Here is a 71,911-nt window from a genome sequence, read left to right as displayed (position 1 = left end):
GGAACGTTTCATAGGGTCAATTATAGGAGAAACTACATCAGTTAAAGCAAAAAACACCTCTGCATACAATTTAAGACATAAATTTAAGTTATCCTTTAAGTCATCCTAGTTGTAGAACCCATTTCAGCTACACAGGCCTTCAGGAGACCAGGTACTCCTCCACTGCCAATGACATTTGAAGACCTGAATGAGGACTAAACGTTTGAATAATCATTTATCAACAATAGAAGAGAATAACTTCCCAAGTAGGGTTGACACCTCTCTCACACAAAAGGTTATTTTTCTGTTGGTGAAAAGAGAGGTAAATCATTGTTTCCACAACCCATATTTTACTGGCAGAAACAATATTTATCAAGGACTTGTATGAAATCCATATCCTTGAAAGCTGTTCTTTCAGAATTAAGATGCTAATTTAATTAAACTCCAAAATTTATTGGTTTGTCTGAATTTTACCCTGCTACCTTAATGAAGTCTATTTGTATAAACCATGCACTTGTTCAAATGTAAGGTTACAAGAACAGTTTTGGAATAGCAAAAGCTGCCTAACCTTAAAAAGAAGTTTTGAGACCAAGAGAATTTATCAGCCACCATGAGAAGAAATGGTGCTGTGCTGTCATGCATTACTGTGGCTTTTTACTCCAAAATCAATTAGGATGAGGGGTAATTAGTCTGACTTTAGAAAACAAAGATGATGCTTTTAACGGCCAATTCAGACCCTGTTCTCACCCCAACTTGTAGGACTAGCAAGTATTTGACAATAACTCAATAATCCTACATAGATGAGACCCCTGTCGAATTGGTAATTTTATTACAGCTTCTATGTCTTCTGACCCTATTCCTGTTTCAGGTTTTTGTTGCCAGCAGTAAACAGATACACTAATTAGCACCAATAAAGAAAAATTTACCTTTGACTGTTGGTCCAACAGCAACTAAGTGCAGTAACTGTATGACAATTTTCAGACAAATAGAAAACCACCCTTGGAATGAATAAATCAACTCTTCTCATTATTTCTACCTCTTACAAAATATTTTTACTTGCGCATCTACTGCTGGATTGTGTGGAAGAATGAAAGAAATTTGGCTTTGAAAAAAAGGGCAGGAAATGCTTGCAAAGCTCAGATCTAAAAGAAGACTAGAGTGACCATTGCTGAAGTTTCCTATTTAAATCTTCCTCCTCCTATCACAGAAATTCACTGCACACACACTTGTGCCCTGTAGCTCTTTTCTTGTACTCTCAGTTATATCAGCTGGTGCATGGGAGAGCAAACATGTTATTTTGAGGTGGCAGCCTTCCTGATTCCTGCTGAATTTAGCATGGGTTGAATGCATTCCCTTTCTCTCTGCATCCTTTGGCTTTGGTTTTAGGGGGTGAGGAGGAGGAAGGGGATGTCGGTTTGGCTGCTGTAAATTCATTTAAGAAGTTACCTGAAGTATTCTCCCCCTTTTCTCCCCCTTTCACTTTTTTGCCTCAGGTTCAACTATGATATAAAAATATAGAAGACACATGACAACACAAGCTATATTTTGTATTAGATATTACCAACAGCTGAACTCCCAGCTGTCACAAACAAGTAACACTTAGCATCAACTTTCCCAATGAAACTACTCACAATTACAGTTTTACTATGTGTTTTCTAACCAGATTCTGAAATATTTATTTAAGAGTCACTGTTTTGGTGACCATTCCTGGCATTGAGTGTAGATGCAAGGCTAGCTGCAGAAAAACAAGAACAATGTAGACCTGAATTTATGAAGCAGTGAGTTTCAGAAATGAAATGACTGGTCACAAAAGCCTGCTTTGCATCTTCCCCCTCGCTTCAGTTTCAGGGGGTGTCAACACAAGCTTGCAATGCCATGATGTACTGTAGAATGAGTTTACAGCCATGTTATTTTTAGGGAATCGCTGTTGGGTATTAAGTGAAGTTCCCCACTCCAGCCAGTACTGGTTGCTTTATTTAAGGGAAGGAGCTGCTGTGAGCTTCAGTTCCAGTTCTCTGCCTGCACTGTCCCACTTGCACCCCCAACTGCTGTTCTCTTGTTTTATGCCCTGCAACTCGTTCATAAATTTGAGATATACCTAATTATTCTGAACTACTCAATAAGAAGTTTGCATACCTGTCACAACAGGTGCAGGGGGAAGAGTCTTGGAATGAAAATACAGAATGAAACATGGAAGTGCTGTTGGAAGACACTAAACTTTTTTGTAAGGACAGCATAGAAAAGCAGCAACTATTTTTTTTGCTAGCATAAGGACTGTCTCCTTCAAATAGCTACAGATGCCATGCATGAAGTTTTGTCTTACATGGAACTGGAAGAGAAACTCCATATCTTTACTGTCAGCATGGGCCATGACCCTGCAAACATGTAAGTACTCGTACTCCCAGAGCAGCCAGTGCAGATGAAGCTCAGTAAAACTATGGTCCTTCCATGACAAACTAGCACTCCTATGGCTCCGCTTTCCTGCTTTATCATGCCATGATGGAGTGCCTGGCACAAGTCAGCAGAGTTTTTTCTGGCAGCCTTTATATTACAGCCATCACAGGTAGAAGGCAGAGTAAGCTCTGCCTTCTCAGCAGCCCAGTAACTAGAATTCAGGGGATATAATAACACAATCCTGTTGCTTGCTTGGAGGCCAACATTGCCTGCAGGTAGCTGCATTATTATTATTATTTTGCGACTGTTTGCAATGACTGTCCTTTGTGCACTGGGAGACAATTACTTCCTTGCTGAAGGGTAGGCCTTTTCTTCTCATCCTTTTGCACATTGCCAAACAACTACATAAAAACAGTAAGCAGAGATCATCAGCACAAATCCATTAGAACAAGTTTACATCTATGATTTTGTTTTACTTGTTGTTGACTTACTGGGAGGGCTGACTGCTAAAACAACACACAGATCACCATGATGAAATGTAGTTATTTATTTGTATTACTTTAGTACCTTAAAACCTCAGCCAAGAATTCCTGTTGCAGTGCCCAAGGCCTTGTCTGAGGGACTTACCCAGCTGTCAGCTAAGTAAGTGTTATTCCTTAGTGAAGGCAGGCATGGTTATTATGTGCAGCAGGTTCAAGCGAGAGCAAATTCAACAGTCAGGGACTATATGTGGCTGTAGACACTTCAATAGATTGGTGCAGCAGAGGATTGCGAGATAGCACAAGAAAAAAAACGTGTTTACAGGGAAGCAAAGGGCAGAGTCCAGGGAGTCATCACAGCAGTGAAATGATACTTAATTATTTTGGCAAAGCGTGCATTTTAGGTGGTTTCTTAGTTTATGCTCCCTCCTCTCCACTAACACATATAGTAAGGAATGAGGTAAATGTATAACACAGACATGGCAGGAGAAGATGTGGAAAAATATTTCCTTTTCAGAGCTACCTCAAACTCTTCACTTTTAGTTGTCTCTGTTTTCTTTTCATTTTCCACTGTGATCATCTTCATTCTTGCCTGCTCATCTCTGCAAGTTTGTACAGTACCTTAAGTGGAACATCTGCTTATCACTATCTTTCTGCTCATTTATTCAGGGTTCTGGTGGAAGAAGGGCTCAAAACAGAAAAAAAAGTCTTTTCGGTTTTAGTTTATGGAAGGAATACCCCCAGCTGGGAACAACTCACTTTCCTAAGGGATCGCTTTGGAGTATACCACCTCAGCAGATAGCCAAGCACGCATCAATGGAATAAACTACCTTCCTCATAGTTAGCTGTACTTGCTGGAATCTTGTATCAACATTTAAACAAAGAATGAATGCCAAATGTCACATGTAAATAACATTAAATGCTTTACATTTCTTGTCTTATCTCTTTAAAAGTATTTTTAGTTGACAGAAGTACTACCAATTGTTCATATTTTTGTATTTTATGTTTATTGCAATACTTTTCCTTGGCAGGAAAGCAACTGTTGTTTGCACAGGAAGACAAACCTATTAGAAGCAATTTATCCACTTGAGCATTTATCTAGATATTCATATAGCCCCTGGCTACATGAATGTGCTCTTATACAATAGGATTTAGTAATCTGCAAACAGATTTAACAAGTGCCAACCAAGAGCTCCCTAAGCAAACCTCCACACATGATAAAACAAATATACAATTCAAAAATCGAAACTCAGTATAAGGTTAATAGAGTTTTATGGAAAAGATTCCTCTGTTTTGTTATAGAAATACCTGATAAGTAAAGGAACAGAGGAAACTGCTTGATAAATGGGCATAAAATTTCTATCCTCAAATAATTCAGTGACTCAAGAACTTACCTGAGACACCTCATACCCAGGTTCACAACTTTACCGTGTCCTATTCTGACAAGAGCTTTGAACTCATTTCTCTTCGGCCAAGGAAAATGTCATTATCAGTAGCTATTTGCTGCTCTGCTTTTGTATTCTGGTAGCAACAAGAATTTAAGGAAGAGCAAGTTTCCATGAAAAGATGAGATGAGTCTATTTTAGGGAATCAATATTTTTGTATGGAAAGTCAATATGCCAAAAAATCCCTATCAGTTCTACTCCCAGTGACACTAAAGGACTTTGGAGCCAGGGTGTGCAGGGGGAAGCTTTGCTTTCCAGGCATCCTGCAGCAGCCCAAGGCTGGCAGTGAGCCCTGTTCTGCAGGAGGAGGTCTCTGCTTTGCAGAAAGCTCCTGTCAGAGGGTGGCTGAGTGGCTTTGGGGTCCAGCTTAGAGACAGTGGTAGGAACAAGCCCAGGTAAAACTTCTCAGGATGATCTAAACAGAAAAACAACATGAAAACAAGATAGGTGATAAGATCCATCCTAGTGGATATTCAAGATCTGAGGGACTGCAGGAGAGAAAACGTACCTAGTTCTTGATTTGTAGAGAATAGACCCAGGTTGCTTGAGATTCTGTGATTTAGATTTAGGTTTGAGAGAAACGGGGTGGAGAGAAGATAACATTAAGACTCTGAATTGTAGCATAGCAAGGATTGAGAAGGGATGAATAGCTGGGTGGCTGCTATATGAAATTTAGTGTACACAGAGGGGAAAATAGAAAGCAATCAAAGTGAAATTGCCACATGTGCAGCAGCAGAACCTAAAGCATGAGCAAGAGGCACAAGGAGGAGAATAAGCTTATGTTGGGTGAACTTGGAGTTATTGGAAAACTAGAGTCTTCAGGGAAGGCTTAGCCTCAGGATTTTAAAGTGAGAGAAGAAAATGAGAAATTATTTGGAATGGAGAGAAATTGCAGCACCTTCTCTTTTATATTAAAGAAATAAACAAGAAAAACAAGAAGTAACACTTATACATTTACATTAATGATACAGTTGTCTTAAAAAAAATCATCAAAACAGGATAAGAGCAGCCTGCAGATCATTTTCTGTGAAGATCTTAAGACCTGACATGACCTTTCACTCTTTGCTTTGGACTAAAGGTGGTTCCAAAGATCCTGCCTGTCTTGAACTGGGCATTTTGATAGCTCCATGCCATTACCATAAAAATTACTTTTCACTTGACCTGAAAACAAACAGGACTGGCTTTTACTGCAACAGGAAATACTGGGATTGGTCTTGCAGTGCCTCAAAGGTTGGCAGCAAGAAGCTTTATCCTGTCTTACTCAGGGGCCAATAACTTGGGACAACCGTATAAAAGTTATTATCATCACTCTGATGAGTGTCACAATTTTAATACCACAGTTTATTCACATGATAATAGCAAGGGAGCTTTATTACAAGTTCACCAACAATTACCATTGGAGTCAAAGAGGGGCGTTCATAATCCACACAGTAGTGCACACTTGAAGCCTGATGTTGGCTGCTATATACTCAGGAACAATTAAACTCCACTGAATTGAAAGAACCAGGCTGTCACATCAGTACAGCCTGCTGCAAAAGCATAAGCTGAAGCTAAAGTAATGAGACTTGTCCAGGTGGATATTGACTATTAAGCTGAGAAAACATGATCTGGAATCATGGGACATATGTAAAACTTAAGCTAACCGTTACTGTGTTCTCAGTCAGCCACAGAAAGACTATAGGCATCCAGACCAAAGCAATGCCACAAGAAAGATTGCACCGTGGCAATGTGAGCTCTCAGAGCACTAAGTAGCTGTGCATTACGCTTGTATTTTCCATCATAACTCTGAACATCTCTTCTCCTATGGTCATTATATGGCAAGTATAAATGCACAAATTTGGTTCGTTATGGGATGTCTCTGATACAAGACAAATAATTTCAAAACATTTTCTCCTAGAATAAGTTGCCAGAATGTTTTCCACATTGCAAATCCTTGTATCCTCTAAGCAATGAAGCCTGTCTCTTGAAAATGAGAAAAATTCCCAGGAAAGTTTGTCCCAAGACAGATATTAGCATGGAAAGTTTCAGCCCAAGCAGTTGCTTATAGTTTTCTTAAAATTAACTTTAAGTAGTACCTTACAGCTGCCATTTCCCCACTAATCCTTTGTGAGCCAGTTTGTACAAGTTCAACACCTTCTTACCAAATCTCTACCATCCACAGAGAGTACCTCTATGCCATTCCTGTTTCTCCTACCCATCACATCTGGTCTATACCATGTTATCAATCCCCCTGTATAATATCATGAGATTAAAGAATGGAAGGAACAAGATGAGTTGTTCTAATTAAAGAAATAGGGACAGACTAAATCTGTGATGAAGACTCTAAAGTAAGTATTTTCAGTTGTTCACTCTTTCAAATGACTCATGCTTAAGAAGATGAATCACAAGGTCTTAACAAACAGGTGGAGGGGAACCTAAAAAACAATTTTTCCATCATAAGTAGCAAGCTGACTTCTGTGATAGCTAATGTGCCCTCTCTCTTCCTCCCCCCCCTGCCATTTTAGACACCTGCTCCCTATGGTCTTCACAGACAAGTTTTCTCCTCTCCACTTTTTCCTCTTTTACCACACTCAAACCTCATTTAAAAAAGCATGGGTGAGTGCTTTCTTTCAGGAAACACCACCACATAACAAACCACATTGCTTATCCCAAGGTAATGTTTGGAGGTGCACTTTGTACAGCTGACACCCTTGACCCAGATCCTATCGATATCCATCCAAGAAGATCAAGACACCCCTGAGAAATCTCATTTAACTTCCAAGAACAATTTCAGGGCTGGATCAACTGTTATATTCTTTTTTTATTGAATTTCTAAGAGGACTGAAGCAGACTGCTTAATGCCCTAGTAACCAAAGCATGTTGATCCATGGAAATCTCTTCAGTGCTGTTCTGTCTAGGTTCCTACATCCAGCTTATCAGCTGAGCGCCTTCCAGCCTGGCATTAGAAAACACAGCTAAGGTCTGTCACATGCTGTTTGTTCCTATCTCCCCCTGCAGGCATATGCAGTAGAGTGCCTTTTTTGGTACATTTTTTTCCTTTGAGAACATACATACTGCTATATGTTTGTGTTGGAGAACGTGTGCCTTATTCTTGGCATTTGTTTTGTTGAAAACTGCAGTGATCTCTAGCTTGGAGAAGAACGTATTTCACTGTCTTCGTGACTGTCCCAGGAAAGATTCATGTCCTTTGCAAACTTGCATGTGAAAGTACACTTACTGACTATAGGAGACAGAGGCTTGGCTGACAACTCACCAGGATGCTAGTGTATAGGTGTGGGCAATAGGTAAATTGAAAGAGTCTAAGACAGAATTCCCTGTCCAGTGCTACCATTGCTTAAGGTGCTACTGGCACAGCTGCAAGACACAGGAGCTACCTCTGTGCCAGCTCTGCCGGTGCCTCCAGTGCTGTGGGACAGTGTAAATGCACAGAGCCAGGTGAGCTTCACAGCAGAACCACCACCCATGCAGAGCAGCACCCAGATCAGCCTGTGTGCTGCTTGAAGCCATAACAGCTCCACTGCTTTTGGAATCCAGAGGAACAATCATGCTGCACAGAGCTGCCCCATGTGAAGTCCAGAGCATAGTCAGTGATAGTTGAGTGTGGTTTGGGGCGGGGGGGTGTTCGCTATGCACTCTGTTGCATGAAGCAAACATACATACCCTTTGAGAACAAAATAAGTGTATCTGCATCTGTTCCCCATCACAAAACATGACCCCCATTCAATTTCTGAAACACTCACGGAAGAGGAACTACTAGGAGTTTTGCATGTTAAAAATGAGGGTCTGTAGAAGCTTACAGAAGCATCACCATGTAAAGTGTCAGTGCAGCAAGAGGATCACTCCCACCCTCAGAGAGCTGGTGTTAGAGAGGTCTCACTTGCTATGCAATGCATTAAGATATTTTGTTCACAACAAGGGGCCCATTTAATAGGGTTGTTGCTGTACCAGATGACAAGGTTGAATAACTTCTCATCCCCAGAGGTTGCTAACTGAGCTCTGTTAGAGTTTAGCACTGCTCTGGGAAAACCTGAGCTGTTTTCTCCAGTGGGCTATTAACAGAAGTTCCTCTCCCTCTTTCACTGCTGGTTGGGATGCAGGGCCCTCCTGCCCATGCTCTTCTCTCCTGAAAAGCTCTGCAGAGCCTATCAGGGGCAGAACTTCAATTTTTCTGCCATGGGAAGCCAACACCAGCAGACATTACCCACTCCCCAGTGCTGAGAAACAAGCGTTTTCAGCACAACAGCTACAAATCCCCTTTCCTCAACTCCTCAGCTTTCAGCATCTTTTCCTTGCATTGAGCCAATAACAAAGTTTTCACTTGCCAAAGTGTTTTCAAGCTAAACTGAACCAGTTCCCCCTCCCAAAGCCATCCATGACATCTTTCTACTTCACACAGCAGCACCACAGGGCACCAACTCAACTCTGCTCTTCTAAGATACCCTTTAAGGCATCTTCCTGCAGATGATTGAATCTGAACTCCAGATGTCTGCAGGCACAACCTACAGTGGCAGATAATTAAACTACCAAGCAATACTGTACGGCTTTGAGTATGGACCTGCAGGATTTCCTGGCCTAAAGCCAAAGCTGTGAAAGGCCCTGTCAAAGATGAAAGCAGAGGTTTATGCACTCAGTGGTCAAAGCTGAGGATGGATTCAGAGGCTGTTTAAAAAGTAAAAATTCAGTTTCTGGTAGGGAAACAAAAAAAGGAATACTACCACCATGTCGCCATGAAATGAGTATACCTAGTAGGCATACTCAATAGGCGAGTACCTACACAAGACGCAGTCCACTAGGAATCAGTCCCATAACCCCTCAGCTACCCCTTTTCAGAAGTGAGATCACCAATATGCTCTCTACAAGCCTCCAAGATGTACAACCAGTTGCACCAAGAGATGGTCCCTCCCCTAGAGCCTCTAGGAAAATTTACTTAAGTAAAAGCAAAACAGATTCCCTTCCCTCTCTTCCTTTTGTCCCAGCTATTACATTTCACATGGAGCCACAAGAGTTTCTATGACCTCTCTTCACCCCCAAATTCCGAAAGCAGGTAATGACTTTGATGAAGTCCCACCAGGAGCCCAGAACTGCAGCTGAGCTTCCTACCAAGGGAGCCACCAAAGACATTACACAGTATGCAAGTTTCTGCATAGACCACTGGTTTGCATTCAGGAAGTCAGACCCCAAAGGACTGCAGTCGGGCAAAAAGATGGCTCATTTCAGAGGGCCATGCTGGTCTGTCAAACCAGCTTCCACAGAGCAGAGTACATCAGCTGGCAAGAACTTCTGCCAGCCTGCACAAGAAACAAACACCCAGAGAAGCATTTGTTGTCCTCCTTTGCAGGGGAAGCACACCCTTGCAGAGTTTTCTTACCTCTAATTATTCACAAGGATCCCTGACCAGTTACTTTATTATTTCTACAGCTTGTCACTTTCATTTCTCCCCCACCATCCCTCCTTCGGCACTCTCCCACAGGAGGTGCACTCTCACCATCATAGAAGCACTGGACTTCCTTGAGTATCTCATAAGTGCTTCCAGTTCAATCCCATGCTCGTTTTGCTCTACCTACTTCAGTGCCTTGTAAATGTCTTTTTGCCCTGCTTGTTTTAGGTAAGCAAATCACCAGATCATTCTTATGGAAGCTCCTACAGATATGCCATGTTTGGAGAAAATAGAGAAGTAGCTGAATGAAAACAGGATGAGGGGGTCTCTATTTCCTGATGCCATTTATGTAACAAGCAGTTCGCTACCCCACTCTGCTACAGAGCTTTCCATTGCAAGACCTCAAAGCAGTGATTTTGACTTAGAAACAACTGTGCGGGGTGAGAACTCAGTTAAGGTAACCGAGAGTCTCATCTTCCCATTTCTGCCACAGCCTCACCCTGCAGCCTCTGGCAAGACTCTCAACCTTTTCTCGCTTGCTTGTTCAGCTCCACTTTACATGTGCCTCCCCAGAAAGATGGCAGAGAGCAGAAATGTTAGCAGCAGAGGATGCTTTCCTTTCACAGTGCATGTTCAGCATGAACCTTAGAGCAGTAAATGCAGATTCTCCTCGTCCTCACACTTATTTCAGGAGCCAATACCTTATCAATCCAAGGCTGTATTTAATGTGTGTTTTTCCTCTAACAAAACAACTCTAAAGCCATCTACCACTTGTTACCAGTGCTGCCAAGCTGAGTCACTTTTATTATTGTCTTAAAGGGTAGGTGGAAGATCACATGGATCTTTACTGATTCAATAAAAGTAATTTTATTACAAGCTGCTGTTGCCTTTTTGTTCTCTGTTCAGCATATGTGGCAATGCCATCTGACATATTCACAATTAATTTATTCATTTCTGGAAAAGAGGTATTTTACTTTATAGCCTTGACACAGACACATTGCATTTCCATGAAGAAAACTGATGAATGGGATAAAACAAAACAGCTTCCAACACTGGTCTTCTAAAGTCATTGTTTTTAATTGGAACTCACTTTCACAAAGCTGCCTTCAGAGGCACCAGCAAGAGGAGATCTCCATCCTGGAACCGCACATGGTCTTCCTCTGCGATGTTTGCTGGGCAGGCACTGAAACATGCGTCCACAATGTCTGTATATCAGGCCTGCCGGGAGAGCTCGCATATGAGCAGAGCAGATGTAGCTGGTGGGAAATCAGAGTAAATGAAAAGGTGTACTTTCTTTGCAGAGAAGGAAGCGTGAGGAGAAGGCACTCATGTCTCATTTCACGAGACCGCCCTGCTGCCAGCATGAAACTGTTGCTTACACCAGTCTAGCCCTGGCTGTCATCCCACCCTTGTTCAGACTCTCAACCTCCTTTGCTTTGCAACAGATCAGCCTGGAATAAGCAACCTTATGAACAAGGACACCCTTAGATGGTCACCCTGTGTTAGACATTACATGTCTCTATATGACCAAGTCATATACAGAAGAGAGAACATAAGATGACAAAAGAGGGAGGAGGGAAAGATTCCTGTAGAGGGAGATGGCATTGAACTCCTAATGGCTCCCACCCAGTTCTCTTCAGAGAAAAATGCATCCCTCAGTACAATGCTTGCATCAGTGCATGCAGTATTCCAGCTCATCTTTTGCCTTTTTAAAATTCAAATTAGCTGTTAAATACATGCTGACAGGACAATAACCTGACCCCAGACTAAGGCAGCCTGTGTTAGGGCTGGATTCAGCCACACTGCGCCTGCCAAGGTGCCCTCAGAGCCATGCTCCTCACATGCCAGCATCAAGGGGCTGAGGATGCCTGGGGCAGACAGGGAGTCTAGACTCTCCTGCCCTAGGGTATGTGCAACTGCCAAGGCCATGCCGAGACTGTTTAATCCTATTAAAGCATAAGCTGGGTGTACATGATACTCATTAAAAGAAAATAACTTGCTTTGTTCCTGAGATCTAAACCCCACAGCAGCAGACACTGTGGGATGACCCAACATTATTGATCTCTGCAGGCAGAGCTTCCCATCCCCAGTTTCACAGCTTGAAGAAATCCCACAGCCCTGCTCTTTGCTCCCATATGAAGACGCAGGTCTAGGATCTCTACTTGGCACAAGTGCCAGAGCTAGAGCACATGTATTTCCAAAGGGGATTTGCAAACATGAGGGGCCAGCTAGTTCTCCAGCTGCTGCTTTACAGGCAGACCTCTGCACACAGAGCCCATACAGAGCCAACACCCAGTGGTCACCGTCCCCACACTGGCCTTCTCAATATTAAAGGGCCAAACAGACAAAAAAGGGCATGTCATCTTTTACCCCCTATGCTGGATGTTCCTAAATCTCTCACTGTTGCTGCCAACTTTGCATGCATACATGAAAGTTACAGGATGCAACCTTCAGGCTGAGAAGGAAGAATAAGAATTGGCTGGTTGTGTAAGTCAGCAAATAAATCTGGTCAGGAACAGTAATCATTTATCAAAAGGTGGTGTGCTGGTTTTGGCTGGGGTAGAGTTTATTTTCTTCATAGTAGCTAGTATGGGGCTACATTTTGCATTTGTGCTGGAAACAGCATTGATAATTCAGGGATGTTTTCATTACTGCTGAACAGTGCATACACAGAGTCCAGGCCTTTTCTGCTTCCCACCCCACAGTGAGGAGGCTGGGGGGGGGGGATGGGGGGGGACAAGAAGTGGGGAGGGGACACAGCTGGGATGGCTGACCCCAACTGACCAGAGGGATATTCTAGACCATATGACATCATGCTCAGTATGTAAAGCTGGGGGGAAGAAGAAGAAATGATGGACATTCAGAGTTACGGCATTTCTCTTCTCAGGTGGCCATTGCACATGATGGAGCCCTGCTTTCCTGGAGATGGCTGAACACCTGCCTGCCAATGGGAAGTGGTGAATGAATTCCTTGGTTTGCTTTGCTTGCATGTGCGGCTTCTGCTTTACTTATTAAACTGTCTTTATCTCAGCCCACAAGTTCTCTCACTTTTACTCTTCCAATTCTCTCCCCATCCCACTGGGCAGGAGTGAGCGAGTGGCTGTGTGGTGCTTAGTTGCCAGCTGGGGTTAAACCACAACAGGTAGGAAAAATGTCTAGGAAGATAGGCTGTGCAAACTCATCCACATTTCTTTGTGTGTGGAAGGTGCAGGAATTCCATAGCACATGGAGCTCTTTTGCAGCACCCAGCTCAAGCACAGGATTCAATATTTCCAGTGGTTTTAGCTGTCCCCAACACCAGTAAGTTTAAGAGATTAAATCAAAAAATCTGACACATGAAGAAATTTTCCCCTTCCAAACCTGCTTATTTTTAAGATACTTGTGATGCAGTGCAGCACACCGAGTTGATTAGATATCACCTTACTAAGGAAGTGATGAAATCAGCATTGTTACTTTTGTTCATTCCACCTATAATGAGTTGAAGCAATTCCTCCCACTCGCATGCCATTCAGAAAGATGCAGCTGTGTGTAACCAGGTAACCACTGCTGGCACCACAGAGCTCGCTGCTGATGTGTGCCCAGGGACACATCTCCCTGGAGCTCATGAAAGCACCAAGAAGGAAGGGGCCAACCTTCCTGAAGCGGTAACACAGCTGAACCTACAGAAGCCAACATGCTTGTCTGCCCATCTTCCCCAGAGAAGCCTGACGAGAGTGTCCAGACACTGGACTGCTATGTGTATACATGAAGCTACGCAACAAAAAAACATGAAGAGAAGCAGGAAAACAGCAACAAGGGGAAGACAGACATAAGCCTGTAACCAAGAATTAAATGTTTTTCCTTCCTTCATGCATATTTCCTGTCTTGTTTCTCTGCATCCTCAAGTACTAGAGCATCACCTCCCTGTCTTCTGATAACAAAAAGCCTGCCCCCCAGTAATAACCATAAAACCTGGTATTTAAAGAGTCTACCAGCTGATCCTGCTTCCCTCCCCCCTCAATCAACTGAGCTGTCATTCTCCCCTCCCCCTTGATGCTTGCCTCGGGTAACTCCCCTTTAGATCTTCACTAAGAGTATTAATTCACTGCACTGCTAAAGAATCACCATAGATCTTTCCATGCTGTCTGCATCCACTAACAGTTTACATAAAGCAGAAGTCCCCCATTCTCTATACCCAAGAATTTGTTTTTTTTTAAAGTGGTGTTGCCCAAAATAAAACTTGAATATAATCTCTTTTTTTGCCACAAACAAATAACATTACACAACACTTCCTCCACATAGCCAATTGAGTGTTTTTTTCAGAGCCCGTGTAGTCAGTTATTTCTTAAGAAGGTGCTTTATATGCTCTCTGAGGCAGTATTCATACTATCCCACATATCCTTGCTGTTGCTATGGAAATCATTCCTCTGTAAGCTGATGTGCAAATGCAGGTCTCATTGCTGAGTACAGAGGCTAAAGGTGTGCATGAGTCAAACTATTTGCTGTGCATTATTCCTCTGCAGCCTCACTGCTGCAGGGGTACAGGGGGAAGGAACAATTAGTGTCTGTAATGAGAGCACCTGTAACAAGGAGCTCTGGAGAGAGTTAGCAGGGTATTAGCAATACTAGATAGTCACAGGAAGGCTCTGGCTGAGAACTGCAGCCAAGCACGACTTAGTCATCCAGCTCACCTGCTCTAGGTGCTATGGAAGTGCCAGGATTCAGGCACAGGAGGTACAAAGCATCATTCACAGCATTTTTAAACATTTGAGGGTGAAAGTAATTCACAATGCACCATCATGGATACAAAGCAGACAGCATCCTGCCCTGTCTGTAGACCTGTAGCCACTCAGAAAGGTTGATTATAAAGTTAGGCTTTTGACAAGGACCTGCTGTTGGCTACAGAGCACCAGAGGCTACAGAGATGCCTCTGCAGGCATCCGACTCTGGTGAAGCGGCAAGACCAAAAGGGAAAAAAGCCTACAAAAAAAAAAAATCAAGCTCCTTCACATCTGCCATGTTTGGGAACTCTTCTAAACATGGTTTTCACACTCCTTGAGACCTACAACTAAGTACTAAGGTAGATATCAGAGCACTCCCAGTCAAAACACAGCTAGATGTCACAGCAGGCACTTTTCAGTAACAACCTCTGCTCTCTCACAATGTAACAGAAACAGAGGAATCTGCTGCCTCCAGGATTCAGCAACAGAGATGAAGCCCTTAGAGCAGAGACCATGTGCAGCCAGCTGCAGAGCTCCTCCATGCCCCACTCCCACCAGACAAAAACACCTCTCTGCGTATAGGAGTTTGTGTGAACATTTCAGCTTCCAGAGCAGACAAGAACACCCCACACACATTTCTTTCCCCCTGCCCTCAAATACTTGTTAGTACTTTTCATAGATGTATTGCAGTAAGTAGTATGTTTCAGGGCAGCTCCCATGCCTTGGTGGTTTCTTAGTTCAGTGTTCTACATCCCTTCTGCAGCCTGTGGGGGAACTGGGATCAGGGAAGGAATAAGGGGTACAAGGCACTCAGATTTACGGTAGATTTTTAAGCGGGGGGAGGGTGTGACAAATATTAGAGTCACCATCTGAGGGTTCAGGATTTTTTTTTTTCCTTCTTTAAATGAGGAACTAGAAGGCTGTAGCAGAGAAAGGCAGATTCAATAAAAAACAAACATAGGATTTTTTCCTCCACCCCACTGAAAGAACTGCTCCTGCAGAAGATCAGCAGGTGGTCCATCACACAAACTGAAGGTTTCTGTTCACATCTTATCCCCTTTCTCACTGCTCTACAAGAAATACAGGTGTCATACCCATCCTCTCTTCTTAATTATCATCTGTCCTAGACATTAAGGAACTCTTAAAAGCATAACAAGTAGCTTAGAGTTAGAGAGTCACAGAAGTCAGTGAAGTTTTTACCTGACTTTTTTTTTTTTTTTTTTTCAGTCACCCTGGGGAAAGGCAGCTAGTTGAAGAACAGACTCCAAACACCCAAACAAAATCCGAACATCTACACAACATCTTGGATCACACAGGCAATAATCTCAAAGCACAACTCCTTTGAGGCACCATTATACATGACAATTAAACACAATAAACAGGCTATAGCATATTACTGTAAACAAAGCAAGCAGATCTCCCTCAACCATAGCCCAAAATAAAGATAGCACTTACTTCAGTTCAGGGCTAGAAAGGACACTGCTATCACCCAAAGCTGCTCCACTCCAGCTTACTTTCCCATACAAGGCTAGTCTGGTCTCCTCTCTTATTAGGTACCTGCCAGGAGGTCAGCCGGTCAGTGGTGCTTAGTAGAAACACCTGCTAGTTCAGCACAGCTTATTAGCAGAATGCAGGGATAGCTGGGATTTAAAACAAAAGAATACAGTTAATGATTCTTTATGAAGTTTGTTGTAATTCTAATTATCCATGAGCTGTAATGGGCATTTTTATGTTATCTTTCTGGTTAAAAGCAGCTGCATTCAGACTTGATCAATACCATCCTAGTATTCTAATAAACTGTTACACCATTTAATGAAAATACAATAATATGCAAATGGCAGTGTTTCCAATTGCTTTAAGAAGATATGGTATGAATGTGAATAAATTACATTAAATCAGGCTGTCATAGAGAAGTATCTTGTGATTTATAAGTACCTACCTTATGTAAATTAATGCCACACAATTCTGCAGCCCTGTGGATAGATGTCTTTTGTGTCGTGGTATGAACACACATACCATGCCTCAAAAGCTTCCAAACATGTGGGTGGGAGTTGGACAATACAAATAGCATAAGAAACTAAAAGGTTTTATTTCAGGAACAGTTTAGTATGCTAGAATATAGTATCAGAGATTAGAGGTTATGGATTAGAGATTCACTTTCACTGTCCTGTTAGAAAGGGTGTAAAAGAAACAGTGAGGGAATAGTAGAGGAATAGAAAAGAGCAATGTATACATTTGCATTTATTATAATTAATCACCATTCCTTTTCTTTTTAGTATAATGGTACTCAGGATGAATCATATTGTCAGTGTAAATTTAAGAAGTGTAATTGTGAATGGATTTGTTATGATCTGTTTGTGAGATTCACAAGTGCAGACACAATGCCACCGTCAGAGGGACTGGGAAGGATTCTTCTTACGCACATGAAAACCAAAACCTCAGATCCACTATAAATTTAAACTCTGAACAAGTTCCTGAATTTGCTAATCCATTAGGGTTATTTCTTCCTTCCCAGCTGCATAACTTCATGTACACTGCTTGTTTCTTAGTATCCAGTTCAGAAGGTCAGTTTGAGCTACAAAACTCCTTAAAAATATTTGATACTCTTCTGTAAAAGGTGTAAGTGAATTCAGAAATCCAGATCAATCAAGTGATAAGTTGGCTTCAATAGTTTTCTAAGATTGCTCCTTCAACAACAGAAACCCAAACTAAAACCCAAGTCAAACTTGGAGACAAGATTCTTGCAAATGTTGAGAAATCTTACCCTTTGCAGGGATTGCTTCATTATGAAATGAAAGATTAAATCAGTACATGAAGAGAGGATGCACATCAGAGAGAGAGGAAGAGGCGTTACTGACTCAAAGTTGTGTTAACTTTTAGTTTTCCCTTGGGACAGACACTATTTTTCTGCTTTGCATCAGAAAAATGTTCTTTCAGCTATGGCAAAATTACTCAAAAAGGACTTTTACCTCTCATCTCTCAATAACAATTGCGCCTTAATTTATGTGTGTGACGACAAAAGGGGACACAAAATATACAAGCCAGTGCCAAATTCTAGAATTAAACTACAGGGAAGAAGGAGGGCTTGTCAGCATTTGAGAAGCAGGGTCCTGTATATCACCCTCCATATGAGGTACACCTACACCCTAAGATATCAAAAAGCTCTCAGCTCCAATTAATTCCCACAGGTGTCTAGTGGCTCAGCACCAGGCAAGTGATCTCAGTGCATTTCAGGATGAGGCCATTTCCCTACTTGATAACAAACATTGCAGTGCCTCTTTATACTGATTCTATACATATAAGTACACTCTAGTAAATCTCATTATCGACACATCAGCTCAAAATTGGTGCTCTCTTGGCCGAACATTACCCAACTTGGCTTTGCTTGACCAGCAACACACCCTGAGATACAGATGTAGGAAGGATATTTTCATCTGGCTAGACTGTTAGTGAAACCAAACACTATTCAGCTTTCCCCGCCACTCCCCTTTGTTGCTGGATTTATTTTGTGAGAACATTTGTCCTGTAAACAAGAGAGAAATCATGTGGTTGTTTTTATCATTTTAAAAATAATCCCAGAACCTTTTAAAGGTTAATAGTGTTTAATGCAATGTGTCCTTTCACAGGAGCAGAACTGGGCTCTAGTGTTTTTTGCTGTTACAAAGCAGAGAAAGCAAGTGATGTATCCTTCTCTTCTGTATGAGCCTTTGGCCCTGAGTTCAAATCTCCATGTATCAAGTCTAGATTTAGAGCTGGAGAAAGACAGACAATCATATATGATTATCTGATGCACCAATTCTACTGATTTGGGGTGGCAATATGCAGCCTACCACTTCAAGAGGAAACGTCCCGGTTATTTGGCTGCTGAACATCAGGGAATCCCAGCCAAGTTGTTGCTGTGCACACAACTGAGTTGTTCCAAATATTTTCACTAAGAAGTCCAGCATATCCAGGATGTGTCTGAACATGATACATGATCAGGTCAACTGTGCCACCCACTTGTGTTTGGACTGAAGTGACCTGAAGGTGCTGGGGCCCACATGGCACTGGTGCAGTGTGTGTCCCTAACAGGTCCGATGCGTGGGATACATTGTGCTTTCTGCTCACTGGCCTGCACTGGCATCCCTACACAGTGTAGTAGTTTGTGTGCTTTACACCTCATCAGGCTGTTTGTGGCACCTCATTGTATCTTAACAAAACTATTTCTAACAAAAAGCAGATTTTCATAAGATTGCAAAATTCTGGGGGTTCGAAAATTAACTGATTCACAGAAATATTCTTTCAGATTAGTTCTACAGTGTAAGTCAGTAGAAAGGCATGTTCTTCCCAGAAGACTGTGTTTCTGATCTAGGAGTACAGCTCCAGATGATGTTAGGATGACAGCTCAGTATCCCAACTGCAGTGGAGAATACACAATTGTCCCCGTGTGACACAAAAGGTGACACTGTCCACAGCACACAATTTTAGCCATTAGATATTTGTTATGAATACCTAGCTGCTGCAGCTGGGAATATTTTCTAGTGTGAAGGGCTTGCATTCCCTGTCCAGACAGAGTAGAAGGGAGAGTCAGCAGCTGCTGAGGTTATTAGTCTTCAGCCAAAACTCTGCAAGCTTCTGACCCCACATGTTTTCCCTGGACTTAGTGGCTCCATGAAAGTGCAGCTGCAGAGGCTGCAGAGGCTGCAGAGGTGGTGTTGCACTTGCTCTGATAGGGAAGTGTGTTTGCAGCTCCATGTTCAGCTCCTCAGGGTAGCCGAGTTTGTCCACTTCTGACTGATGCTTCTAACAGTTATTTGACTCCTCTTTCTCACTTGGGACTATTATGACTAATAAATACCTCATGTCATTTTTTTAAAGACACTATTAGCAGCTATTCCCTTTCATCCCTCATGCTTGAGCCATCTTAATGAGGTAGGAAGTATGCTCAGCTCAAAGAGTTCAGTACACTAGTTCAGCCTAACAATAATCCCGCAGATAACTGTCCTTGCAAGTTGGGAAGAGATGATTATGGTGAAAAGTCATCTATGCTTAGAACAAGCAGCATTTGGTGAATTTTCCAGAGAAGCTGTTTCCATTTCTCTCCTGTGAGCAGAACTGGTATTAATAACTTGTTCCTGTCAGCTGGAAAGTCTTGTGGTTGAGTTTTTGTGTTTAGTTGACTTTGGACAAATGTTGTCCTGAAAGAGAGGTGAAAAGCCTTGACAGAGAGACAAGCTGTGCACTTCAACTTGGTGATGTTTGTGGTCATTTTATTGCATCTAGCAATGCCATTCATACAGATGTTCTGCTTCGTGTGGCAGTTCTTCATGAGCCATCTCACTGGCTGACAGCACACAGCCAGCAGGACTTAAGTGAGATAAATTTGCTGTGTGCTGGTCAAAGGGAGGGTAAAGTTGGTTTGTTTGGGTTGTTTGTCATCTTAGGTGAACTGGGGCAACCAGGGTCAAGTCCAGTATAACTGTGGCACAACCTTCTGTGAAGATGCTGAAGGTAGCACCTATTTTGTGGTTACTGGGATTTTAAAGGGCGTTGTAGACTAATTTATGATTCGGGGATTTCTGCTTTTAACTGATGGTGCTCTTACATAGCAATGGGAGAGGTCAAGGGCTTCTTCTGTTAGCACCATCTCTGTTTTGGACATATTAGCTCCAGGCAGCTGGTTTTGAGCCAGTTTAAGGTAAGAGCTGATTATGAGGGAAGCTTCAAACTCATCTATGGCATCTCAGAAGACTATGGATTTTAGGCCATAGCCTTCAACTCATATAAACTATGAACTGAAGAGTGTACTACCAGGAAAGAGAAATAGAGAGAATATCCTGAAATATGGATAATCCATGGGTAAAACTTACCAGTTCATTCCAAAAACTTTGAATTATTTGCTTGAATGAAATGCTGGAAGTAAAACAATTTAAAATTAGTTCAAATGTCCAATCAAATACGTTTGTAAATGCTGTGTTTGAAGTAACTTTTAAACAAGATGTTTTTGACTACTCTGACAAGCACAGAATTATGGCTTCTTCCAACAGGTCTAAAGCCATTAGACATTCAGTATCTATAGCATAATAATGCAAAATAAAGTACGGGTTATGCCTGGGATAACACTTCTCTCTGCAGTGAATAGTTCATTAGGTCTTGTTATGTTTCAATAACCTATATCACATTGATTCACTTACTTACATTTTATAGACTCTATACATAGATCGAATTTATGTCATTTGTGCTTGTGGCTATTTCTGTCAAGACGAAATTGGCAGATCCTTACACTGTGATTAGCGTTCTGTATTTCAAATGTCTGTCAGCAGGTGGTCAAAACCATCAGCTCAAAAAGGAACCGGTCTGCCTCTGTTACTGTCTCTTGCACAAGGACATGACTTGTGATTTGCAACACAAAACTCATGATAACCATAGAAAAAAAGTAATTCCTATGTGCAGAGTGGGTTTTCTCCTATCTAACTCTCTCAGCTAGTGGCAAGCATGTATGTCCTATCCTTACATGTTCTCGAGGCTTCTCTGGGTACAGTTGCACTGCCCAGTTGGTGCAGCAAGCATGGGGAAGGGCTGGGGTACAATTTGCTGCAATGTGTTGTGGCTCTAGGGCTGTATGATCACATCATGCCTTTACCAACAATTAGGCTGTCTTAAGCTCACAGCGTGCACAACTAGTGTGGTGACTGCTGGAGGACCCTGCATCCACACTGGCAGCGAGCCTGTCTCCAGGGCATCCCGGTGTGTGACTTGACTCTGATGCCACCGAGGGAAGGACTACAGGACTCCAAGTATAGATGCAGGGGAAATTTACCAAAAAGAACACCTCCAGCACAATAACTAACTCATATAAACAAACCCTAAGAGAAGCATGCGCTGGTCTGTCTGAAAGTATGCTTACAAAGGAAGACTACAAAAGACTTAGGAACTGGCACCTGACAGAACAACAGACTTGTAGCAGGAATTGTTAAAAAAACAAGCATATCTCAAAATAGATTTTATTCTTTAGCAATTTTGGGGAGAACATGAGTCCAGATTTGACTTCAGCTTGGAAGTAAACATATGATCATTTAATGATGAATAGTGCATGTTTTCAGATCAAAAGTCAACAGAACATAGCATAAGCTTGTATTAGTCCCCAAGTTTTGTGTCAAGAAGTGCTCTGATGACTGAAGTAACTGCTTTAAAGAAAATGCATGCCTAAGAGAAAGCACTGATTAAGCTATTCATTGTTGGTTTTTTCAATACAAGATTATTTCTGCTGAGCTCGGATCTTCCGTCCACTACCTCACTCTATTTTCTCAAGTTCTTTTTTCTTGCCAGCCATCTCCCATATTGCCTGCTTTCATATGTGTGGAAAAGTCAACTGGTCGTGCTCCCTGGTTGGCCTGGTTCTTCTTCAAACAAGTGCCTGTGCTGAAGGAACAGAATGAGGTTGCTAATCCAGAATATGTGGAGTGGCATTTGGCCTTTAAATCCGAAAAGGCAGTCTCTAACACAAAGCAAACAGGAAGTGATCTTTCTGGAAGTACACCTCTTCCTCTAGCTCTTAAACTGCTTAATGTGATCTGAAGCCAGACGTAAGTGCCTTCCACAGAGAAGCCACCTGAGTGAAAAGCAGGTGAACAAGGTGAGTCATCTGTTGACACATGTTCCAGCCTTGACTCAGCCTCTAGCACTCTCTAGCACTGAAAAGAAACAGGAACAATCATGTGAGGTAAAAGTGCCAAAGATGAAACAGAAGTTCAAATGCTACTTTTTTACCATATCTGGGCACCACCTACTATTTTTATGAAGTTTTTATTGACTCACGTGCAATGATGCAATAACAGTTTTAAATAACTTCTTAAGGGTAAACACTGACTTGTCACTAGGATAGTGAGCAGACTTCACTAGATTTCAAAATCTACTCCATATACTTTGTCAGTCACCTGTATGTTATACCTCTGGAAAGAACCTATGTTACCACGGAAAGGGTGAAATAAGAAAAACTCCTGCATAGCAATGCTTCTTTAAGATAAGCCAATGTGCATGTCTTTGTATGGTGATTCACAGTGGAGACCTGAGGAGCAAGGAGAGATCACAGTCCAAAACACCACCTCGATCTGCCTAACACTGGCGTCCTAAGGATAGCTATGGCTCTCATGGCTAGATTAACGTGATGCAGTAATTTAGCTTAGTCATAGAATTGCTGGAATATTCATCTGTTCAGTTATGTATTTATAGGTTCATGCTTTTAAAAATATCTGTAGACACCACCTGGACTGATTCCACCCAACTGTAACTTTGTTACAAACATGGAGGTGCACTCAGGCCAAGAACCTGCAAGTTACCTGATTCTGTTTCCAAGTTGGCACCCAAGTCCCTCACGATTTCTGATGGCTAAGCAATTGCTAAGTCCACTATGCTTGGTTTTATTTTCAGTAAGAAATGGATACATTAGTCTCTGAATGTATTAGATGATACAGTTTTCAGAAGTGTACATTTCACTGGAGCGCCCTGTGCCAACTCAATGGCTTTGGGACAGTCCGTCAATGCAAAATGCCTTATGACTATGGGATTGCTTCGAAATCGCCCAGCCCACTTGCCTTGGCATTTACAGGTGGTAGAGGTTACACCATTTTCCAGCTCTTAGTCTGAGGTTCAAAACTTTCCCTTTTAATCTTTTTTTTTTAATAAAATTGTCATATAGATGTCAATGAAACACTATCACTCTGTGAAAGCTGCTACCACGTGTCCCTGCCATTATTTTAGACAATAAAAAGCAAGAAAATGTTTCTTTTCCCCACATTCTGAAGGCTTCATTAATATGGACAACTGAGATCTTCCTAAGTAGCAAATAATCATATTAATTAATGAACATGTGAAACAAAATACAAAGAACACATACACTTGAAGGGACTATTCATGTGTATGTGAGTGCCTGTAACTCCAACGGAGACAAATGGGAGATGCACATACAAACAAAAGGGAGAATACATTCACCACTCTAGATGGAAAAAGGCCAGCCTGGAACAGAGTGGAATGCATAGAGGGATTTAAAGCAGGATTACAGATGCCTGTGGCAACTGCTCTCAATAAATTGTAGTTAGATCAAAGAAAAATAGAATGCTTTGATAAGAGATTAACAAGTGCAGTTCTCAAATGTACAGTTGTAATTAAAAAAAAAAAATTACATTTTAACCCCTTACTCAAGTTATGTTTTTTCCTAGTTTTATTTATGAATTACTGCTGGCACCCAGGGATAAAGACAGTTTTTTCAATGTCTTCATTCTGTTACAACCAGCCACCAAATAAACACGCAATCATTATTTTTATGCATGCACCAAGAGTTCTGATATGGGACATGAGCTTGGGGGTGGTGGTGTCAATTTTAGGAAGACTCGGTGACATGCTACAGCAAAATGGTAAAGAGATAATCAGACAGCAAGGCTGCAGCTTTCCTTGAGTTGCTAGCTAAGTGCTTACCAACTTGTAAAAAAAAAGAGGAAAGCAAAATGGGATTTGCTTTCATCTATCTTCTAGAACCATTTCTTGCCCCAGAACGTAATGAACACATGCACACTACTGCGTACACAGCTTAGTAAAAAAAGTAGTTCTTTGAAAGGTCAGTGGAAAATTAAGCAGTAAAGTCATAAGTTATTACAAATGTGAATATCCTTCCATCATCTTATATGAAATGTGAAAGTTGCTTCTTTTTTTTTGTTAACTTGTAGCTAGCATGGGAAGATGCATTCTGACTGTTCCCTTTCAGCATCAGAAAAGCAGGTAACCCAACACGCGTTCTTCAGTGGCTCTGGGACCGCAGAAGTATTTGCAGGTGCTTGATGCTAACTTCAGAGCAGAAAGGGTAGGACTTCTCCAAATCTGAGCATTTTAATGCTGCAGTAGTCTAGAAATTCTGTCTTTGGAAAAATCACCTTCACATGACTATTCCTCATTTCTGAAAAAAATGTTCAGACAGTAAAAGTCAAATCTGGCACTACAGCCTTATGATTTTATATCCGGGAACTACTTCCATCTATACATTTTTCATCTGAAGGTAAAATCTACCATTTTCTCCCACTAGTTCCTGGTTGTGCAAATCATAAGTAGAAAGTCCTCTGTACTTGCAAAGTGCATTTAGTAGTTGACTTTCTTAATCAACTGGCACTGACAGGTGTAATATTTTACTTGGAATTAATTCATTTGGTTCAACAGGCTGGAGGTCTGCTTCATAGCTATATGTGTTCCTGTAAATGATACTGTAACGCCTTGAGAGTGCATTCTACCAAACATTCATTTCCAATGAGAAGATGCTTTCATCCTCTTATCAACAATTCATGGTTGAAATAGAATGTGGTGTTTTTCCTCCCTTAAAAACCCCTAGTGAAAGCAGCATCACTTCCAACCTCATCAGCACTAAGCTATACAATTTTCCATGAAATCTGAGGCATTTAGCCGAGGGAAGCATGGACACATACTCTTGGGATTAATTTCTTCAAGTTTTATTAGAGGTGGTATCAAAAATTCAGTGTTTGAAGTCCCTGTGTTTGTATTTCTGGGATAGAGGCTGCACATGGCAGTGGCCCTCAAAAATTAAATGACCATTGTAGGATGTAGAATACGCCAATAGCGTTCTTATTGGGGGGTAGATCGTCAAAGCACGTGGCAATGCTTTATTTTGGCTCTTTTCAGAATATATTTTTTCTCTTGTTGCTGAATTATTGATTGACTGACTTTTGATCAAAGCAACAATTCTTATATCTTCTGTCTGTGCAGGTCTCTAGGTCACCTCCTAGGGATTTCTAATAGGAGGTAACAAACATCATATACTTCTCAAGTGAATTAATTTTTTTCCCTCAAAAGAGAGGGAAAAAGTTTCTCCTGATTTCTACGATCAAGCACTAAAAGAGGAAACCTCAATAGGACATTGCAAGGACAATCTCTAATTCAACTGTACCTGGCTACAAACGCAGCAGTCTGGCATGCTGAGCCACCATGTGCAAATGTAAGAGTTTGACTGTGACTGAGTTTGACCTCTGACAAATAAGGCTCAAGAACATTGAGGAAGGAAGAAGGTTTTTTAGACCTATTTGGGCTGGAAATCAGACAAAGTTGTTGTCAGACTGAGATGTCCTATACTTCCTCACTTCAGGAAAACCAGGAACCCAGTGGAATTTAGACGAACATGCAATGTTTCAATATTTTTCTTCTTCTTTCTGCCAAAACGAAGAATTGCAGAGAGACTTTATGAAGAAACCAAAATAACTAGCCAAAACTGTGCTATATTTCACAAGCTTCAGTTTCTTGGCAAAGATCCTGGTGATTTCTTATTTTCTTCAGACCAGTTCTCTACTAGTGTTGCTAAGATGGAAAGCAATGCCCTTTCCCCTCCTTGTCATGCAATGTGATATAAAAGCACAACGTTACTCAACAGAATTGAATGGCCACTCATCTGAAATAAAGACAACACAGTGGTCTGAATCAGAGTGTCAGAGAAGGCAGTGGCCTCTTCATTCCGTTCAGACAGGAACACTGAATGTATTCACTTCTGCGGTCACCTAGAAAGAACCCTTGGCCATCTGAAAAGTTGGGCATAGATAAATGAGAATGCCATTCAGTACTCTCAGTTTCTTGATTTTTTTCTTGTATCCATCAGAAAAAAAGAAAGTATGTGTTTTTACATTTCTTCATCACTGAATTCAGTGTTTCATTTGGATTAATGCTGTCCTGTATCCTCCCCCTCGACTGCCTCGGGGGAGGAAAAAGAGGGCTCTCCCTGGTGTTTCTATCATATTACAGTGAGAACAGCCTACCCTTACACTGGCTTTGCCACACAGATGGTCTGAAAAGACATGAAAAAGAAAGAAAAGCTCATAGAAAATTTCTTACAGGGTATGTGAGTTAGATATGGGCAGAGTATGGGCTTAGTACAGCCTCAGTAAGAACTGGCTAGTCACAGCCTAGTCACCTTTCTAGCTCCTTAATTTGGATAACAACAGATTTTTGGGGGAAAAGGCCTACTCCATGGTCTCCTTAGCCAGCTGGCTCTGGTGTGAAGATGTCTTTGCTGAGAGAAAATAGCTATGGGGGAAATTTCTGGTATTTTCTCTTCTGAAATAACAACTTACTAAAAATAGTGCCTGCAGATGAATACATTGCATTTGCAGGCCCAGAGAAACCAATTTAGATCATTCACTCCTCTTTCCTCCTTTTTCATGCATTCCCTACATTTTCTCCTGAAAAAAACAGATTACAGAAATCCCATGCCAAAGTGTCGTAATGGACTCCTGTAGAACTTCCATGTGTTACAGAAGGGCACAAGGTTTTTTCCAAGTTCATCATCTGACATAAATTTGCCTCTGATTATGATACTTTAGAGAAAAAGTTAGGTTTGGGGTTTTCTTCGGTCGGTTGGTTGGTTTTTTATTACTCTCTTCTCTAAAATTAAACTCAGATTGCATTTTTAGTATATGCACTGTACCTGTAGCAAATTGATAAAAAAGAGAAAATTGGTTTTTCCATCTGTGTTTGCAGTCACAGAAATACTTACCCTCTAGCCCCGAGAGGATGACCAACATAAAATGATGTAATGTAATTCCAAACTTGCATCAATGCTTTTCCACCCTCACTGGTATTATGGCAATCAAAGGAGATATTTGTTAAAAATAGCTTGGATGCAAATCCAATAATATCTCACTGCCAATGAAACCTCATCTCATGAAAGGGGGGAAAAAATATTTTCAGAAAATTTAATGTGAAGCAGATTTATGCATTTACATTTTAATTGCAACATGTTAAAATAAAAAAAAACTCATAAAAGTGTTTTTTTTTCCAGGTAATAGCATTTTTCAATATCTCCTCGACCTGTTTCTAACATTATAGAGGATATGGTTTCAATAAATGAGAAAGAGAGAGGCTTCTATGTCTGAGTGCATGTATTATACCAGTGTTGTGACATACTATTGGTTTGCTAAGAGATTACAAAATCAACGTTCTATGAAAACATTCTTTTATTTTTAAGCAAAATCCATCCGATTCTTTCTCGCCTTAATTCCCTGAGCTCCCTTTTATTCACAAGATGCAGGAACCTCCCTGAGGTAGAGCATCTGCTTGCGTTGCATCTAAAGATCTCAGGCCAGCCTCAGTGCCAGTAAAGCAGAGAAGGTCCTTTTTGTTTTTCCTTAGCTCCCAAGATATTTTGACTGGCTGAAAACGATGAAAGAAAACAACAGGCAGGCTGACCTGACTCGGTTCTGGGGAAACAGGGAGAAGGGTTAACCAAAGCTTTATCAAGAAAGAATCAGACGTGTTACATGCAATGAATGCCAAGCCATGTGGCTGGATGCAAAGCAGATCTTTTTAAAAAAGTCTCTTTCCACAGGATGAAAGGTCTGCTTGAGAGTAGCATTCATGTTAATGCAGTTTACTTGGGTCTTGCCAAAGCATTTCATTTCATGGCATATGTCCGTATGATTAAAAAGCATGCATTATATGGAATTAAAAGGATGCACTTTGGAAGAACTAAAAGCTGGCTCACTGACAGATCGCAAAGTGGTGAGAGTAATGAGTGGAACTATTTCCAGCAGATTCCCACAAGGATCAGTTCCTGGTACAACATCGTTTAGTATTTTCATCACGTGTCCAAACAATGATGTAAAATCAGTCCCAAGATGGCTGGGGGCTGGAGCACTTACCATGTAAGAAACGGCTGGGTGAACTGGACTTGTTCAGCCTGGAGAAGACAAGGTTTCAGGGAAACTAAGAGCAGCCTATGAGGAGGTTACAAAGAAAGCAGAGCCAGGCTCTTTACAGAGGTTTATGGGAAGAGAATGAGACACCATGATCATAAACTGAAACAGGAAAAGTTTCAACTGTATAGAAGGGAAAAAAATCACTATGGTGATACTCAGGCATTGAATCAGGATGGCCAGGGAGGTTATGAAATCTCTGTCCTTGGATGTTTTCAAGATCTGACTGGATGAAGCCCTGAGCAACCTTACCCAAATTCAGTTTTGACCTTGTTTTGAGCAGAAACTTGGATTAGACGACCTTCCAGGGTCCTCCCTGTTATCACATGTTATGACTGTAATTTGGTCGATTCTGCCTGGAGAGCGATTTGGGAATCCTGTTAGATGACTACTTCAACATGTGCTGTAATGTAATGCTACAGGGCAAAGCAACGGTTGGATGCTATTTGGCCACTGCTGGTAAGCAGCCCGGCACAAAACTTGCCACCTTTGCAGAGTGGAATTCCCAAAATTGAAGCAGCCAGTTGCAAGTGACCATTGCTCCCTCATGAACAACCCATGAAGTCTGGCACTGCTGCCCAACAGAGCCCTTCTGTGTCTCCTGAGCCACTACTTTTGCTATGTAAGTGGAGAGAAGGACAGCTAGGACCTGGATTTTTTCTTCATAAACAAGGAACAGTCCTGCACATGCTATGCAGCATTTCAGAGGGATGTTTGTATCACCCAAAACTATAGCATCCCCTTACATTTACACAGCAAAAAAGCATTGCACTACTGGGACAAGAGGGAGCTCTCAGGAGCTTTCAGGCAAGGGTATAGCAAGATTCAATAACTGGAGGATTTAAGTCAGACAACGTGAAATTAAAATTAAAATAAAGCTTAAAAATGTCACAGCTTCTCTGGAGTGAAGCTGAATTCTCCCTTATTGCCAGTCAAAAGCACTGGCCATGCTTTATTGCAGAGCAGTTGGCCAGCATAGGTACCTGTTGGATCATGACTCAAGTGACCAGGATTTGCAGGCATCCTCTCACTGTAAGGATAATAACTTCTGCAGTTCTCTACTTTAAGCACTTTTCCTTTCCTGACTTACTTGGAGTTGTTCTAGAGTATTTATGAATGGCAGAAACCTTTTAGACAACTCCACATTGATACAGAAAAGCCTTTTTGCAGCAGCTGAGGGAATATTGTACTTCCTTGACCACAGCACTGGCACAGGTGTGCTGGAGCAGCAGGACCTTGACCTATATTGCTGACTAGGAAGGCCAAGTAGCCAGTAGATAAACCCATTTGGCCACAGATAACAACCCTTCTGGTGTGTTTTGCTGTACTTGCTTGTTAACTGAGACCCATTAAGGTGAATTAGCCAGATTCATGTTGTACAAATGCCATCATGATAAAGCTCACGGCCTCAGATAAATTCAAATCCCTTGTTTTTAAATAGAAATCACAGTATTTTTTTTCTACTATGTGAAATCCCCAACTCAAATGTCATTTGAGGAGGGTTTTTTTAAGCCCTACAGTAAGTGATGCAATTATTGACTCATTGCTGGTTTGGGTTTTGACACCAGAGGACTGTGCTGGCCAGACCAGCAACCTGCCAGACTGACTTCTTTGTTTCTTTGATAACAACTGATCTGAAGAAATGGAATTATAGCCTCATCCTTTAATTTATAATTTCTCATATTCTAATTTGGTACTTAAAACTAACTTTATATTCTTAGGTGAAATAGTTTGGGGGTTTTTTCCCTAAGGAGACAATGTGTTTCTCTTTAGTAGTTTTATACACAAAAATATACAGTGGTAAGAAGTCTCCAAGTTGTTTTAAACTGATGATGTAGCAATTTCCTGATCAATTTAGAAAAAGGAGACAGACATATATATCACTATGTTGAAAAAGTTAGAGCATGAGTGGTATAATTTGCATATTATAGTTAACTGATACCCAAACTGCTTTTTGACAATAAATATCAAAGAGTATATGTTAGACAAATAAAAGTGTTTCCTGCCTTTTATGGAAAACAAACAGCTAAAAAAAGAGGAGGAAACAAATACAGTTCTTGCAATATACTATTATTTACTGCTCTGTTGTATGTGGATATATGTGAGACATGCTGGATGCTCACACAAACTGAGAAATAGACAAACCACTACACACCAACAGACCACTAATCCAGGACGAGTAAGCTATGGGTTACTGCTTCTTACATTTACCTTAGGTATGAATTTATCCTTCACTGCACACACATGGAACATATTTTGCTGGATTAATAACCTCTTAGGTACATAACCACTCCCCAGCAACTGATTTTTTCATATCTTTACTTACTTAGCAGCAGGAGATGGACAGAGACAGCCAGGCACAATGGCGTTCCAAAGGGCAACATCTTCGGATGCAAGGGCAGAGCCAAGGGCGTAGTGCTGGAAAATGTAAGATAGCCGAGTACAGCAGTGACGGCATTGAAAACATGATGGTAATACGCTTGACAGGAGGTGGCAATATCATCTGTATCACACATAATACTTTCACTCTACCATTAACCTCTTTAAAAAATTAATTACAGAAATTCTTTACTCTATTCAGACAAGTTCTCTTTTGATAGCAGGGAACAGGGTGTGCCATATAGTTTTCTCTCTGTCATGCTGAGCCTACTGCACTTTTGTGTTTTTCTCTGTGAAGCTTTTTTGTGACAATATCCGATTGCCTTACACCTTGCAGATCATTGCTCTGCCCTTATCCTTTAGTGGAGTGGCAAGAGTTTTTCAGATTCCCGTTACATATGTCCCACTGACCATCTGCTATTACCACCTTAACGAGAAATCACTTGTTGAAAGGTGATTAAGTGGTTACAGTCCAGCACAAGGTTGCAAGCTCATTATACTACTTCCCCCTACAATATTAAGCACTATCGATAAGCATCCAGCCGAGAGTCTTAGCTGATATGAATCAGTGCATTTCTACTATTTCAATAGGGTTACCTTGGTTTACATGACATTTAGCTTAAAAGCATTTATCATTAGGTTAATTTAGATTCTAGCCTTTGGTTAAAGTGGGCTTCTGTGTGCCATCCTTTTCACACAGAAACTCAGGATAATCCAGGAAGATTCTTTTCTATTCTTTATTATTCTTTTAGTCATCAGGGATAGGATGTTTTAAAGACAATTACTGAATTATCTCTAAATAAACTGGGGGTTTTTGGTAGCACTCATGATGTGAGAAGTGGGTTTGTGTTTCCCCTCAGAGCACTGAGGTTTCCTGTAAAGCTACTCTGGCTCTGGATTTATGTACGATTTGCAGAGGAAGATCTATCCACTTAAACATTCCAGTTTAGGTTGTGCTGAGTCAGTTTTATATACCAGGCTGTATAAAAAAAAGGAAAGCAAAAAAAAAGGAAAAGTAAAGGCTGTTTAAAAAAAAAAGGAAAAGTAAAGGCTGTTTAAAAAAAAAAAAGGAAAAGTAAGTTTCAAACACAGTGGGGCCAGAGGTAGTTCACAGCTTCTTAAACAGTTTTTTTTTCTTAAAGCAAACCCCTACATTTCTCTTCCCACATCAGGTATCTGCTGTGATCTGTTTCCACTAAACAAGAAGTAGTCTTTGCAGCTGTCCTGTTAGGGCTGTGGATTTCAAGACAATCTCCCAAATAAGTGTCACAGAACAAAACAGACCGAGATAAGTTGTTACAGCACATCTGTAAACAAGGATACATATATTCTTGTTTATATATATACTTATATATTAATACATTAGCAACAAAAGGAGGGCTAAGGAGAATCTCCATCCTTTATTAGATGTGGGGGGAAACAGTGACAAAGGATGAGGAAAAGGCTGAGGTACTTAATGTCTTCTTTGCCTCAGTCTTTAATAGTAAGACCACTTGTTCTCTGGGTACCCAGCCCCCTGAGCTGGAAGACAGGGATGGGGAGCAGAATGAAGCCCCCATAATCCAAAGGGAAATGATTAGTGACCACACCACTTAGACAGACGCAAGTCTCTGGGGCTAGATGGGATCCACCCAAGGGTACTGACGGAGCTGGCGGAAGGGCTCACCAAGCCACTTTCCATCATGTATCAGCAGTCCTGGCTAACCACGGAGGTCCCAGTTGACTGGAAGTTAGCAAATGTGACACCCACTTACAAGAAGGGCCAGAAGCAGGATCCAGGGAACTGCAGGCCTGTCAGCCTGACCTCGGTGCCAGGGAAGGTTATGGAGCAGATCATCCTGTGTGCCATCACGTAGCACGTACAGAACCACCAGGTGATCAGGCCCAGTCAGCATGGGTTTAGGAAAGGCAGGTCCTGCTTGACCAACCTGATCTCCTCCTATGACCAGGTGACCCACCTAGTAAATGAGGGAAAGGCTGTGGATGTTGTCTACCTGGACTTCAGCAAGGCCTTTGACACTGTTTCGCACAGCATTCTCCTGGAGAAACTGGCTGCTCATGGCTTGGATGGGTGTATTGTTCCCTGGGTAAAAAACTGGCTGGATCGACTAACCCAGAGGGTTGTGGTGAATGGATTTAAATCCAGTTGGCGGCGGGTCACAAGTGGTGTTCCCCAGGGCTCAGTACTGGAGCCAGTTCTGTTTAATATCTTTATCAATGACCTGGACAAGGGGATCGAGCGCACCCTCAGCAAGTTTGCGGATGACACCAAGTTGGGAGGGAGGGTTGATCTGCTCGAGGGTAGGAAGGCTCTACAGAGGGATCTGGACAGGCTGGATCGATGGGCCGAGGCCAACTGTATGAGGTTCAACAAGGCCAAGTGCCGGGTCCTGCACTTGGGTCACAACAACCCCATGCGGCGCTACAGGCTTGGGGAAGAGTGGCTGGAAAGCTGCCCGGCAGAGAAAGACCTGGGGGTGCTGGTTGACAGCCGGCTGAACATGAGCCGGCAGTGTGCCCAGGTGGCCAAGAAGGCCAACGGCATCCTGGCCTGCATCAGAAACAGCGTGGCCAGCAGGAGCAGGGAGGTGATCGTCCCCCTGTACTCGGCACTGGTGAGGCCGCACCTCGAGTCCTGTGTTCAGTTTTGGGCCCCTCACTACAGGAAAGACATTGAGTTGCTGGAGTGTGTCCAGAGGAGGGCAACCAAGTTGGTGAGGGGCCTGGAGCACAAGTCTTATGAGGAGCGGCTGAGGGAGCTGGGGCTGTTTCGTCTGAAGAAAAGGAGGCTGAGGGGAGACCTTATCGCTCTCTACAACTACCTGAAGGGGGTTGTAGTGAGGTGGGTGCTGGTCTCTTCTGTCAGGTGGCTGGAGACAGGACAAGAGGAAATGGCCTCAAGTTGCACCAGGGGAGGTTTAGATTGGATATTAGGAAAAATTTCTTTACTGAAAGGGTTGTCAGGCATTGGAACAGGCTGCCTAGGGAAGTGGTGGAGTCAGCATCCCTGGAGGTATTTAAAAGACATGTAGATGTGGCACTTGGGGACATGGTGGTGGACTTGGCAGTGCTAGGTTAACAGTTGGACTCGATGATCTTGAAGGTCTTTTCCAACCTAAATGATTCTATGATTCTAAGAAAAAGCCAAACTGAGCTGCCTTTTATGATAGAGACACATAGCAGGAGTACAAAACTGCTGTGAAAAAAAGCCTGGCAGTGTGATTCAGGACATACCACGGTGGGGGAATGATAGCCTGGCTGTACTTAGGTTTGGAAAAAAATGTTCTGAAAGGTTCTATTGCTGCCACATACTCTATTTTAGTTCCGGGGCTCATCCTCTAATGTCATATATATTCTGAGTAGTAAAGGAACCACCTGATGTCCAGCTTCATTTCAGGGAAAGGGAGGGCATAGGTATGATGGGCACTAGAAGACAAGTTTGGATGTACTCAGATTACTGGGACATAGTTCAGAGGAGAGACACCTTGAAAGGTCAGTGTCAGGAACGCAGCATGCTAATGATGCTAATGATACAAACAACACCCAAGATAGTTAGGTCTTGATTTGGTGAAGCACTTATGTACATGTTGTACTTGAAGCACCTGAGCAGTTGTATTCATTTCAGCCAGGTGACCTGGATGCCTACAGCCGGGCTTATACCTCACCAGACAGGAGGTCCAAGCATTGCAGAATGCTAGAACTGATTTTTCTTGGCATTTATCCACACTCTTTAAATGCAAAGATTAGTGCATCTTCCTTTTATAAAATTGCCTTCTGCTGGTGTTCATTCTCCTGCTTCCAGGCTACTCTGATTCATGGCACAAGAAAAGCTTTTCCAAAGGACTCAATAACTCCTCTTCCACAAAACACACACATCATCTGTATATATTTGTCTGTAACCCATCTAATCTCAAAAAATGAACAAATCACTTCTGTGCCCCTATTCTCTGATATCCAAAAGGAAAATATTGACTGTGAAAACAGCATTAGTTTTACTTTTTTTGGCATAATAGGACATAATCTATTATTCTGCTTATGATGACTGAGAAAGTGCCAGAAAAATGCAAAGCTTGCTGTTTTGAGATCTTACACTGATTGTAACTTATCACGTCATAGGCCCTTTTAGCACCAGAGACATCATTCTGGTTTAGCAATCCCTTCAGAGAATTCCTCCAACAAATATAGAAGACTGCCATCATGATGAGAAAAATCCTTTCCCCTAAAACTGTTTATCATCCAAGAATAAATAGCAATGAAAAGAATGGCTTTCCGAGACTTAAGGGGTCATAATCCATTTATTAGGAAGATATTACTACAAGTATTGTACATAAGCCACTTACCCTATCCAGTGTCTTACAGTCATCTGAATGTCAGTTTAAAAACAAATTAAAAAAAAAAAAAAAAAAGAAGATGAAGTTATAGTGCTATATCAACAGACAGCTGTCCTAGTGGGCACTGGGAACACAGAATGATTCACATTGCTGAGCCGTGCAGTCATTGCCAAAGGAATGATGAGCTCACATTTCATTCCGATTCACATACTCGGTGTGGTTAGACTGTGAGGCTCACCCTTCCTCGCCTAACTGACGCCCCCCTCCCTGCCTCGACACCAGATCTGGCTCGTTAACATGTCTGGAATGAGCGCGAGCCTACCTCTCAGCTGGCAAGCCCAAGGGGCATACTTGGATTCCCAGGTTGGAAGATTATCTCATCCAGGCACAGTTCTCCCAAAGATATATAAGCAAAGCTAGCGTGGTGGTCCCTGCAGAGCTGCCCTGAGCATTTGGGAGTTTCAGCCTTACAGCCTTCAAACACCAGCAAATATGATGATGATGAAAGTAGAAGAGCTGGTAGGTACAACCTTCTTTCATTTATTCATAATCACTTTTCTTTCTAGACTGTCATTATATTAGGCAGAGAGAGACAACAACCTTTGTGGATCCTTGAAGTGATTTAGCAGGTTACCAGCACTGCTGTGCTAAGGGTGCAAACCCTGTACATACTGTATGTTACCCCATTATATTCTCACTTTAACTTTTCCTTGGGAAGGGAGCTCACCGCTGATAAAACTACATAGCTGTTTGGATTTTGCATCAGAACATAGTTCACCAGGAAGAAGTGACTGACCAAAATTTAGCTATGTATTTTCATTTGACCTTGATTTCAGTTTTTATTTATTTAGAAGCTACTAAGTTAATTATCACACTGAGTAATTCCAATCTAGTAAGGGACTGGGAGGAGGTATCAATGCAGAGAAACTAAAGTATTTTCTAATACTAAACAAAGAGTTTAGTAATAGTATTATTTTTTAATAATAAACTAACAGTTCCTAAACCCACTGCTGTTCACGGTATAACAAGCCTTTGAAAAGTAATGTCTAAACCAGACCACAAGTAATGGGACATTCCACTGCAGGGTTCAGACTAAGAATGCCTGATTTGATCAATAAACTGGAAAACAGGAATGATCCAGTAAAACACTGGAACATAATGCAGAAACTGCTTTTTTTGCCAGATGGCTATGTTAAGGTGCAACTGCCACACAGCCTAACTAGTTAATGCTGTCTTAAATTCTTTGGCAAGGCCCTGACAGTTTCTCTAGAGTTAAACTCTACAAAAACACGATTTTACGAGGTGATTGAATGGGAAGGCAGTCTAGGCCACATGAATTTACTGAACCACTCTCAAAATACACAACAGCTTCTACCAAGTTTAACAAGTTATCTCTTTGTACATACTTAATTGAGCTTCAGAAATATTTCTGAAAGCTATTGAAAGCTGTGCTGCTGCGCAGCATCACATAGCTTCTGGGTGGGAACTACCTTCTGCTATTGTGCCGAGTGCTATAAATGGGAACTTTGGTACTGACAGTGATGGGTAAAAGAGCCTTGAAATTACTCAGCAACCCAATTTAACTGCATTGGATGGGTTTCAATAAAACTGTAAGGTCCCAAGGGAGAAAGCCTCTGCTCCCACTCTACCTGCTCAGTTCCCCTGCTCAACACTTGCAGGGTGGTGGTGGCTGGTCGGGGTGACTTTTTTCCACCACAGCCTTTTACAGACTTCCGATGAGTCTGACATGCTGGCGAGTGAGCAAACAAGAAAACCCTGAACAAAAAGGATGCTCTTTCCAATTCTCTGGCTTTTGTCAGTACAGCAGTACCTCAGCCCCAGCCAGGCAGGGAGTTAGACTGTGAGCTGGCCTCATGGATCTTGATCTAGGTCCTGAAGATGCCAAGGGGGAGTTGCTGCGTGGATGTGGGAGGTCTGCCTGCAAGCAAGACTGCTCTAGTCATTCATGTACACAGTTAATCCAGGCACAGGCTGAATGAGGTCTGCACTCTGTCTGTCACACACTCCTAGAGCAGGACAGGAATGACATGCAGTTAGCCCCTAGGTAATCCATGTTCCCAGGGAGTGGCTACTGCAGTCATGAAACTGCTGCTTGTATTATATCATGTTTGCTTTTACAGGTGACTGGGAAGAAAGCCGATGATAAAGAGACTGGCAGCTTTCTCCCTGAGGACTTCAAAAATGGAGAGTATGAAGCTGCTGTAAGATTAGAGAAGCAGGAGGACCTAAAGACAGTCTCTGAACACTCACTGACCCGAGGTGATCTGGCTTATGAGAAGGAGAAAAAACTAGAAGCAGAGGTAGGCTCTTGGGTTTTGTGCTTGGCTTTTTATCATCCTGTGTGCGCACTCTGTTGCAGCCCTTGAAGTTTTGCCTCTTTCTAAGTTAGAAATACATGCATGATGAGCTAGATACACCCTTGGGAGATTACTACGAAAGGAGGTTGGTCTAAAGTCCATTGAAAGCCATGGAGATCTGCTGAATCCTGTAGCCTATGGATGCAGGCAGTAACACTGTGAAGCAGAACCCCAAACTCCCCCTATAACGTTTGACTGAAACCCTGGGGGCTCCCTCCTGCCCAGAGTCCTCTGCTGCTAGTTGTCAGTAAGCGGGGGGAGCAATCATAGCCAGTAAGACACCTTCAGCTTGCACATCTAATGACTGCCACCAAAAATAACGAATCCAAGATAGATATGAGTGCATTTCTGAAGCCAGAAGCCTTATCTACCATGAAAACGTTGTTTTTTATGAAAACACTGCATTATGCTTACTAGCACATTTGGGAAAAACAACTACAAATGAAAGTGATACTGGTCTACAGAAAAGTACCATTTTATGTTCCTGGAGCATGACAATTCTCCCTATATCCCTAAGAACTGATGCTTTTTTCCTCCCAAATACAGTAGCTGTAACTTCTTAAATTCTTTGGTGAATAAGCAACCAACTGGCCTAAAAATTTAAAGTGATTTGGGAACGAAAGAGTCTAACTAGCTGGGGACATAAGACTCTGTTCTGAAAAAAGAAGGGTGGGAAAGTGAGCCTTAGAAATATTAAAATAAACACTACTGACCTTCACCTTCAACAGAGAGCGTTACTTGCTACAGAGTTTTTTTGAGTTCCTCCAAAACAGGGTCCTAAGAACTTTTTGGGTTTCCAGTTGATCCACAGTCCACTCAGCAAACATAATTATTTTTCATTAAGTCAGTGATCTGCAGATCAAACCCTAAATGCAGAGAAGAATAAAAAGAAGAGGTGGAAATAAGTGGAATAAGAATTCAGTTGAAAAAAATGTATATCATATGACAGGGTCTTACCAATGTATTTACCCTTAATGATACCATGGGACAGAATTTGTCATCTGTATTCCCCCTGAGTTCCCCCTTGCTTGTGAATCCCCCTCCTGAAGTCAAGGACACCTCATGGTACCTGGGATCTCAGATCAGGCAACACATTTGCCCTTGATGTTAGCAGTGCCCCACACTGTCTTCATGCAGGGATGCTTTTTACAAGCAGGCTTGAAGAAGTCTTAAACATTTATTGAACTGCCCCTCCAAGGATACTGAGGACATTCTTTGTAGCTTACCAAAATGTAACACTTGCTGACTGAAATGCTAAGAATGGTATAAACCTTGCTCTTCACTTAAGGGTATATTTTTCATCAAAGAGGATTAAGTTACAATAAATCAGGGGCTGCATCATAAAAGTGGTTGAAGAAAAAACGGTTGGTGGAAGTCAGCTAAAACTGCAGGGGCTTCCCAGCTCTCATAAGCTGCACATGAGATTTCTTAAATTGTTGGGCCAGAAAGGACCGCAGTGCTGCTTTGACTCCTGGCCTATATTCATGCTATCTAAGCCCCCAACATATGGCTAAAGCAGCATTTAGGAAGAGGTCCAATGATGTATGAAAAACTATAGATGACACAGAGTTTCTCACACGCTTAGTAACTTATTCTAATGGTCAATTAGCCCTAGCTGTAAAAAAAAAAGACAACTTATTTCAAAGTTCATCCAGTCTTAACTGAATTCAGCTGAATAGTATCACACACTGTCCTGCCACTCTGAAAGGGAGAGGTAGTCACACTCTGCTCAGCTTGCTGGCTTCCCTCATTTATTTCAGCTGAAGAAGAAGAAATTAGAGGAGAGGTCAAAACTTGAAAACTTGGAGGATCTTGAAAAAATTATTCAGCTGAAGAAGAAGAAAAAATGCAAGAAAGTGAAAGCGCCCATTTTAAAGGAACCTGAACCAGAAGTTATTGTAAGTTATTTCAAAGTACCTTCTTCTAGGAAAGCATTGATGGGGTTTTGCGCCACACACATTTATGCCCTGTATATTTCTTTCCATCAGACAGGACCAGTGGATATACCCACATTCTTTAGAGCTGCACTGGAGAATAAGTTGCCAGTAATTGAAAAATACCTGTCAGACAAAGGGGATCCAAACATCTGTGATGAGGTACAATTTTCCTTCTTACTGCTAAGCCTGCTACAGAAGAGAGGTTATTGCAGTGTAAAAATAACTTTTACCACTAGGTTTTGTAGCTTCTACATTTATGAGGAGAAAAAAGGGTGGGGGGAAGTAAATAAATGCTGGAAGTTTTGTAATGATAAAGGGGCCACTGGGACCCTTTGAAGTACTATTACCTCAAAAGAATCTTTATATTTAAAAGAAAGCTGTTGGTGCCCAGGAGACCCTGATTTTCTGTAACTGGTGATCTTCCAATGCTACAGATGAAGAGACAAGAAATTTGTCTGCAGAACAACAAAAAAAGTGATGCTGCCTGCCCTCATACTCCATAATGCATAAGCTGCGTTTGAGAAACACAGCGTAGCATGTTGGACGGGGGAACTCAACAGGCATCATTTTAAATTTGAATGCCATACTGCAGATATTTCTCACACCCTTTAAAACGCTGGGTAGGCAGCTCTCAGCTATCAGGATGCTATTAAAATTTAGCAGATTTCAGGTCTCAAAAGTATTAGCTCTTGAAAATGAATCAGCATGAAGTATGTATTTGCCATCATCCTAGGGAGGAGGGGAGAAAAGATTTAAAGATATCTCTGTGCCATATTTAATATCTGACTTTGCACTGTTTTAATTGCCAGTACAAACGCACTGCATTGCACAGGGCATGCTCTGAAGGACATCTAGAGGCGGTGAAAAAGTTGGTGGAAGCTGGAGCCCAGCTTGAACAGAAAGACATGGTATGCACATCAACTCATACTTCTTTCAAAAACCTGTTTTATAAGTGCCAAGAGATGCACTTACAGAAGTGCTTCACATAGAAGAGGAGCATTAAAAGGCCTGTAAGTTTATCCTTAAAATAACACTGTTGAGAAGAGGTTTCAGGAGGGGGTGTTTGCCTCCCTTTGCCAAAATGGTCGCTGGAAAACACAGGAAGCAGAGGAACAGTAGACTGCCACAAACAACAAAGCCTAACTTAGGGTAAGAGAGCTGAGGTCAGGCTACCACTTCAGCCTGCTAGCAGGTGGTGGAGATACCACTGTCCCACGCATGTATCCAGGGCTCAGTGCAACACGTACATTCTTCTCCACCAGGATTTCAAGGCTGCACTCCAGAGAGACCCCTGCTCTTCCAGAATGCCAGCCACAAGGGTAGCTGAGTATCAACAGCTTCTGCAGCTGTTTTTTTGCTTCTCCTCTCTGAGCTCTTCCTCCCTTTGCTAAACAGTTGGAACGGGCCAGCCTTGCTCCCCCTCGCTTAACCCAGCAGTGCCCGGAGTGTAAGAAACAGGAGGAACAACAGGCAGAGTGAGACCTTCAAGGGCCATTCCACCCGTCCCGGCACAGCTGAGGGCAGAGAAACAGAATCTTGTAGAGGAAAAGGGTTCTAATTCACTTTGTGGACCTGCATAAGTTTGGCTGTTTTTTTTCTAAAAAGGAGAACTATTCTTTCCCTTGAGCTTCATTTTCTATGCATTTTAGAACCCAAAAGGCATCAAATAAAAAATATTAACTAGCACATACCAGCCACATACCTGGCTAAAGGTAACTTCTAAGTTCACAGAATAGACAAAACACATCCTCTCTCACAGCAGCGTTGCCAGGATCTCTGTCTTTAAGAGCAATATGCAGCAAGTGTGAAGAGTGAGAAACTCACAGAACTAAAGAAATTAGGGCAAAATAAGAAAAGCTGTTACTAGCAACAACTCAGTGATCACAGTGAAGTGCTTTAGGTTAATTTGCATGAAAACTATTTTTGGATTAATTTAGAAATTTGATCAAAATGTTTTGTGGTTTTTTTTTTTTTTTAATATAATGATGAATTAAATTAGTTTCCATTTGTTTTTCCTGCTGCAGCTTGAATCTACAGCCCTGCACTGGGCATGCCGGGGGGGAAACCTGGATGTTCTGAAATTCTTACTGGACAAAGGGATAAACAGAAATGCAAGAGACAAGGTATGTGTTTCTGGGACTCTGCAGCTTTTTAAATTGGAGATGAAAAGCTGACCCTTACTCCAAGTAGGTCATTTTTGGCAGCCATTCTTGAAGTGGTCTTTACCTGTTCCATGCCACTGACTGCTTCCTCCTCCCACCGCTCAGCTGCTCAGCACCCCTTTGCACGTGGCTGTGAGAACGGGCCAGTATGACTGCGGGGAGCACCTCATCGCCTGTGAAGCAGATCTCAATGCCAGAGACAGAGTAAGTACCGACAACTTCTTACCTGTCAGCTATCAGGTAGCATCAAGCTGCTGCCTGCCTCAATAGTTCCACGTGCCTGTAAAAAACCCAGCTACGCAGTTGGGGCTGGACCACGGTGCTGGACCGGCGGGACTGACACTGTGGTCCATGTCTTGTACCTCTAGGAAGGAGACACACCGATGCATGACGCTGTGAGGCTGAACCGCTACAAAATGATCAGGCTTCTGATTCTGTATGGAGCAGATCTAACTATAAAGAACTGTGTAAGTAACAGCAAAAAAATGCAGTAATTCAAAACGCTTTAGAATAAGTTTCCCTTCAGAGCAGTGTCATAGGTTTCAAGGCCGAGAGTGACCATGGTGAACAGACTTAATTAGATCACAGTTAATTAAAGCAGAGCTGACACAGGGAAAGTATAACTTGGGTGAGGTCAGGGAGAAGAGGAAAAACCAGTACCTCTTCTAAAACCAGAACCCATCAGCTGCAACTTAAACCAACATCTTTCTATGATTTATTTTAATTATACATATCATATGTTGAAAAGATATAATGCACAGACACTTGCTCTCTGCACAACTCCTGGGCTTCAACCACCACTGAGACAACAAAGATCTTAGCTTGTCAGAGAAATCTCCTTTCTGTTAAGCCCACAGCTGATGGCGAGCCCAAGCACTACATCTGGATGACTGGCTGTTAACCTGACCGTTGGGCAACAAATCCCCGTGGCTCGGCAGAGCTTCAATTTAAGAAGACCCACACCTGCCTGTTTGCTCACAGCCACCACAGCAGCAGCAGCAGATGCATTGCTGGAGTTGTGACGACTTGTTAAGATACAGCACATCACAGACCCTTTCTCCCAAACCCAAACCAAGCAGCAGTGAGATGGACTGTGGGTTTTACCACTGCCAGTCAATGTTTTTGATTGGCAATTAATCAAAACTTCAGGGGGCAAGGAAGAAACCAGTCACTGCAGCACTTTGCACCCCCTATTCTCTGCCCACACTCTCCAAAGCAGGGCCACTCCTGGCATTATCCTTCATCAGAGTATGAAAACGATGAAAGGTACAGCCCCGAAGGCCAAAGACTTGCTCTCTCAGGCTTTGTCTGCACACAAAAGTTGCTCCTACTTAATTTAGATGTGGTTCGTAACCTAATTAAACGAGTACAAACTCTTATCTGAATTCTCAATTAAACAGAAGAGTGTCTTACTGAGGTTTCATCTAAATGTATTTCTAATCAGTTTAAACTAGATCAAAGAAACACCTGCATGCTCTGCTAGTCACAGTATTTGCTACTATGGCTTAGACTCACTGAAAGTCAGGGAGATTTCATCATGAGTCTGACCAGGACTGGGACTAGATCTGTAGAGCAAAAGGACTCTGATCTCAGGGAGGCAAGAGTAAGTCGGACCCTGTGCGTGCAGAAGGGTCTCACATCAGGCAGATGCACTGTAAAAATATTTAGGGAAGAACAAAGGACTCGGTAATCACTGGCTGAAGTTAAATCTTGCTTCCTCTGCTTTTTTAACCAGCAAGGGAAAACCCCTATGGATCTCGTTCTTCAGTGGCAGAACGGCACCAAAGAGATATTCAACAGCCTGAAAGACAATTCCTATAAGAGCGTCCATCTAGGCAAGTTATGAAGAGAGAAACCAGACTGCTCTCTTTTTGCTGCGTTTAAATGCTTCATATGAACCTGGAGGAAAATAGCCCTGAACATAGTATTTTTATTGAGAATATTTATGGTACTGGATTATTTGAGGCACCTTCATTGAAAACTGCAAAATGAACATGCAAAGAAATTATTTTAAAAGGCAGTTGAGTGTTAAAATTCCACTGGTTCTAAAATGGCTTTATTTATTACTATTTATTATTTATTTATTTTAAAAGTAATTTTTAATGATTCTCAGTATTATTTTAGCTTTTTTTTTTATAGAGCTTTACCTCCTAATGCAATCTTTGCCAGCAACATAAATCCTTTTATCTTAGATGGCAGTATTTCCAACTACGTTAGCAACTTCCCTTAAGCCTTCCAATAGCTCTAAATAGCGAATACTTGCAACCGTTGCCTTGCCTCTGCCAAATTCTCACTATTAAAATAATATGTTAAATGAGTGGTGATATGTGGAAGTGCAATGGAAGGTGGTGTACTGAGGTGCCAAGTGGATTTAAAGAAGCAGTTGAGTAACAGGGTTTGCACAGGGTTTGGCAATCATCGTTGATAAAGAGCTCGAGGACAGAGCTCCAACCATCACGTAATTGTTTGGACTGTGGGATTCAGGTGCAATGTTATGAAGGTGAAAGGAGGCAGTATCAGGAATGTGAATTTTTTTTAAGCTAGACTACTATAAAGTCTGATGATTAAAGAATGCAAAAACAGATCATGTATATTTGTAAATTTGTACTGCTTTTTCTGTACATTTTGTACTGACCTATTTCAGATTAAATAAAGAGTGGTTCTTTTTATTTGCTGGAGTGTGCTATGGAGTTGTGAGCATGCACAGGGTAATTCTGTCTCTTTCTTTAAAGAAAGTTCACATCTTGGTCTTGTAATATTCTTAAAAACTCAAAAAAAAGTCTCAGCTGCCTAGAGCAGCCAGTCCTTGAGCTACCTCCCTGCCACTGTTAGATAAATGCCATCTATTAATTATTTTGTTAAATGGAAACACATATACAAAAGCAGAAACACAGTACTTGAGTAGCTAGGAAAACAAAGTTACAGTTTTATTACTGAGTTTGATTTAAAATCTCAGTTTCTCAGCAAGTCAGTACTTACTATGTGGACCCCATGAGACACCTTCAGTTACCCAAGCCAAGGGAGAGGCAGAGTCCTGCTAGGAAAGGCAGGCACCTCTCCCTTTGCTTTAGCAGAAACAGAACAATCTTAACAGTGCCGCTAGCAGGGGCATCAATGTCCAATTTCATTAGGACATTACATGCTGCATTCAGTTAAAATTCTAACGCCCTATGGGGTGGCATCCCAGCAAAATACACCACAGGCTCCCACACACCTTCACTAACCCATGTCAGTTGGCTTCTAGCCAGCAGGCTTTACAGTCTGGCCAAGGCAATGTCCAGGGCAATGAGGTGAGGTCAGGAGTGGGCAGTGATGAATAGTTGTTACTGGAGTGCCAATTTTGGAGACTAAGTGAATTTACAGAAACCCCACAGAGGAGCATGCGGAAGAAACACCTATTCTGTCTGCAGCCAGCTATCCTAGACTTAAGGCCAACAGCCTCAGACAGATGAGACTTTTCTCACACAAGGACCATAACTCACGCATGTCACCTTGCCAGCTGTAGGCTTTATTTGTGAACAGACTCTTCTCCATAAAAATTACAGCACATCTCTGCTCACTGCCCCTGCAAGCCACTACTTCACTACTTGTTTCTGCACAATTACCCGGACACTGGGAGCATGCTTTGCAGGAAACAGAAATTACATTGGTGCTGGCTAACTCGGTTTGTTTACCATCCTAACTGAGAAGCAGTTCAATTGTTCAGGCACCAAAGTGGCCAGAACAATGTGCTTCAGGAAACTGCGGGAGAAGAAACTTTTCAATCAGTTCCTGAAACACTGTATCTATGTAAAGGGCAAAGATACAGACTGTAAATTTTTTAAATCAAGTCAAACAAGTAGCAAGAAGGATCTCTAGCATCTAGAGACAAAAGCCTCTTTCCATAAGCTAGTTACCAAACAACTTCTGTCATGCTCAAGGTAGGTTATTCTCTGGCCAAGGCAAGATAGTATGTCATTCAGAAAACTGCACCAGACAAACACATTTTGCTGCTTCTCTGGTTAGAGCATCATTTTGGAGGTAAGTCCATAAATGACAAACTACTCTGTGTGTGTGTGTATATATATATATAAAAAATATATATATATTTTACATCCCAATACCTATAATAAAAGACTCAAATCACAAAGTCACCAAGTAAAATAATAACACAAAGGAAAAATATTTCATTATTTGTTGCATGAAGCAAAAGCTGTTGTGACTTATACCAGCATTATATAGAACTGTTAGTCTACTGAGAACTTCATCTACTCTGCTCAGTCCAGTTACTAAGAGCTCAGAGATGACCCACTGCAAGATTTCTGCAATATTTTACATGCTACAACTTCCACTTTGCAACTTGTTGTCAGATGCAAATAGAGAACTGGAATATTCACAGTAAAACTGTCTCAAGAGTATCTTCAGTACAGTAGCTTACATAATTTTTATATTGGTTTAATCAAAAGAAAAACTTCAGTCAACATTTGAAAGAGCTCTGAAAATGTTCTGCTGATTATAAATCTGTTATGATTGCTCTTTTGGCAGCCAGATTAGGTTTACTGAGGCATTAACAGGAAGGAAAACGAAAGGCAGGAGGCAGCAAAATGAACACTCTCATAGACAACACAGCCAGACCAGGACACAAAGAAGGAAACGATGCAGTAAAAATGTGACGTGGATGACTGCTCAGACCTAGGTGAGGCAGCTGTTATGCTGTGACTGCAACATACCATGCTGAGCCCACATTCAGCGTAACCTTGGCCTCTTCCTTCCCATCTGCAGTAACCATCTCACATTACTGTTTGGTTTTAAGAGCTGCATGACAGGCATGGCCTTTGGGATGCATGTCTGGCAAGTCAGGTCAGTCAGTCCTACTGTAACACAAATCCAAGATATCTCCTAGCAAGTGACAGATCCTGGGATCTTCTTTATAGCCACTGATCATGAAACAGAATGGGAAGCAGATTTTTTTTTTTACTGCACTATTATTCTTCACAGGCCAGTGAAGGTAAACTTCATCTACTGGCTTGCAGTTCTAAGGTTTAGTACAGAGATGTGTTTAAAACTTGAGAAACCATAAGAGCTAGACTTTGAAGGTGTGCGTTTTTAGAAACATTTTTATTAAAAAAGGAATGCACTTGTACAACTGAAAGTTTCCATAAGTTAGAAATGTTGTGTTGAGTTTGCACTAACTCCAGAAGACCTAAGACAGGGTGGAGAGGCAGTCTTCTGACCTTGGCCAGAAGCCCAGCATGACCTTTCAGATGTGGTGAACTCCATTCAGCAGTCTCATTCCCACAGCTTTCCTCACTTGAACACCGGAAGAATAATTCTTCTCCAGGCTAAATAAAATAGTAAGGGAGGAACTGGGCTAGCTGGAGGGTGGGGGAAGACTCAACACTGGGTAGAGATAGGATGGAGGCTTCTGTTGACAATTGGTTCAGTCCTCAAGCTTGAGTCTTAACTTTTTTGCAGGCTGGCAGTGGTGTTTCTTCCTCCTCAACCTTGCGAGGCTTCTTCACTGTGTACACTACCCCACAGGCACTCTTTCGAGTTTCTGGAATATACAAACAGAAGCTGCAGTACCTCAAGAAAAATGACACTAATGCATTTAATGCATCCTCATTTCAGGTGTCCACGCCCCAAAGCACAATTCAACATGTTTAACAGCCAGCCAGTCAGCACACACAGCAGGTAAGCAACCTGCATGGGCAGGAGCTGGGGATAAGCTGCATTATGGAGTGAGGAAACTAAAGGGGGAAATCCGATGGTGGGTGTAAACTACAGCAAACATAAGGGAAAACTGAGATCTGCAGGAGTTGAGGGGCTCCAGACACACAAAACCATAGGAAACCAGGCTTAATCAGTTCAATAGTCACAGAAGGACACATTCTTGAAGCATTGTCAAAAGCATTTCTGAGCAAAACATACTGTTCTTAAAAAAAAGAAAAAAAGTATTCATATACCCCAGGATTCTTGAACAGACTATGCTGGCACAGCTATATTGGCAGAGGCTCCCCTATACATACCAAGTAAGTGTCTTTACGGTATTCAAGAATATTTTAATTTACAGAACCCTCAGCATTACCACAGAATACTACCGTGTGATGTTATCAAACTCCTCACATGTTTGCCAAACAACCTAGTGAGCCCAATCCAATTTCATTACTACTCGTGGGAGGCTTCTTTGCAAAATTTGAGGTAGAAGGTATTCCCTACAAATCCTCAGTTAGTAAAGAGGCTCTGCAAGAACCTTGCCAAAATATATTGACTTATTCTGGACCAGTATTCCTTGGGGGCAGGGAAACGACATCTGCTATTTAATTTCACAGATAATATAGATGATGGTCTTGAGAAATTCCACATGAACTTGACAAAAATTCTTCCAATACACTGTCTCTATGTAGATGAGTAGCAGGCTGGAGGAGGACCCTGTTCCCAGAAATGCCCTCTCCAAGAGATCAAAGCCACCTGCTGTGAATTACAGCAGGTTCAAGACCCACCTCTACTGAAACAAGAGATGCAAACCAAATTCTACTGTGCATTTGAAACTTAGAGCAACTCAAGTTGTTGGGAAGGTGACTAGAAATCATATCTACCCAAGAAACTTTGACAGAGGCAGAAATTAAGAGCTAGATGTGACTACCCAGTCACAAAGTTAAACTGCCATCAGAATAAACAAAAAACCCCCCAACATCAAGAGACACTAAAAACCAATAAATAAGCATGTGAAAGGGAGGGTAGAGATGGAGAAATTGGTGCTACAGTGGAAAGCAAGGGTCTAAACTGATTGCTAGAACACAAATTGTGGCATCTCTTTGCTGCGCTGACACCAGGACACAAAATACAACTGAAAACCTTTTGATTTCCAGTGTAGGGGGCCACACACTGAATTTCCGCTTTCTTAATATTAAAAATGGGCAAGTAGAAGAGAGCTACTGTGAGCTGCCTCTGCTGAGAGCATAAGGAAGCAAGTTTTGTTTCATCAAAACACTTCAAGCCTTTCTACACTATACGAAACATTTTTTTCTAAGCAGCAAGCACTCAGGGTATTTGATTTTGCATCAGGTTTGAAGTGGTCCACAATGAAGAGCAAGTCAGAAATAGACCACATAAAGAAGCATCAGAAAGGGACATGGCAAAGGTTGCTTCTGCACTCATGCTGAAAGAGGGTAAACGCAAAACACATGCATCCCAATCTTCTTGAAGTCAATAACATAGTTTCTGCTGATGTCACTGAGATCAGCATTCAGCCCTTTCTGAACCAAGACATAGTTTCACTACAAAGCACAACAGGCAGATCTCTGTTTTGGCTAAACAGTTTATGACTCGTTAATGTAGTTAAGCGAGTACTCCAGTACAGACAGCACTGTCAGTTCAGCCACTGATTTGCTAACATGGCAACAAGGGAAAACAAACTACCCTTGCCACACAAGCTCCTCTTCATGCATTGCACAAGGGAGATAAAACCCCAAGCTGACTTGCTCTATAAGGTCTTGGAGCTTTTGGAAAATACACATTAACACGAACTTAGTTTAACAAATGCACGTTACTTAAACAAGCTTGCGTGTGCTTTTCACTTACCTCCATGAAGTATGGTGGCTCTGCAGTTGGTAGACACAGCTGCCTTGGCTTCACTTTCTGACAGGCCAAACAGCAAACCTCTGTCACCTTTGTTCAGGATCAAAACACACAGAAAGGAACAAACAGAATAGGGAAGTCTGTCTGCATGATACGTTTGCTCACTCTACAAATAACTGGGAATTAGCAAAGCTGTAACTCAAAGTGACATTTTGCAAAAGGTTACCCAGAGGCAGGAAATTGAGGCACCCAATTCTCCTGGCTGCAGTTCCCCAGCAGCCCTCCTGGAAGGCTCCTGGCAAAGTTGCTTTTTTCCAGACAAGAAGCTGTACTTCTGAAAATAAAAGTCTGTCAACACAGGAACATTTTTATACGCATAATCAAGCAGAAAAATTATCCCATTGAAAACTTTAGTTTTGGGGAAAGGGCACTGTCGAATACAAAAGCATTATGCTGAAAAGTTCCCAGCCACCTTGAGCAGGGATGACACCAGATTAGGTACATTAATTTGGGTTGAGCTTGACTGCTCTTTTAAGAAGGAAGGAAACATTGCGCATAAAATCCTTCCAGGCTGCATGCCCTCCCACATGGTTCTCACGATTCAGAGCACACTCCTCCCCTTCAAGGGACAGTTCAAATACATGCTTGTGGGGCGGGGAGCAGGGAGTAGTAAAAATGCATCTGAATTCCAAAAAGAAGGGGAGATAAGACACTCTTGGTTTCTAGAACACAACCAGTTATTTAACAGCACATATGTAACTAAGGACTGGAAAACTCAGAAATTTTTCTTCCTTAATATAAATATGATTTTATAGCTGCTTCTGCCAAAGATGTGGCACCTTGGAGATCATAAGTAATAATTTCTGATTTGGTTCACAGTTTCCATAGATTTTTATGGGTTTTATTCATTTCTCCACTTACACCCAACACAGTATCAATGCATATCACAACAAAACTTATCTGTAGCTGAACAAAGACATTACCATTTACAGTGACTGCTCATGCCACCCCATGACCATGACCTGTTGCACCTTCCACACCCACTGAGAGCTCTGATTCACTGGTCACCAACAAGCATCACTGTATAAAGTTCAAGGAGTGTAAAGGACGGAAGTATTTCAAAACCACTTTGAACTTTCACATGTTACTATTAACTGCTGTCTTTGACTTGGAAAAAGGATACAGATTAGCCACGTCGTAAGGACCTCGTAGTTCTAGAGGCTAAAACAAAACAAAGAAAGTTGGATATGTGCATGTACCCTCTCACAGGCTGACAGGGTGTGAGCAGGCAGGACAGGGCTATCAGGAAGGCAAGGTTAAATGCTACATAATAGCAAGCTGCTGAAGATGCACTAAGAAATCAAGCAAACACTGCTATTTTGGAAAACAGAGTCCCCATCTGGGAGAAAACTGTCATGGAAAATATCACAGCAGGAAAAAAACCAAACCAAACCAAACAAAAACCCCCACCCAACCAGACCAAAAAAAAAATCCCAAACTCCACAATACAATTCTTTGGTAAAACAGATTGATTAAAAAAAACCTTACAAGATGGTAATCATATTTAAAATTACAATTTTTACATGTTTAATATATAACTAAAGCTGTATTTTCAGCCACAGATAAATCCTCAAATTGTTCTGACTTAAAAAAAAAAAAATACATCTGGGACTTACCCTTTCAGCTGCACTAGATATAACAATATTCTGGAAAACAAAAGAGAATAAACGTTCATCTGTCAGACACCATCAAGAAATGAAAAAAAAAAAAAAAAAAAATCAGCCAGCAGCAAAGACTTTATAAGCATTAGCTAAGTTCAGGCTTAGAGCCCAATTAAACATCAAAGTATCTGATGCTCTCAGATGAAGTGAAATCTAGCAGGGTGTGGATCTTAATTGGGGAATAAACCCAGGTTATGTCCCTGTCCCCTACAGAGAAAAGGGCACAGGGACAAGCCCTCCCTTGCAGTTACAAACGTCTCACAGACAGATGTGAGTTGAATAACCACTGTACCTTTTAGAGGGACAGGCTAAGCAGTAAAATGTCAGAGTAATGGCATTAAGCAAGCACCTATCAGCCTGTATCTCTCATAGTGGACTTTAAAGGGACCTTAAGGGTAAAGAAGAAATGCAGAGTTGCACACACTGTGTTAAGAAGTGCCCCCTTTATTTACACTAGCTGAAAGAGGCCCCACACAAAGGACAACTCAGCCTGAGCTGTAATAGAAACGGACTTAGAAGAGGAGTCCAGGATCCCCCAGAAGCAGGTTACAGATAGTGCCTTTAGACAGTTTGGTGCTCCTAAATTTTCAGCTTACTCTGTGTCATGGTGCAATTCAATCCTAACCTCAGCGTTCATGTTGGCCTTAATCAAACTCCCGCTATTTCGGGAAACCTGTCTGCAGCTAGGCACTGGCTGCCAATTCATGCCATACACTCACTTCCCTCAACACTGGCACCCCTGTGAAAATCGCCAGGCAGAGAGACATCCTTCTCCCTTCTCTCCCAAAAGCTTTCTGCAGAACAGGTACGTGACTGCTCAGGGGCTGGTAGATACCACAGCTCAGCTGCCAGCACTCTTCTGATGTTAAACCTCCAAGGATGCTCACCCAGGGGGAGACTGTTTTGTACAGGTGAAAACTTTGCAGCAGCAAAAAATTCCTTGCACCTTTTATTATACTGAATAAAAGGCTTTGGGAATTCCTGCTTGAGTGGGTGGGAATGAGAATTGTACTGAGGCAGAGAAAGCCTTTCCCTCTCTGCTGTCAGTACCACCAACCCATCATACCACCTCCAGTTACAAGGTGGGGCTTTTGATCCCTTCGCTGCACTGCTTTGCTTGTCCTGCCACTTCCCCAGCACAAAGATCAGGGCAGACACTGGAAGAAAATGCTCTGTACACAGCTGGAATTCAACACGTAAAAGAACTATTTGCATGGAAACGACTGCCTGTTCATACTGTGCCCAAGGTTTCCTCATGTGCTGAGGAGGAAAGGATGGGACAGACAACTCTGCCTCAGCATAAGGAAAGCCAGAAGCAGAAGCAATACATACATCAAAGTGACTTAACAGCACACATCATGACGGAGCCTAGGACATTTCTTTATGCATAGTTCACCTTTAAAATGACTGCACTATGGATCCCAAGGGTGCTTTTGAGCTTCAGTGGTGCTGACTGCAAGAGTTTGCTGGGAAAATTCAAATCCCCTGCTCTGAGCTGTAGCAACCAACGCCTGTCTCCCAGGCTCAGAGAAGCTCCCAGAGCAGCTGTGCAAGCCATCTTGAATGAGCGCGGGATCATGGTTCACTGCTGTGCATTGGAGATATGCTCTGCCTGGATCAAAGGCAACTGGCTTCTAGTTAGGGGATGGGTAAGATGGGAGGAGAAGACAAGAGCAGGCAAGAAAACACTGCTAGCAAGTGAAGGAGAGGCAGGCAAAGGCAAATCCAAGGGAAGGGCTAAAGGGAAGAACTCAAAGGCAAAACATTATCTCCCCAGGTAAAGGAGACAGCAGCTGTTCAGTACACTGCTTCAGGCACAGTACCCACACTCAGTTACCAAAACATGGGAGGTGAGGGACTGTGGCTATGCACGCCTTCTGTCTGGCAAGGCAGGCAAGTCCCTCCCTCATTCCCTGCACATTTTAACATGTTTTAAAGACTCCGCTCAACACCAGCTGAGGACACCAGTACATTTCTGGAAGTTTCTCTGCCCTACTACAACAGAGGAGGAAGAGAAGGATCCAAAAGCTGCTACAAGTTCAGCAACTATAGATTACAGACAGCGAGAGCTGCGTGCCAGGTGCCAATGCAAGCAGTCTATGGACCAGCCATCCCATGTCTTGTTAAAAAAAAGGCCTATACATAACTGATGGAGACAAACTGCCAGTGAGGGCTAATGACCATCTCTGCTGGCCCAACAGGTACTGGATGCAAAAAATAAAAGCAAAAAATAAAAGACAAGCTAGCAGTGCTCTTCCAGTGTCTAACAACAACTTGTCATGCCCAGCTCCAGCTGATTTACCTTCCGGGCACAGATGATGCACTAGATTGACAGATGCAGAAAGAAAGGGCACTGTGCACAGACTGAGCACCCGAACGTCTCGCTCGCTCCGTTTGTGATGCCAACTCAACTGGTGCTCTCCAAATCAACAACGGCATGAGAAGCACACCCTTAACTGCACAGAGGAAAGAGAAGCACTGGCAAAAAGGAATCCCAAAGGAAAGGGGTTTTGTGTGTATGTACCTTATCTCCAAGTCAGTATTTTGTGCAATTAACTCCCAGAGCTGGGCTTCTCAGGAAAGGCTGTGCAAATACTCACTTTCTTCTGTAGCACTAAGGGAATTAATCTGTTTGACCCACTCTGCTGTTCTATAAAAGAGACTGCCATGCCTGAGGGGAACTGAGGTAATGACAGATCTGCTTTTAATTGCCCTTCCAAGCTGTATATCCCACTTCAGACTAGATTTGCAGGGTAATGCCAATTTTGGCTTCTCTGGACTAGCTAAGCGTGGCAAAGGCTGTTTCCAATAAAGATGGTGGGAGCTACAATCTCTTTAGACTTGGATATGTATTATGATATGCTTCCCTGTTAAAAAAAAACATGGCCTGAGAGGACCTAGCATGACAGGCAGCTTAGACTGATAGCCTGGGAGGAGGTAAGGTATGAAAGCAATGGATTAGAGGCATCTCAGCTGCAAGCATTACTTCTTCCTTGGGTTTCAGTAGCAGGGAAGAATGCAGTTGATCTGACTGCAGCAAAGCCCTGGCTGATAGCCAGCTAGCTGTTAGGTCTGTTTTGTACACTGGGAATTTACTAACCACTTAACAAAACAACATTTCTACTTTTTTCTTATTATTTTCTATCCCCCATATTCAGGGTATACTATCAAAAAAGAGCTTTTGGTCAATCAGAAATATGAAATGGGGGATTTTAAAGAGATGCATGGACTTCAGTTCTAATGCAAACCTTAGATCTCTGGCGCTTCGCCCCAGCCCCGCCTTTTGTTTTGGGTATTGCATATCATAACAACAGATAGGTTGTTGTGAAAAAAGAACCTAACAGTTTGACAACTTAAGAAGAAAGCATGCAGTGGTGCATGGCTGGAAGTATCTGGAGCTAGAATAATTGTGTCCTTGTATTAGTAGGCAAAGATTCAGTCACAGCTTCAGAAACCCCAGCGTCAAACTCATTTAAAATGGCTCAGTCTGTACAACTCCAGAAGAATTTGAACTGAATTAATTAGCTTGCTTTCACTTTGAGAGCTTACCTTTCCTTTGCAGATCTGCATCAGGCTGATCGCATTTGAAATTGTGTATCTTCTCATTGTGGAGTCTTTGATGGCAGGCGCATAAAGAAGTTCAAAGCAAATGCCTCGATCTATTGCCTTCGCATGAAAGAGTGATCAAAAATCAAAAGGAGAGAAGCATAACAATCTAACAACTGCTGTCTATTATTGATGTAGCTTGTTCTCAGTTTAACTGTGTTATATATGAAAAAATTAAGGCGGAATTGTTCCAGCAAGAGCACAGCATAGCATGAAAGCGGCGGGGCGGAAGGTTTCACTGGACACCAGGTATGTGTACTTGTTTCTTGGGATGACAGATAAATGAGGTTTAACAAACAAAGAAATACCAGCCACTTATTAGTTGTAATTGGTTTTTCACTATCACAGAGTTGAGAAGACAGGTAACCACTGCTGGTCAGAAACAAGTCTTGAAATTTTGAGGACTCTCCTCCTCTAGCCTCACAGCCTGCTGTAAGGAAGACCACTGCTTCCCACAGTACCCACACCTTGCAGATGAGGAATTTGTCCTTGCATAAAAGCAGCAATGAGGACCCTTCTCTCCTGTCTCACAGCATACTCTGGTATTTGTGACAATGTTAAACAACAGTGAGTTACAGGAGAGGTTCCAAACAGTAATACTGATTATATTTTCACCTGCTTTAAAATCCTTTTCTATCTGTCAGAGTACCTCACCAAAAGCCTAGTATTCTTGTTTTTGCAAACACACAGAGAAAGGTTAGGCAGCTTGCTATAAGACACAGTGAGTTAGCAATAAAGACACAATTCAAAGCTAGGAGTTCTTTGTTCCATGGCCTATACTACATTTGCCCAAAATGTTACTCTGTGTTTTATACTCATATTATTAAAAAATGCTGCAATGTTAATACTCTAAGAGTCCAGTAACTGAATATGGATGGAATTAAACCAGCTCCCATCCATGCACAACCTCTGCGTGCAAGCACAACAGAAGCTATGTATACATCAAAAGTTTTACAGAGAACTGGTCCAACATCTGTAGACAAGAAGAGAAGCCTGAATTTATCAAAACCAAAACAGGTGATGGCAAGACACCAATTTCCAGTCAAGCAGATTTTTAACCTCATCCCCACCACTTCAGCTGCTTGCCAATCTGTCTGTCTGGCATCACAACCACCAAAACTGACTGCCCCCAGGATGCACAAAACCAGTCTGACAGACAGACTGCCTTGAAGCTGGGAGTATGGAAGCTGAGGAGTAGCTTGTAAGGAAAATGCTTCCAAACACAGGGCTCCAAGAGCCACCCAGCTCCTCACCTGGGTCAGCTGCTGGAGTTTGAGGCAGCTAGGGTACTTTCAGACAACATTTCATACAAAATTGTTATTCCCAGTGGAATGTTGAAATTCCCAGTCTATAGTAAATTCCAAAGTATTACTTCTGTTCTGTTTCGGGATTAATTCTAGTTAATTTTTAATTTTTATTCTAGGTCAAACTTTCTGTAGAAGAGTAAGTAGGATTTCTAGTCAATTCCAAATTTAAATTTTTAAGCACTAAGGACTACATCAGCCAAGAATGCCCATATGGAATGAACCTTGACATATACTCAGAGGAAAAAACTAGTTCACCTAAGAGCATGTTCAGATTAAGCTTTCTGGCAAACCACCAACAGCAGGCAGAATTGTATTAACAAAATATTTGATCCATGCTGATAGTCATCTTGTGTCCCACAGCAGATATTTAGCGATTCCACATTTGGTTCATTTGCCAAGACATTCCTTTGTCTAAGTATGGATTCAATACAGTTGTCCTGCAAATAACTGGCACAACACCCTTGTACCAAATTAACACTGTCATTCACATTCTCCTGTCTTTTAAATCATGGGGCTGTTTATCTATTCTGACACAGCTGTACCACTTATGGTTTGGGAAGCAGCTTAGTCAGCAATCACACCACATCTCACTGCTTAGCACAGTAGCGGCCTTAAGGCTCTGTTTCCATTCCTTGGGAACACCACTTCTGCCTTCTTAAGTGGGGGACAGGAAGGAGAAAAAGAAAGAACATACATCACTGTGTATTAAATGCTGCAGTGGAGGCCTTGAAGTGAAGGACATCTGAAACAACACTATACATTATGCAAGAAAATAAAAGAACCACTTGGATGGGAACAGTGGGAAGGAAATGGTAGGGAATTCAACTCAGACTGACATTAAATACAGAATTTAACAGCAAGAAAACAATTTAGATGTAAATTTACCATATTCACAGGGGGCCTTCGGAAGTAGAATGGCAGCTTTTCTGTTACATTTATGCATACCAGATCCACATCCAGAGTTGTGCAAGCAATCTACAGCAAAGAAATAGGAACAGATTATTAGATATGCCAAAAAATGCATAACCAACTTTAGGCGCACTAATATTCTCCTTCATTTCTTAATGCAACAAACGTCTCTGCAGGGTGAGTTCAGTTTTAAAATGAAGAGGTACTATGCCTTGCAGGTATGCCAGTAAAACAGCAGGGCTACAGGTGCACAGCGTGAGCATTTCAGACTTACAACCCAAGCCTTCTCTCACTTACAGAACTACTTTTCCAATAAAATAATGACCAACCCAAAGGCAAGACTTACTGCTTTGTTTTTATCTGACATAGCACATGTACAAGCAATGGCAGCTTTTGGCAAAAGAACTCACAGCTAATGAAGGACCCCTGTTTACAAAGGGAACAGCCCAGGAACTGCCTCTTACCCCATCACTCTCTAATTCCAGTGTAGCAACTGTTTTCACAATTAATTATTTTTACCAGAAGCAACTGAGAAAAGACTGAAAGAAAGGCAGAATGTTAGACAGTGACTGGTGGTGCCACATGCCCAGTACTGGGAGCCAATCCACAGGGCCTCACTTTCCTGGCTGGGTGGGGAATGTGCAGCCCTTCCTGAAAGCCACATCTCTGAAAGAGGCTGAAGATGGCACCGAAGGTTATAGTTTAAAAGCTTAGCTTTGAACTCACACCACAATTTACAGCCTGTATTAAAAGATGGAAGGAATGAACAAAGGGTGGAGAATCTCCACACTGACATACAGAGAAAAATCAAGTGCACACAAAAGGGAGCCCTTGATTTACATATAATCTCATGAACACAAGATATGTAGGAATTATGTATGCCTACCCTGTAAAGATGATTACACAGGGCCAGATTAATGTCTGTAAGCAGCATTGTAACAAAGAAGATAAAATAGGCTGAAGAAGTTGAAAAGGAATTTTCTACTTGTAGGGGAACTCTCTGCATTCAGAAACATGCCAGCAACTGCTCCAAATACACCTGGGCCAGGCGCCAACCATTCATCCCTCCTTACACCGGCACGAAAGCGGTGGGGGTTGAGAGGAGTCCCAGGGCTGGGCTGCTCTAACGCAGGGCAGGCTATTGCTTTGCAAACTAGTCTTCTAGCAGTTTGTTCACATGAAATTTGGATGGAGATAAGAGCAGAGGCCCAGCTTTAGGAATGTTTCTTAGCTGCTGATAGCACTCCCTCCTAGGCAGGAGGGCCACAGCCCACATGCAGGCAATTCAGAGATCCAGCAAACCACAAAGTTTTTGATGTTAAAATGTCTCTACCAGGCCATTCAGACTAAACTTTATCTTCAGGCCCTACCTTTACCAACTCTGTTAGGCAGGACGCAGTTAGAATCTACTGCATTGACTTAGACTTGCATGTGTAAGTTTAGCCCTACTACAGCCAGCTTTACCCTTTTTCTTATGTGGAGTACAAACCACCATCTAGACAGAGATGATTTATGGGAACATGCGCAAAGCAAATAGCTCTGAATCATATCCTAGAAGAGATGGCAGTGAGGCCACAGGAAATTCAGGAAGAGAGAAAGCTGAAAATGAAGGAAAGCGAGAATACACATCAGAAACATGCAAGTTGCCCTATGTGGTGAGAAAACAAGCCTTCCTAATCAGCTCCAGAAACACTGGAAAACATTTTTCCATTTTGCAAATTAAGCACAGTGGGAAAGCGAGTGACCCAAATCCCAGGATATCTACAGGATTCCAGTGACAAGAACATTTCAGAAAACACCACCAAGGAAAACAAAATTAAGAGTCATACTTCCCCATAAGGAGGAAGTCCGTGGAAAGTTGGAGAGGAGATTTCTCCAAATACTCCAATGTTCAGCCTAGCTTTGGCTCCTGGACAAGTCACACACGCAGGCAACTTAAGGTTACCCTGCCTGCTGAAAGGACCTGAAGTGCAAAAACTTCATACAGAAAGTGATATGCAGCAGTTGCACAGCCCAGTGCCTGCCTGGCCACACTGCAGGCAAGAGCCCCATCTGCTGGGAAAATCCAGACAGCCAGAAATAAATACGTTCGCCACTGCTTGGATGGCCTGAAGAAATATTTGGCAAACATTTTAGGAATTTTGCTTTTCACTACATCCTCAGACTTATATAAGAAAGTTTTTTAGACACCGGTCATCTGCTAATTGCTTACAAACAGCAGGCAGAATCAACTAATATCATTAAAGCAGTCAGAAATCTTAAGCAGCAAAATTTTTGAAAAGCAACAGGCACAGACCTTATTACTGGCACAGAGTAGGCACTCCTATTGCAGCCCAAAACAATCCTCTTGGGAGACTTAAAGAAGGAGCATGTTCTACAATTATCTTGGCAAACACAACTTCCTCATACCCCTGACGATATAAATTATTTGGAGAATTTGAGTACATCTTTCAGTACATATCACTGCCACACTGGGTCACAGAAAAGCTTCCCTGGCTCGTGACAAGAGGGCACAGACTTGTTTTGGGCCATGCTAAAATTAGAGCACATCTCCACTGGTCATGTATTTCTTTTACAAAAACATGAAAAATCCTGTTCTATGGAGAATAATCCAAATGCCAAATTGTTGGTGAGAAAGATGATGCTCTCAAGGTAATGTTGAGTTACCAACAGCCAATTTTAAAATATAAAGTTAATTTGTGGTGCAAGACCCACCCTAGAAGGCTTTATCCTTAACAGTGAAAGATCCGCGAGTTGCATGAGCCAGAGGTACATGCTGAACCTCCACATGTAATGTCACTTGCACCAGACTCCCTGTTCATACCTCCACAAAATTGACACATCTCTCCAAAGAGAGTTAGAAAACCTAAAATCTTTAAACAAAAGACAAACACACAAATCTGCCTTGAATGTGAACGCATAAGGATGAAGTCTTTCACCTCACGCAGTTTGCAAGAAACATGCTTGGGTTCCCTCCCCATCTCAAAGTGCTGCCAGCATGGAAGCAATGAAGATGGTGTCATCAACAATCCTGCTTCCTTCCTAACACACTGACCACCACCACCTGCAAGAGTGTCAGCTTAAACAGTCGCTATCTGCATTGGCCTGCCCAGAGCACAGCTGCCATCTTTGTGCCAGCACTACTATCCACGTAGCTGAATGCTGAATCAGAGTGGGAAAATGGATCTGCCTGCAGAGTAACTTGGCACAAACTCTAGTTGCTTTTCAGCCAAAAGCACGTTCCTCAAACCAAACTGCCATGCAGCTAAGCAAGCAGCTTCACCAGCAGAGCAGACACGGACCTGCAGAAATGAGCAGCTGTTTATGCCAGCTTAAATACTGCTGCAGCTGGATGTCCAACTGCAGCAAAACTCACAATATGGCTAAAAATAAAAAATACAGACCCTTACATGAGAGAGTGCCCTGTGCTGGTTTTGGCTGGGACAAAGTTAATTTTCTTCATAGTAGCTAATATGGGGCTATGTGTTGGTAATCCAGGGATGTTTTTGTTACTGTTGAGCAGTGCTTACACAGAGTCAAGGCCTTTTCTGCTTTCTCACCCCACCCCACCAGCGAGGAGGCTGGGGGGGGCACAAGAAGTTGGGAGGGGACACAGCTAGGACAGCTGACCCCAACTGACCAGAGGGATATTCCAGACTATATGACATGCTCAGCATATAAAGCTGGGGGAATGAGGAGGAAGGGAGGGACATTTGGAGTGATGGCATTTGTCTTCCCAAGTAACTGTTACGCATGGTGGAGCCCTGCTTTCCTGGAGATGGCTGAACACCTGCCTGCCCATGGGAAGTGGTGAATGAATTCCTTGTTTTGCTTTGCTTGCGTGTGTGGCCTTTGCTTTACCTATTAAACTGTCTTTATCTTAACCCACGACTTTTTTCACTCTCACTCTTGTGATTCTCTCCCCCATTCCACTGGGCGGGAGTGAGCGAGCAGCTGTGTGGGGCTGAGCTGCCAGCTGAGGTTAAACCACTACAAGCTCTTTCCCCCCGAAACAACACAGCATGCTCCTGCTGATTACCTGGCTTCAGGTGCTTGTTTAAACACATGATAAATCAATTGAGCTCACCTGAGAGGTGAGATTTTACATTGTTGCCAGAGACCAAAAGAAAGAGGTGGAGAGTGGCCCTCAAAAGTATTTTACAACTATTTGCCTCTCTCCCACCCCCAAGAGTCCTAAAATCTTGCAAGGAAAATAAAATCAGCCAGAAATGAGTTTCATTAAGCTGTAACTGTTATAATTAATGCTTGAATTCTTCTTCTGAAAGATTCTTTAAAGTTCACCTTCTTCTACAGCCTCTTGCTTTGTACTTGGACAAGTTTTCAAAAAGGAGGGGAAATAATTTAGAAAAACAAAACAGAAGAATATCATTTTAATGTGTCAAAACAGGTACTCAGCAGTACTAGAAAGTAGCTTTAACCTATTTTAAAAAAATAGACTCCGTTTTATACCAACAAGCTCTCTTTGAAAGTAAATTCTGGCACTCCTCCAAAGAGATTCACATTTGCATTTGGAATCCCTGTGCCTTCTTCACACTGCTTTAAACTGCACACCTGCTTGCTGCCTGCCAAGGCTAACAGAGACAGGATGCTTCCACCTACTCTTCCAGTTCAGAGTTAATGTTATTATTTATGAGCTTGCAACAGGTCAGCCATCACAATTTTGGGTTTTGTAAGAAAAACATTCTGACAAAAAGATAACTTGCTTCCAGATGTTCCACTCGATCAGACCACTCACATCAGCTGTTACCAAGTATTTGAGAATAATTTAATTAAAAATATGAGAGAGACAGAGATAATGAACACCTATCACCCAACAAGCCAAGCTGAGATCATTCTGCCTCAGATGGTGTTTTAAAACTAGGAATTTTTCTGGTAGGAAGGGTCTATTCAAGATATAGCAGCTATGGATAAAAGTTGGAAGACAAAATGATGCTTGGTGCTGTTAGTAACGGCTGAAGAATTACTGTACATCACTGGATTTAGGTATCACATCTAAATAGTAAATGTCTTCAGTCAAACACCAGAAATGGACCAAACCAGTTCATGGTCAAACACACTTGCAACATCTTGTTTTTCTAAAATCACAGAAGTGACAGAGTATTGGGGGGTTTGTTCAAAATATTTGCATTTCTATTAACATAAACCAATGTGAGAAACAACAGCGTTGGGCTAAGGTCACCAATTAGTTCTAGCTAAGGTTTTGAAAATTATTCACACCCACTATTTTCTCTCACTAGCACACTTGAAGGGCTACCACTGCTACAAACATCAGCATCTGTTCAGTAACACTGATACAGCAACACCTTCACAGACTCACAAATTTTGTGGAGGCAGTTTTCAGTTGCAAGTTTGCTCTGAACAGCCAGGATAAAATCTGAGTGAGAAAGCAATTGTCTGCCCTTCAAGTATTTCCCCTGAGGCTGCTCTACTTCTGTACGGCCTCAATGGTTTTCTTGGCAGGCAAAGTAACAAACATATCATGAAGTCACAGAAGTGAAGCTTCTCTCACTCAACTTGAGCATCCAAAACACTCAAAACTAAACAAACCCAGAAATCTCAGTCTGGCAATGAAGCAAGGGCCGTTATGTTTAATCAGGCATGTTTACTTTTGGAAATTTTATTTTATCTGTTCATAAGATGCTATGACAACTGGAACTAGCTCTGTCTTGTAAGCTCATGCTCCTCTTTTGATTTAAAATAAAGAAATAAAAGGAAAAATGAAAGAAAAAGAGATCAGCTATTCATTTGGATGAACTTCCAAGAGAAGACCTAAGACTAAAAGGAAGAAGGTAACTCTCAGAACGATGTTAGTTCCACTTTAAAATCCTCCCACTTTCCCTGGCATTTCAGGGACCAGGAACAATTAGTGCTAACAGAAGAGAGCAAATGTGTTTTGGGGAAGCTGTCAGAGTCTGAGAAGTTAAAGTTCAAGACAGAAGTTTTCTACATGCTGATAGTATGTATATATTAGAAAAAAAGAAGGATGTTTTCTCTCCCAGCTAGAGAGGAGTACTCAGTAGAGTACAAGACACACAAAGGAAACCATAGCACAGGGGCATACAAGTCCATTCGTGAGGTAGATGCTTCAGACTTTAAGCAGCCACCTCAAGGCCTTGCAGCCTCCTGCAATCTCTCCCAACTTCTCAGTCCATCAACTGACCAGGCAGCCTATGTTGCTTAATTAGCCCCATGACATGCAGGCCTGTATAAAATGGGAAATAAAATCAAAACACAGCATGTACTCAGACTAGCCCCAGGCACTAAAAATTATTGAATGAGCATTACTGATCAGATGATTGTACTTACATGGAACAGTTTCTCAGTCTTCGGAAATACTGCTATGATGTCATATAACCTTACATTTGCAGATGTTGATCTCTACAAAAGGAGGAAACAATTACTACCTTGAATTCTAGCAGATGCCAAAGCTATGCACAATGATTACAACCAAAATAACGAGAAGAAAATCCCTTTTTCACTTTAAAGTACTAAACTAAGCCAATAATCATCCAATTACATAGTGGGTCTCTGCTGCGAGCCATCCTGCGAAGTCATTCATTCTCATTTTGAGGCTTGTCCCACCCTCCTAGTAAGGCACTTACACCTTTTGCTTCGATCACGTAGCGCTAAAACATAAAACAGACACAGGGCTTGCTCATGGTCTTCTAGTTTATGCACAGAAGTCCAGAAATCAAAGAACAGAACCAAGGACCAGAACTGTTGTCCCATATTGACAAATGATCAACAGAATCCATATGCAGTCTTGTAAGTCTGCATCTCTTCACGATCACATTATTTGCCAAAGATGCAAGCTGAGAAATCACTGTTGAGTGTCCTGTAAAATCCATGAAGGTCTCCCTATACAATTCCCAAAGTTTCATTCATTGAGAAAAAGAAATAAAAATTGGAAAATTAATATACTAAATATACTTACCAAGAGATTACAGTGGGAAGGATCAGAAACAACAAGTGTTAGCCGAGTTAAGACTTTAATTCTTTTAGATGTCCCCTACAAAAAAAAAAATAATACAAAAGAGTTAAAAAACTCCAAAGCAAAAATTTGTGGCGACTTTCACTCTGTCCACTATAAAAAGAAAATAGTGCCTTGTTCATATTCTTGCCTATACTAATTTTCTAAACTCTGTAGTTACACTTCCCTATTTTATATTGATCTGTCTGATATTGTATCTGCCCTTTACAAAGAACGACTTACTGTGTTTCTCTGAGGAAGGATCAATAGAAAGGAAAAATAAAGAAATAAAGAAAAGTAAAATCATGCAGAAAAACTGAGCATGTTATAATCTGCTATGGATCCCCAGGCAGGCCACAACTGCAAGCAAAAGCAGTTCCTGAATTAACAAATATCAGTGATTTGAAATACAGACTTGGTTCATTATATCTGAGTCTCGCTCCATCAAAACCAGGAAGTTATTTCCAAAACTCAAATTTCAATAATTATACTGTAATTATCCAACTACAAGAAGATTCAAAATTCACACAAAGCAGTTGCTTTAATAATTTTTAAAATAACGAATTGAGCCTACTCTAACGTGAGTATATCAGTCTCCCAATGCTGGGAGTTTGTCCATTGCTTGATTGTTAAAATTTCTCTTTTTTGATTAACATGTAATACACAAAATCACATATACCAATACACCAAGGTAAAAAACATAACTCAGAGTAACAATACGTAGAATGAAATTGGACATACTTGTACAATAGGCAAAGATGGAAACAACTCCGAAGGAGATACTGGCTTGACGATTTCCTTAAAAGAGAACAAAACAAAGTTATTCAAAATGTCATGGGTTAAATTTACAATATAAACAAAAGCTATGTTCCAATCCTAAAAAGAAATTTGCCATGCTAATAAAACCATTTCCCAGGGACAGTACATGGACTGTATTAAAAGTTAACTCCAGGGCAATTATACTGAATTATAAAGTGGGAGTTCTGTTACAAATGCAGACATCTGTACTTGTGTCTAGATGTGCATTCTGCAGATAAAGCTATTAGGGAACATGTAATAAGGCATGTAAGTTTACAAGACAAAACACACTAGGAACAAACAACTCCAACAAAAATTACCTGTTTCTTTTCTTTAAAATCGATGACATGATTAAGAGCAACTGCAGAATATCCCACTGAAAAAGCAAACACATAGTAAGAATATTTTGTCCGGTAAACTAATGGAAACAAATCCAAACAGAAACCTGTTAAACACTCGTCACTTAAATGTCTCAAAATTAATAATCACATGCATATTTACCTTTCGCATTATTTTTTTCTGAAGATAAATTCATCTAAAAGTGGCTTAAAATAAAAAAAAATTCTGTTTGCCTTTCAATACACACCAGCCCTGGCAACACTTACTTGATGGCAGAGCTTTATGAACATGAATACTTGGGCTTGGGGTCCCCAAAGATTTTGCCCTAGTTTGGTCCTGTTGATGACTTTCTTTGGGCAAAATGGTTAAGGACATTCAGGATAGTTGTTAAAACTGCAGACAACGCAGAGCTGGGAAAGATACAGCTACAGGAGAAGGCAAGGTGAGCATTCAAAATGATGCTGACAAAACTGACAGAAAGGTCTGGTTCGGGAGGGACCACAGGAAGATGATACACTTGCCAAAGACAAATCACCCCCCCGAACACTGGACAGGCAGCACCTGGCTGTACAACAGTTCTGCAGAAGAAAGATTTAGGCCCTAAGAAACTGCAGGCGGAAAAATGGGTCCACATTGGGAAAAAACAACTGTTACACTGGGATACACAGGCAGAGACAGAGCCTGCAAGACACAACACGAGCTTTCCTTGCTCCTCAGGACTGGGAAGACCTCAGTCCTGGTCACTTCACTTGCCGAAGACCGCAAGCTGAGCGGGGAGAGCGGAGAGGAGCGAGGGGAACCGCGACCCGCCACGGAGGCAGATGGAGGGGTTTAGCCTACAGGGAGCGAAAACTCGGCCTAGAGACTCACGCTGCGCCCACGCCAGCCTGGCGGAGCTGCCGCTCGCGTCCTGCTGCCCTCCTGTCCGGGCCCAGCCCTCCCCAGCTCAGGCCCACCGGCTCGGCTCGGCTCGGCTCCGCACCGCACCCCGACCCCGGCCCCGGCCCCGCCGCCGACTCGGACCTCAGGCCGGCCCCGCCGCTCTCCCCGCTCCCGCCGCGCCCGCGACACTGACTCACAGTGCGCTGCGGCCTCCAGCAGGCTCTGCAGGGACTTCTTGTCCGGCCCCTGCGGCAGGTTCAGGTCGGCGAAGCCTGCCATGCTGCGCGGAGCGGCAGGGCGGAGCGGGGCGGGCCGCAGCCGGGCAGGGCACCGGGCACCGCCCCCCGGCGGCCCGCGGCAGCCTGGGGCTTGTAGTCCCCTCCAGCCCCGGGCAGGCCGGGCGTCGGCCTGGCGGTATTCGCCAGCTGCGTTTACAAAACGGCAGCAGCAAAGGAAGAGGGTGTTTCACATCATCGCGGGTACTCTTCGGCCGGGGGTGCTCCACCAATGCGATGAGACAGGGGAAAGCCTGTGTGGTGAATTTCTCAGATCTCAGGCGGGGCTCTGAAGGAGAGCAGACCCGGCTCTGAGGAAGGCCTGACCCGGCTCTGAAGGAGAGCAAACGTGGCTCTGGGGAAGGTCTGACCTGGCTCTGAAGGAGAGCAAACTCGTCTCTGAGGGAGGGCATACCCGGCTCTGAGGAAGATCAGACCCGGCTCTGAAGGAGAGCAAACCCAGCTCTGCCAGTCTGCGCTGCCGAAGCAGAGCAGGCCGAGGCACACCGCTCTCCTCAGAGCCCGGTCTTGTACCCACCAGGTGGAGCAGTAACCTTGCTCGACTGAAGTATTTCCAGTTAAACTAGTTGAGCTCCATCTGAACACTGTCAGTAAAAAAAAAAAAAAAAAAAAGGAATTCTTCTCTTTCCTATGTTAGCTAAAAAAAAGTGAGATAAAGCCCCAAGCTGCCATGTCAAGAGGTATCCCCTAACATGCAAAAGGACTGAGGAATTGTAATAGACCAATAACCAAATATACATTCACTGTGTAGCACTGTTATAAAAAGCACAAATATTGTTCTACCATTGATAAATAGCACAGAATATGTAAAATACAGGTGGTGATTACCGCTAGGGGTTTTTTTGTCTGGGGACTTACAGCAGCCGCTGAAGACAATCCAACTTCAGGTGGCACTCCAGGGCCTCAGCCGGACTGGGAGTCCTCAGCTTTTTCTTTCTTCAAACTGGGCTAAATATTCATGAAGGGATGTCTGTGGGGCATCTGGAGCTCTGAATTCTTAATGAGGCAAAAATGCTTCTAACCAAGGCCAAGGCGTTGATGCTGCCAACTGCTGGCACATCCCTGGTTATGGGGTCTGTCCTGGGTGCAGCTTGTGCCAGCTGTGCCTGGGGCGGACTTGTGGCTCCTTTCTGCCGAAGAGATCGCACGGTTTACAGTGGATGACTGAGAAAAGACAGTGCCTTCTTGGCACATTTCTGGCCTTGCTGTCTGATGAATTACATAGACCTGGGGTGGTGGTGGCAGAGAAGCTACTTGTGAGCTGCAGAGACTGGACTAGGAGCTCAGTGCAGCTTTGAGGGTCAGTAGAGAGCAAACAGTCTGCTGCACCTCCGTGACAGGGAAAAGACACATCACTCTGAAAGGGGAAAAAAACGGCTGGTAAATGTCTTTGTTCTTGCCACATCTATGGCAGCATTTTGTTCTTGACAATATTGGGTCAGGATACTTCAGTAAGGGAGCTCTGTTTTGGCCTGTCTGTGTCTGTAAGGTGCTCGCCTATTACATTAGATCAGCCAGTACTGCTTCTCTGCCAGTCATTCAAACAAGCTGCATAGCCTGAATGGTATTGTCAAGGCTTTTCTTTGATGTTTGTGAAAATGGAAGAGCTCGAGATATTATTCCAGGTTTTCTTGGACTGACTGTATGATGGAACTTGATTTAATTTGTCTAAATGAATGTAAGAAGCAATCCATAAACATATATCAATTATTTTTGAATGGCCCTACTGCAGCAGTGTTCAGAGACATCAAACAGGATTAAGCAGCTTTTGTGTCTAGCAATATACAAGCAAAACAAACCTTTCCTCGAGGCACTTAAAATGGAGAACATTTAAACAGATCTTCGTGCAGAAGATCTGCAGAACCCTATTGCTGTAACGGTGTAAGAATCTGAGTATGAAGCACTTTCAGCATCAGGTACCATGAATTGTACTCAGACCAGTGTACAACCTTATTTCCTACATTAATTACTCAGATCTTACTACTTTTGTTTAGGGCAGCCCCAGTGATCTACTTAAAACACCTTTGCGGTCCTCACTGTTATCCACAGGCTTCTAACATGCTTTGCTTCATCAGTGTCCTGAAGTCCTTCTGGTGGAGCCAGATCTCCAGGTGTTTTCTTTCTCAATAAACTTAGATCTCAAGGCAGTTCTTTCAGTAAATTCTTATGCAGAAACCCTAACAATTCTTCTAATATTTTTTCAATGGGCAGTCCATGGTAGCAACTGTCAGATTTTTTTGCTTTAGTTCTGCATTTAACACTTTTAGGGAGCTAAGATATTGTTTGGTACTATCTATCTCAGCAACTCAGTAACATGAATGTCACAGTCACTTTTATCATAACCTCAATAACCTCCTTTGTAAAGGTGCACATTGCATTTTCAGGGATGGGAGCTCTGTTTTTCTGAGCGATACAGAATTTTTAGCATAAATTTCATCTTAATTGTTTGTTTTCTTTTCAGATGGCAGCTTGCTGTTGTTAGTATTTGCTGGTTCCAAAAACAGAAGACATCATTTCACATTTAAGTTGCACAGATGCGAGTATTTATTTTGACAATAATAAGAAATGCCAAAGATGAGAACTGTTACCTCTCTGTTTTACTGCCACAGAGTGGTGATGATTTATTTTCACAAAGACAAGAAAAGGCAGAAAAGAAAACTGCAGCTGCAACATCTTTGCTAGAAGTTGGACAAGAGTGTTATTTGCTAAACAGTACATGCTGGGAATAAAAATCGAGGTTTCAGTAATATTTGTCCACGGAATTCTAACCAGTCTCTGATAAAATATTCTAAACATTTTGACAACATATTTCCCTAAGGCAGAAGAAACATATATCTATATTTATTGTTCTCCAAAGCAGGTCCTCACCAGTCTTATATTGGTTTCCAAGAAAAGAAGATGAAAACAAAAGGAAAGAAAAAAAAATTACAACAGACAAATGAAAACAACAGTTTATGAAGATAGACTGGCTCAGGCAGGGAAGGACAAAAAAGGGGATGATAAGAAAGGAGAAAGAGCAAGAAAAATTTCTTCTCCGTTTATTTATTACATTGCATACTCCTGTAGCGTTACCTACCTGCCATGCATCCAAAACTGAATTGTTTAAGAAGAGGAATTTAGCAGCACCTTTAAGCTTTTATGCTAAGATGAGCACGGCTGTTGTTTTCTATAGGTGGCTGCGTGGGGGAAAGAGTTACCATGCCTGGCTGTCAACGCTTTCTCCTCCACTGGTGAAGTTCTTGTGCTGCATTCCTTGACCCGTTTCACTCAGGGTGCTCCAAGTTAGCAAAGATCTGCTGTGTCAACAGACTCTGAAAGCATTAAGTCCTCTGGAGAGGGATGAAGGATCCAGGATGTAGTGCAATTTCTTTCAACGCAAACACTTTGATAGATACAGTCTGGCGTCACTAAATCAACATGTGCTGGGGAAATTGTATCTCCTTTGCTAGCTCTGATGATGTCTATCTTACCTTACCTGACTAACACAGGGGCAAAGAATTGATACCAATAACCATTGTTATATTATACATTTAGTATGAATCACAAATGCAGAAGATGTTATGTGATTAACACTGTTTCTGGAGGAGGGGAAAAAAATCAAAGAAAGAAGTTAATTATTTTTGGAGAGAACAGAAAATAAAAGAAAAATGTTCCCTTGCCTTTTTTTTTTTTTTTTTAAATCTGGAACATTTCTATATAACAAAAATGAAATATCAAATATGAGATTTGCAAATAAAGTACATTATCAGGTGTGAACAAAATAATTTAACTTCAATAAGTGCATGAAGAATGAGGGATGAGGGCCTTAGCACAGATTTGGAGGTATACAGAAATACAAAGAGGCTTTTATACATAGAGAACCTAAATTACTCAAAGGACAGGCTGTTACTAAGCTCAGCCAGAAAACTGATTTGATGATATTTATTGAAGGCTAATGGCAGGTGAAAAGGTAGTATCTGGGGGGGGATGGGAGGAGAACAAATGTCAACTTGTCATTCTTGACACCCAATCAGCCATTTATTTCATTTCTGTACGCTGTCTGGAACAGCATGTTAGAGCTTGTAAATAGGGTCACTGAAGATAAAAGCAGGGTGTACACTTGGAAGGATCAACTCCTACCTTCATATATCATTATTTTAAATACATAGAATAGATGTAGTCTCATGGAGTGATGGATAGATCATTTCTTTCCCAGACACTGGGGATGTGAAAGCCTCTAAAGCCCTCAAGGAAAGCACCTCACCAGATTCAGCCCAGCCTTGCAAACTGGAATGTTATTCTAGGTGTGTCCTAGTGAAAAGCTTTCAAGGAAAAGATTTTAGAGAGGTATCAGCAGCTTCATCTTGCCAAAGTTTCATGTTTTCTCTGCAGTAGTATGTAAACCCCTTTCTATAATGGTATGTAAATTGACTTAAATTGGTTTGTCTCTTCAAAGATAAGATTATGAGAGTAAATACAAAGAGTGGTAACATAGGACCTTTGAGAAGGAAAGAAATCAGGTGATTAACTTCCAATGAACTCTGTGGGAATTTAAGGTACAGAACAAAAGATGAGGCTAAAATCCTCCTTTCAGGTTGGAATGGGTAAGAGTAACAAGCAAATGATCCTGTGTATCATCCACTGAGTACACTTAGAGAGTCACGTTCCAGAAATGTATTGAAGAGCTGTCAAGAAGAATGACTGATTTAATGAACTGTGTCAACACATTTGCAGGAAGCACCAGATTATAATTTGCTCTGCCTTAGTGACATTTTAAGCAACTGAAAAATTGCTTTTACAGTGAGTATTAAACTGTACAATGTTATCAGCTTTTATGATATGAATCTATTTTGAAGAAAATTTACTCAGTCCCTATCTCCTTAGCTGTACTTCAGACACTATTTTTAAAAAACATATTCACACAACGAGGAAATACTTACCTTTCTCCACGTTTTGCCTTAATGCTTTAACTTATTTTGATGTACCCTTGCCATTTCTAAAGATCTTTTTCTTCCTAATATTTGCTTAGCTGGGGAGGAGGGACAAAGTACCTGCTTTATCACCCTGGAGGGGTAAGTCACCTGAAGCTCAAGGCTCAGAACGCATTCTGGGTGGTTAAACAGGGAAAGCTTTTATTGTGAGTGGACACAGTGAGGAGACTAACAAAGTATGGGAAAATACGTGACTGAATAGGAAAACACTTTCAGCTTGATAATGGTCAAGAGCTGCCCAACTAGACCTCATCCTTACCATGTAAAACTTGCTTATTTTATTATCTTAGTCAAATCAAGATGTGGGGGTGGAAGGGAAAGCAAACAGCTGAACTCCCAACCCCTGCTCACTGCCTGCTGCATTTCTGACCAAGGAGACTCTGCCTGTGCTCAGATTGTTTCAGGCACATCTGACCCCAACCCCTCAGTCCCATGCATGCTCACAGGGGAGCTGGGCCAATGCAGAGCCACATATGATGGAAAGCCTGCTTTCGAGAACTGGCGATGCTGACAGAATAGATTTCATTAAAAACAAGAAATTCTGTGAGCCAAGTATGGAAGCCTCAGTCGCTATGGATTTATGCTTCTGTAGTGCCTATGAGTGTCAGATGAGGTTTTTTTTTCCGATAGCTGAGTACTTGTTAGGTCTTTCTTCAAAGCAGATTTTTATGTGTGTATGATGTGAGCTCATACTGCAGCCTCTCTTAGTGCTGGGCCACACACAGAGCTCTTCCCTCTATCTGGTGCATACTTAAATAAAACTTGCTACAGCGTTGCTACCTGCAAGACCTCTCCTCATTCAGCTATTGCTGCCGTTGCTCCGTGGTTACCAATACATCTGGAGTCACAGTCCTCCTTTCATTTCCTCTCTTTCTCATCTGGCTTCTGTGTCTTGTTGGAAATATAAGGGGACACTCAGGAGCAGGTGTTTCCTGTTTTTAATCCTTACTGTCTAGCATGTTACTATAGCAGGAGGTGTAATCTTCTGCTGGCATCCCATGGGTGAGTGGCTATTGGGACAGTTAGTTTTCACCCCACTTGGAGGCAAGACTACGACTTAAAAGAAGGGAGAAAGCTAGTGCGTCCCAGAAATGGGCTAGTATCCAAGAAGAGTTCAAGGAATCTGCAAGAAAAGCAGGTAATTCAAAGCGATGGGATTCTGTTGTTGTTTTTAACTTTACTGAAAGGATTACACATGGAACAGTGAATAAATTGAAAATAATGCTATATAAATATTAATAAAAGAGAAAAAA

At 42.0% G+C, this 71,911-nt stretch overlaps 2 protein-coding genes across 3 annotated transcripts; one reads left to right on the top strand and one right to left on the bottom strand.

Moving 5' to 3' along the window:
- Nucleotides 1-35,170: 35,170 nt before the first annotated feature.
- On the top strand, nucleotides 35,171-43,948 carry ANKRD1 (ankyrin repeat domain 1). Its single transcript, XM_052799998.1, has 9 exons — nucleotides 35,171-35,321; nucleotides 36,944-37,123; nucleotides 38,941-39,078; nucleotides 39,169-39,276; nucleotides 39,927-40,025; nucleotides 41,142-41,240; nucleotides 41,385-41,483; nucleotides 41,648-41,746; nucleotides 43,015-43,948. Exons 1-9 carry the CDS (start codon nucleotides 35,295-35,297, stop codon nucleotides 43,123-43,125), a joined length of 960 nt encoding a protein of 319 aa, XP_052655958.1. The 5' UTR covers nucleotides 35,171-35,294; the 3' UTR covers nucleotides 43,126-43,948.
- A 2,409-nt stretch (nucleotides 43,949-46,357) lies between these two features.
- RPP30 (ribonuclease P/MRP subunit p30) lies at nucleotides 46,358-65,724 on the bottom strand. Of its 2 annotated transcripts, XM_052799577.1 has the most exons (11): nucleotides 65,590-65,724; nucleotides 64,492-64,547; nucleotides 64,115-64,171; nucleotides 63,338-63,412; nucleotides 62,710-62,781; nucleotides 56,359-56,448; nucleotides 54,110-54,226; nucleotides 50,516-50,545; nucleotides 50,023-50,060; nucleotides 48,843-48,922; nucleotides 46,358-46,815 (listed from the first exon to the last, which is right to left on the bottom strand). In XM_052799577.1, the coding sequence occupies exons 1-11, from the start codon at nucleotides 65,669-65,671 to the stop codon at nucleotides 46,706-46,708; spliced, it is 807 nt and encodes a 268-aa protein (XP_052655537.1). In that variant the 5' UTR covers nucleotides 65,672-65,724; the 3' UTR covers nucleotides 46,358-46,705. The 2 variants fall into 2 exon arrangements, 1 of the variants encoding a protein (XP_052655537.1); XR_008236958.1 differs by lacking the exon at nucleotides 46,358-46,815 and having other exon boundaries at nucleotides 48,843-48,929; nucleotides 49,066-50,060.
- Between the last annotated feature and the right edge of the window lie 6,187 nt (nucleotides 65,725-71,911).

The sequence above is a fragment of the Harpia harpyja genome, chromosome 10 (assembly GCF_026419915.1).
Source record: "Harpia harpyja isolate bHarHar1 chromosome 10, bHarHar1 primary haplotype, whole genome shotgun sequence".
Taxonomy (NCBI): domain Eukaryota; kingdom Metazoa; phylum Chordata; class Aves; order Accipitriformes; family Accipitridae; genus Harpia; species Harpia harpyja.
This window is presented reverse-complemented; position numbering and strand designations above follow the sequence as displayed.

Excerpts from the sequence above, each read along its gene's own strand:
- ANKRD1 (XM_052799998.1), top strand. The coding sequence starts at position 35,295 with ATGATGATGATGAAAGTAGAAGAGCTG. Across the intron at positions 35,322-36,943 it reads TGATGAAAGTAGAAGAGCTG|GTGACTGGGAAGAAAGCCGA; the intron begins GTAGGTACAACC and ends TTGCTTTTACAG. Across the intron at positions 37,124-38,940 it reads AGAAAAAACTAGAAGCAGAG|CTGAAGAAGAAGAAATTAGA; the intron begins GTAGGCTCTTGG and ends CATTTATTTCAG.
- RPP30 (XM_052799577.1), bottom strand. The coding sequence starts at position 65,671 with ATGGCAGGCTTCGCCGACCTGAACCTGCCGCAGGGGCCGGACAAGAAG. Across the intron at positions 64,172-64,491 it reads ATTTTAAAGAAAAGAAACAG|GAAATCGTCAAGCCAGTATC; the intron begins GTAATTTTTGTT and ends TTCTCTTTTAAG. Across the intron at positions 50,546-54,109 it reads TGCAGATCTGCAAAGGAAAG|AATATTGTTATATCTAGTGC; the intron begins GTAAGCTCTCAA and ends TTTGTTTTCCAG.